Below are 67,969 nucleotides of genomic sequence, written 5' to 3'. Positions count from 1 at the left end.
TTCCTGGGTAACTCTGTACTTGGACACTTGGAAAATGTGCACCCTGACAACTCCAAGGCACCTGGCTTCAGACCACCTTCCCAGCGAGTTTCCACTAGTCCCGTTGGTAAGTTATGATGACTATTACTGCAGCTTAGTGTGGGGCTCTATCGGCATAACCAAATCCTCCAAGATAATAAGAAAGCCGTTCTTTTATACATAATAGTCTGTAATCTTAAAGAAATGAGAGTGTGTCATAAATACCCATTAATGATTGCTGATGGAGTGGGCAGAAATCTACCTACAGGTAAATCACTTACATACATTGAGCTGCTTTCTGTTGTCTTGATGATGTTTCTGTCCCTCACGGCAAGGAGGTTTTACCTTGTGTCAGTCCATTTTCTAAGAACTGGTGTGTTGGTATTACTAAAAAGGGACTCGGGATGTTTCAAGGATTCCACATTTATAGACTTTTTTTTTTAAGTGAGTTTTCTTTTTATTTTTTATTTATTTATTTGACAGAGAGAGATCACAAGTAGGCAGAGAGGGAGGGGGAAGCAGGCTCCCCACTGAGCAGAGAGCCCAATGCAGGGTTGGTCCAAGGACCCTGAGATCATGACCTGAGCCAAAGGCAGAGGCTTAACCCACTGAGCCACCCAGGTGCCCCATGTAGACATTTTTAAAATCATAGTTAGTATTTGCATTTCTCATATTTAAAAAGTTTGTGTTACAAAGGTGTTAAGGACCAGTCCCTAATCTGCATTATTCTATGTTCTCAGTCTTGGGTCCTCAGACTGAATGTTAAGGGTTGTTTGATAGTGTTCTTTATTACTGACATTAGATGGGGTTGACTAAAGAGATCCAATCATTCGTGGGCTCTTACTCTAAAAAAACCAATTTAGATTCAGCACTTCGGTTTCTCGAAATTACAAATTAGCTGCTGAGGCATTATAAAGAAGATATAGATAGATAGGAGTCTAATGTTGGCTTGAAGGTATTTAGAAGACCAGAGTCTGTTTTCTAGAATCTAGGAGCCAAATTTCAGTCTATTCTCCACTATTGTGAAAAACAAATGAGAAATCGCAGCAGACGTGGAGTGGGGGTAAGAAGCTCTTTTCTTCCCCTTGGAAAACTGTCTTTTGTAGCCCATCCTTCCATTTTGCTAATTATAAACTGATCTGTGTGTTGAAAATTTGGGAGTTTATGGATATGGTGTAGCCTTAGCTTTCATTTCAGATGTTTTTATTCATTTGTCTTTTCAGGAAAACATAGCTGTTTCATCATATTCAAGGAAATATATAAGCTTGCATAAGAGCATCTATGGTCCAAAATATTCTCTGGGATTTTTTTTCTTCCATTTTCTATTTTTTTTTCTATAAATCAGTATGTATTTTAACTTTTCATTTTGGGGAAACTGTAATAGAGGTTTTCAGAGGCCACAGGATGAAAGAAGAATGTATTGCCAGTGCTCAGGCTCTGTGTAGAAGGCATTAATCTTTGACTTGACTGGCACTAATGTGTGACTTCCCAGTACCTTAGCCAGTTTGACCTCAGATCTCTCATATTCCAGTATTAAACTCTTTGCACTCCACATACTGCATCCCAGAAGATGTATGGATTATGAATTTCTAGAAAAAAGGAAAGGAAATCATCCATCTGGTTTGGTAGAAAATGAGGTTTGGGGACCTTAAGTACTCGGATCTATAGCATCAAAATTATCTACTGCTAGTCAAAAATAATCATTTTTTAGAAAGCAAGCATTAATCCTGGACCTTCCCTCTGTGGTCCAGGATTGGTAGGCTTGGCCTTTTACCTTAACTTCCTGTCTGGTTTTTTTTGTTGATCCTCTTCTTCATGGATATAGTTTAATTCTCCTGATTCACAGGTAAGAAATAGTAATATGGAAGACAATAGAGAAGAATGTGGAGAAACTGGAAACCTCAAATGCTGTCGGTGGAAATTCAAAGTGGAAATTCAAAGCAACTTGAGAAGAACTGTTTTTAACAGTTCTTCAGAAAGTTACACGTAGTTACCATATGATCCAGTAATTCCACTTGTAGGTGGAAGAGAAACATGTCTACACAAAAAATGAGTACACAGATGTTCATGGCAGCATAATAACCCAAAAGTGGAAACTACCCACTGTCCCTCAACTGATAAATGCATAAATAAAATGTGGTGTATTGCTATAATGGGATTACTACTCAAGAGTAAAAAGGAGAGAAGTACTGATGCACACGACAGGATGGCGGAACCTTGAAAACACCATGCCAAGTGAAAGAACCAGTGGCAAAAAGATCACATACTATATAATTGCATTTATATGAAATTTCCAGAATAGACCAATCTATAGAGACAGAAAGTTTATAATTGGTTGTTTGGAGGATGGGGAGTTATAGGTAATGGGTACAGAGTTTCTTTTAGGAAAGATAAAAATGTTCTAAGATTGTTTGTGGTGATGGTTGCACAGCTCTGTGAATATGCTAAAAGCCTTTGAATTACATACTTTAAATGGATGAAGACCTGCTTGAGAGAAGTTTGACAGTTTTTTTATGTTGATATTAATTATCTTTTCCTGAGACAAGTACCTATAATCCTTTTCCAGACACTTGTTCCCTTTCTCTAATGCATTCTCCAAAGAAAACAGTGGCATTTGAAAAGACTGCTAAATTCAGATTTACACAAACTAGATAAAAACTTTCATATGCAATTGTTGATTTTTTTTTATCAGATGGAATACTGAAATTATCTTTAATAGGGTACTCTTCCTCATTAGGAAGGAAACATTGGTAGATCATGTTATTCATCTCACATAGGAAATAACTATTTTATATTGATGAACAGCTGTACTTTGAGATTTTCCCCACAAGAGGAAGCAGAAGTGATTAATTGGTACCACTTAGTCACAACATGCTCACATTTCATGTCCCCTCCAATGAAAGCTTTGAGATTTATCCAGAACATCATTCCAGGTGACTGCCATTCTTAAACATTGGGCTCACTCCTCTATATCTAGTGCTGTTTGGTGATGATTCGTCAGGACTGCAAGAGTAAAATTGGTTTGGGCCATAATACAGGGCCACATACATGGTTTATTTTTGCTGTGATCTACAGAAATAAACTGCCTGCTTTCTTCTCTTTTAAAAAGGAATTAAGTAAACTTTGGACTTTCAGTTTTAAAACCTTGGCTAATTGGATGTCTTGGACCTGATTTCTTTCAGGCTTACCATCCATTGATCCATCAGGCAGCTCCCCATCTTCCTCTTCTGCTCCTCTGACAAGTTTTTCCGGCATCCCAGGAACACGGGTTTTCCTGCAAGGGCCAGCTCCTGTTGGGACTCCGAGTTTCAACAGGCAACACTTTTCCCCCCATCCTTGGACAAGCGCCTCAAACTCATGTAGGAATTCTGAAGGAACTCTTCCCAAAGAGTCTTGAATAAGCTATTAAACCATTTGTTTCAGGAAACACTGCATAGTAACTCTAGTAAAAGTTTAGTAAACTAACGTTGATGGTATGATGGTATTCAGATACCTAAGGTTTGAATTGCAGGCCTGTCAAAAATTGTCATTTGTAGGATAGAAAACTTGAGAGGGGTCAAGCTGTCCTTCCAAGCCAGAAATGTTTACACAAGGAGTTGGATCAAGAAAATAGGTACTACACCTAGTTTTATAAAAAGGACCCTTTGAGGATAGTATTGCAAAATAATTTCTTAAGTCCGAAAAGTAGATTTATGTATCTAATCAATTTGGTATGATTCTTAGCTTATTTTTACATTTTAGGAAACCAAATTATTACCACTTATAAGTGAACATATGCCTTTGTTCTTATTTTTCTCAATATTTAGAACAGGTGAAGTACTCACAGTACTTGAACAGGATTTGATTTTTTAAAATGAGCTTCTTGAGGCAGTCAATGAGTATTGGTCCTTTTGACAGGGAATACTACCAACATTATCTGAGAATCCCATTAGGAAACAAAGCCATGAATTGAATCCAAGATATTTGCTAACATATAACCTTTCTTCGTTATGGAAAAAAAGGGCCATAGAAAGAGAAAAAAAGAGAACAGCTAAATAGAGAAGGCCACCAACTCTTTTCCACACAATATGCTAGTTATTTTACAAACATTGCCACATTTAAGTAATTTAAAATCTGACAGGTTATGTTTTGAGAAGACTATTTAGAACTAGAATAAAAATTAATATGGCTTTCATCCTTTTTAGCTTTGTTCAGCAATCTGGAAAACAATTTTTAGAGTATTTGCTTGTATTTTGTATGTACGGAAGTAGTGTAGGATAATATTCATAGAACTTATGTGCTTTCACTTGAAAGATTTTATAAAATGAAATTTTTCTTACAGAACCTGTGTTGTGAAATAGGTCTTTCCAACAAGGTTTCTCATATTCTTATAATTAGTTTTTAATGTAATAAAACAATAGAGAAATATTTTGCCACCAGGTGACTCTCCTATTCCATCTGTTTCTTCGGGATCATCTTCACCTCTTTCAGCCACCTCTGCCCCACCAACTTTGGGCCAACCAAAAGGAGGCAGTGCCAGTCAGGATCGAAAGATACCTCCCCCCATTGGAACAGAGAGGCTAGCCCGGATTCGGCAAGGAGGGTCTGTCGCACAAGCCCCTGTGGGGACCAGTTTTGTTGCTCCTGTTGGACACAGTGGAATTTGGTCATTTGGTGTCAACGCTATGTCAGGTATAGTTGCCTTGTCTTCTTTCTGGAAGGATATCTCCAGTAAGTTGTGGGATTTTGCCATTAAAACTTAGTTCCTTGGGAGCCTGGGTGGCTCAGTGGGTTAAAGCCTCTTCCTTCGGCTCAGGTCATGATCCCAGGGTCCTGGTATCGAGCCCCAGGATCTCTGCTTCTCTGCTTGGCAGGGAGCCTGCTTCCCTTCCCTTCTCTGTCTGCCTCTCTGCCTACTTGTGATCTCTGTCAAATAAATAAAATGTTTTAAAAATAATAATGATAAATAAATAAATAAATAAATAAAACTTAGTTCCTTAAAACAAAATGGCTTAGTTCCTACACTTAACAGTCAGTATGGGTGTTTATACCTTCGAAGAATTCAGTCCAGTCTCAGAGTTTGGAATGTTGGTTTGGTTTATACATAATAATATCTGTAATATATATAATAAAAATAAGTATAGATTAGAACTAAAAGATTCAAAGTGTACTTCCTTTCCCTTTTAAGCTTTCCAGTAATGGGATAATCATTTATGTTCTTTCAGAGAGCATAAGTGCTCTCTTTCAAAGGACTAGGTAGAATATTTGGGGTATTCAAAGGACTTCACTCAGTTTTCCAGGAACTGGTTTGTTTCGGTTTGCAAAGATTGTCATCAACATGCACTGAGCTTCTCAGAGGAATGAGTGTGATAAAATTCAGTATGAAAAAAGTTCAAGTAGTAATATTTTGTTATTTTACTCCAATAAATATCAAACCCTGTCCTCAATTCTTCTTTCCAGAAGGCTTATCAGGTTGGTCACAGTCTGTGATAGGGAACCATCCAATGCATCAACAATTATCAGACCCAAGCACATTCTCCCAGCATCAACCAATGGAGAGAGATGATTCTGGAATGGTAGCCCCCTCTAACATTTTTCATCAACCTATGGCAAGCAGTTTTCTGGATTTTTCTAAAGTGAGTCAACAAACATCACTGTAACTTGTTTAACACTTTGCCAGCCAATGTTAAGGAATAGTTTATATTGAAATAATTCTCCCTTTTGATGTAACAAGCTTGTTTCCATGACTTGGCCAGGTCTTTTCGTAGAGTTTCCCTTTTCTTCTTAGCACAAACTTACTGATGAAACTAAAATACAGAAAAGTTGAGGGTATTCTGTGTGTGTTCATCAAAGTTGAGAAATTTCCTGATGATTTGATACTGGATTTAGTTGGGGGGATTTTCTTCTTGTTGAAAAGTGTTGCTAATGCAGGTAACCACTTTTGGTTTTTCAACACTGCATGATTCTGTATTTTTAAAGGATCCGCAGGAGTTTTGTGGATGAAAGGAAATTGGAGAGAGCTAAGCTGGTATTATAGAAACATCATTTACCTTCAGGATTAAGCTTTTTGCTTTCTTTCATAGGGTCTGCCAATTTCCATGTATGGAGGCACCATAATACCCTCTCATCCTCAGCTTGCTGATGTTCCAGGTGGACCTCTGTTTAATGGACTTCACAACCCAGATCCTGCTTGGAACCCTATGATAAAAGTTATTCAAAATTCTACTGAATGCACTGATGCCCAGCAGGTAAAATAGACTTAGTGCTCTCTTATTTTGTCATGTCACTCTTTTAATTCTTCGGGTAATGCAAATTCTGAATATCAAGTCATGACATCTGACCACCTTCATCTGAACTAAGTTTTTCAGTAACAGTGTGATGCTTCTAAACATTTTATCTCATGTATGTGCATTCTTCCTAGGCAGAAACAGTGAATTGCCATTGCATTTATATTTTCATTTTGTAACTGTCTAAAGATTCCTAATTAGAAATTCCAATTTTTCCTCCCCCTTTTCAGATTTGGCCTGGCACGTGGGCTCCTCATATTGGAAACATGCATCTCAAATATGTCAACTAAGTTAGAAGGTCTTATTCTTTAGCCTTGTTTGAGAAACCTATGACCTTGGAAGAACCCTGGGGATTTTTTTTTTTTTTTTTTTTTAATGTGCCTAACTAAGAAAATTTCTCTGAGGCGTTAGCAATGGAGATTTGATTGCCCATTGTATAAGAACGAAGTGATTTCCTATCCACCTGATTATGTTCTCTGGTTAGTTTAGCCATTTTGAACTTAGTGCTTTTGGCTAAACATACCGAATGCTACTTGTATGCAGAAGAGAATTAGATGATTACATGTTTCAACCTTTTAGGGTGGTAAATACATGTACAATTGTTTACATACTTAAAAGGAAAAAGTTGAGTAAATTTCTTGTCATATAGTGGCTCTACTTAATGTAGCCTGTATTAATGTGAAATATTTACCAGAATATTCAATAAAAAGATGAACAGTGTTTAGAAGTGGGGTGTGATCCTTTCAGTGGTCATGCAGGTATTACCCAATCCACAGTCCTATTGAATCAAGTTGTTACTACTGTATTTCTAACAGGCGTCTCACATGTTACACCTTAGAGATCTTTTTTAGACTGCATTGAAAAAGCATTTTGAAGACTAGTTATCTACCTATTTTGTGTTAAACAGTCCTTATTTCCTTGTTCTCTTCCATATCATTTTATAAGTAGGACTAAGTTTCAAGCCCCTGCAATGTGTCTTATGTGACTTTAGTAGATAGGCCTTTGCTGGGGTTAGCTCCTTATAGATCATAAGTATCAATAAGGACCATAGGATTGCAATCAGATGACACTGAACAAACCTAGGGACACCCAAATTCTCAACTTCACATTCTTTTGTGCTTCCTGGCTTTTATCTAAAGACTTATTTGGTTACAGTGTTTTATGTTTTTATTTGGGTTGGGACACAGGAGTGGGTGGGAGTGCCTCCTGTAATACTGTGGTATCGTTGAATCAGCAGAGTAATCATTATAAATGTGTGACTAATTCTGGGCTTAGTTCCACAGTCCTAAGTATGAAGAGCCAATGTGTTTAACAAGCTAAACAGAGGAACACTAGAGCGGATTGCCTTGGCCAAACTATAGGCTATGCCAAGAATCTGATGCAATAGAGAAGGAAAAACAACCCTCTGAAAAGAACATTCATTAAACTTTCATGTTTAATACAGTGGAACTTCCTGGTTTTATGTATAGGCACTCTAGAAGAGAAAACAAGAAAATGCTTCAGGCTGATAGAGAAGTCAAAACACATATCAAGGCAAAGAAGAACATACAAAATACAGTAACTGGCGGCAGAGCCATACCAGCAAGCACTTTTCAATTCTCATGCCACCAAAAGTTCTTAAGCTTCTCTGCCTGGCTCCTAAAGCCACCCCTAAATGAGACACCCCAAGTTCTGTGTTAGACATGCCTGGGTCTTTTGTCTTCCATATCACCTTACCTATGAGAGCTTCTTCTTCTTTTTTTTTTTTTAAATTCTTTTTTTTTATTTTTTTTATTTTTTTTTTTTTACATTTTATTTATTTGACAGACAGAATACAAGTAGGCAGAGAGGCAGGCAGAGAGAGGGGAAGGGAAGCAGGCTCCCTACTGAGCAGAGAGCCCGATTCGGGGCTCGATCCCAGGACTCTGGGATCATGACCCAAGCTGAAGGCAGAGGCTTTAACCCACTGAGCCACCAGGCGCCCCACTATGAGAGCTTCTTTAACATCATTTCTTGTTTCCTATTTTGAATGGATTTGAATGGATTCATAGGTGTTGAAGTTACTGCTTTTTTTAGTACTTGATAACCACATCAAGTATTCTCAAGAGACCCCTGGGATCCCCTATATATCTTGCTGTTTCTGTTTACCACTAACAACAACAACAACAACAAAAATCACCTAATGTTAGTGAAATGAATGAAACTACTCTTGATGAAACATACACTAGTGAGAGATAATATTAAAAGTAAATTATTCAGTGGGACAAAAATGATTTTCCTGTCTTAAGAGTCTACAATACATTTGAATTATCTGGGAGAGCTCTTAACCCTATCTTCTGCACCTTGAGGATAACAGAAGGAGAAATTTTATCTCCAGTCAAGAACTAGAATCCATGAGAAGAGGGGACAATTAGAAGAACCCCTAGGAGGATTAGGAAGAAACAGGAGCTGTGTAGTCAGTAGTAGTTACTCAGGATACCCTCCTCCTTGCCCTCTTACTGGCACTGCCTTCTTTTCTTTCTGTTTGGATCCCTCCTCCCCAACCCATTTTGTTTGCTATAATCTCTTCTTCCTCTGTCTTGCCTCTTCCTGGCATTACTTTACTGCTCTTTTACCAACCTGAACCTTGGATTAAACCTAGCTCAGGTAAGAACTTAATTACTTTAAAAATATATGAGGGATCTGGGGGGAGGCAGCATGGGTATAGTGAAATAAGCCTAAATTCTGTTTTCATTTCTGTCACTTGAAGCTCTATGACCTTAGGCAAGTCATTTTTCATTTCTGGGCTTCACTTTCCTCATCTGAAAATAAAATTGAATGTAAATGAACTCAAAAGAGTCACCTAGTGCTAACACAGATTTTCTCCTTTTTCTTGTGAATGAGAATATATGGGATGGGAATACTGGAAGCCAGTAGAATGTTTACATTTCTGAGATTTGAGAGTCCCTACCATTGGTTCTCACCTGGAATCAGAAGCCTGCTCTTGTGTGGGACAGTACTGATTTTGAAATTTTAATAGAGGCAGAAGAAGACCTTGCACATTCATAGTAAGACCTCAGATCATTAAGAAACATCCTGTTGAGGCATAGATCAAACCGCATGAGAATAACAGCTCTTTCAAGGAATAAAAATATATCATCGAGGTTTCTGGACCCACTTATTTCTAGTAGTAGTGTAATAAAATTCCACCACCAATAAAATTATTGATGTTTTAAGACCCTTTAAACCTATTGTGGCTACAGTGTGCTGACTTGCCCTTTTATAGGCCAGTCTGCTTCCTTCAGTCCCTGCTCTCAAAGGGGAAATCCCATCACCTCAGCTAACCAGACCGAAGAAGAGAGTTGGACAGCCAATGGTGGCCTCTCCTAACCAGAGGTAAGAAATCTCAGGACTTGGAGCTACAATTTCCATCTCTTCTTGTAGGTTCCGGCCAAATCCTCCTCCCGTCCTCAGAGTTAGCCCAGGAGGGAACCATCCTCAGTTTGAGGTGTCTTGTAGAAGGGGAAAGGCTAGTCATATTATAGTTTCAAGCCAAACAAAAAGGAGTGGTTAGTATACTTGGTTCTGGCCCACTGTTTGAGAACTTTGGACCCCATTGTAAACCCAGAAAGTGGCAAATAAGCCTGTAGCAAAACAGCTTCTGAACATCTTGTTCTCCAGCCCTAGATCTCTTCTACCAAGAAGTGTTGCTAGTTATGACGTCTTCCCAGTGGACCCTGTCCTGGGGTGAGGGGGCTCTGATAACACTCTATTTTCTATTTGTCCTTAAAGATTTGTCACCATTTGCCATCAGGCAGATTCTTTATCTCTTCTTTATTCTGTAGCAAATGAGGGAGAGAAAGATGGTTTTAAGTATCCAGAACTTAATGTTTATTAAGACCACTTCCAATCTAAGACCTAATATGAACAACAGGATCATGAATCTCGCCTCTAGACTGCCAGCCTGTTTTATCTTTTACTCCTGTTTTATCTTCATGGTATTGGTATAAGTCCAAAGTAGTTTATCTGGTAGCAAAGATCTGATATTCCTTTATAGGCTTAATCAGATCTCTACGGTTGGAGCCTGGGCATAGGTCTTTTTCTTTTCTTCCTTTTTTTTTTTCTTTCTTGTGCACTTGTCTGTTTTAAGCTCCCTAATGGGTAATCAGTGTTGAGCCTCTGATTTAAACTCTCAGTCCTTCATACAGATTGCATGCATGATGTATCTGGCTTTCTCCCTAAGGCCAATGACCTTTCTCTAGTTCCCCAGCCCTTACAGCGCATAGCACCTCAAAAGTAAGCATCTAGCAACAGTATTATAGTTGTAGTAACTGCTGCTGTCAGTTTCAACAGAAGGGTGAAATTAACAGAAGGGTGACCTCACTTCAACAGTGATCCTTCTTGAAAACTTTTGACACTTTTCTGTCTCTTGTGGTGAATCCTCTTCCACTACCTCTTAAATAAATGTTGATGTGCTCAGGGCTCTTCTTAAGCTATATCTTCTGTCCAGGTGATCTCATCCCATACTCTTGGATTGTACTCCACCTAGATCCGAATCACTAGCCCAGATTTCTCCCCCTCAGCTTCAGACCCATATATATAGCTGCTGTGCTGTCCCATCTCAGCATTCCACACATACTGTACATTCCCCAATGTAAGATAATGCTTCTTTTGTTTTCCCTGTTATATTAGGGGGTACTACTACTACCAAGACTTTCTTTTTTTTTTTTTTTTTTCCTACCAAGACTCTCAAGTCAGAAGACTGGAAATTATCCTAGCTTAGCTCCCTCTCTCTCACCCCACCCTTAATCAATCACCTTCTCTTTCCCCTTCTGTGTATGGGAATCCTGACCACTTCTCTCCATCCTCATAGGCACTGCCCTTTGGTCCACCCTGTTTCACTAGGCTAGAATCTTCACCTTCATTCTCACCGTCCCTCCATCCTATTCCTCACTGCTCCAACCAGACTTACCTCAAAAACTGAGCTGTAATAGATGGCCCCCCACAATCTGTTCCCAAGCCTTACCTTCCAGCACTATCAAGACCCTTCTTCTAGGTATACGCCACTTTGTAAGAGGCTCAGAAACATTTTGGAATAATAAAATATAAATAACCTTGCTCCCTGAAGTGCTACTCTAAGGACCTGCAGACCTAAGGGACTGCATCATCTGGGATCTTACTAAAAACTTACACTCTCAGGTCCCACCCTCAACTTACCATATCAAAATCCTTATTTACAAGCTCTCCAGGTGATTTATGTGCACATTAAAGTTTGAGAAGCACTGAGTTATAAAATAGTTTTTTTTTTTTTAATGAGTGGAGAAATCAGAGCTACAGGAAAATCTGATGAAGTCAGAACTGAAGTAACATTAATACTCTTAAATGCAAGATATCTGGTGGTCTGCACTTAATGGGGGGAGGGGTGGTAATACTGATCTTGAGGAAATTGGAAGACTACTTGATCAAATCAAGATTTTTAGTATATGTATGTACTAGGCTTAATACTTTCTCTTCCACCACCCCTCTCCTGCCTCCTTTCATATCACAGTGTCTACAGCAAAAAATCCCCAAAGGCCAGACTCTCTGATCTTCCTTCCCAGGGGACTAAAGACCAAGTCCTCCTCACCAGTCCTCTGCCCTTCCTTAGTTTCCCGAGGTTAGCTGTGGCAGCAAGATCAAAGAACAAGCCTCTGTCCCACAACATCTATTCATTATTCTGTCCAGGTATCACTTCTTCCAAAGAGGCCACCCCCTCTCCCTGACCTTCCCCTTCCTGCTGTGCAAGAGACCATCTGCCACTTTTTTACCCTCTCCTGTAATTAATTAATGGGAGGCAGTCCCCAGCTGTGCTGAAGAGCACAGGCTTTGGGATCAGATACATTCAGGTCTGAATCCCAGTTCCCCCTCCTGCAAGATATGACTTTCCTCACCTGTACAATGTGGCTAATAATAGTACTTTATTTACTAATCTTTCCTTTCCTCACCTGTACAATGTGGCTAATAATAGTACTTTACTGTCCAAAACTGTTAAGAGAAATGGGTGAATTAACACATGACAGTAACCTGTTAATACCTCCCTGGTCCCCGGCGCCCTGTTCAAACAGTAGATAGTAAATAGCTGAGTGGCTGCAGCTCTCAGAGTCTGACTGGCCTATATTGAGCCTGGAGGAACGGGAGGGCCGGTGCGGGACGGACTGCTTTCAACTCTCGCCTAGTCGGGCTTGCCCCCTCGCGAGTAAGGCGGGACCGTCGGATTGAGTGACGGCTCGTGGCCCGCCCCGGGCGTGACGTCGTCCTGGTGTTGTTGCTGCGGTCGCACGTGGTCTACTGAGTCTGCTTCAGAGTTAGCTGCGCTCCGCGTCCTCGGCGCCAGCCGATTGCCTTCCTGCTCGTCCCGCTCGCTATGTCCACCTCCACGAGCTGCCCAATTCCCGGGGGCAGGGATCGGCTGCCCGACTGCTACAGCACCACGCCGGGGGGCACGCTATACGCCACTACCCCGGGAGGTCAGCGGGCCGGGCTGGGGGTCCAAGGGCATTGGGCAGGCCGGCGCGAGCGTCCTGTCGCGGGGCGGGAGTGGGGAGGTGCCGGCCTTGGGTTCTGTCCGCAGGCCCTTTTGCAGGTTGTAGCTTTTGCCGGGGGTGGGTGGGGAATGTTTGGAACCGAAGCCCAGTTCCCTGAAACCTCATAGTAATGCACCATGGCTTAAAGCCTAGCTTCCGGGTGACTGTGGACTGAAATCCTCACTATGGCCTGGGTTCTGGGGGCCTTGCTTACTCGACCCTCTCGACTTTGCCTCCTGGAATTAGGAGCCGAAACCCCAGCCGAGCGTGGCCTCGGCAGAAAGCACCAGGTTTTACAAAGCGGCTCGAGCAGGACTCAGGCAGTTGGGGCCAGGAGCTTTGGGTATCTGCGGCTGGCTAGCTGGCCTGCGGGCTGGCTGGCAACTGTTTGGTTGGGCTGATTACCTGGGATCTCTAGCTGCTGGGCTCCCGACCCAGGGTTTCCTGCCACGTGGAGGCAGAGGGGAGAGGCAAGAACAGGGTAGGGCCCTTTGAGGACAGAACTGGGGCCAAGTTTCTGTAGGCTGGCGCTGAGCCTGATAGGACTTGGGAGGGGTCAGGTTAAGAACAGGCTGTCCCTGTGTTTCACGAGCAAAGCAGCTGTCCGGAGGAACACAGCTTCTCCCTGCAGGATCTCAGAATCCAGGTGGCAGAAGGGGTGAAACTCCTTCTTAAATCTGCTGTTTGGCTTCCTGAGGTAACTGCCTGAAGGACTAACGTCCCCAGCCCCCAGCCAAAGTAGGGAAGGCCCAGAGCCAGCAGAGCCAGACAGGAACAGTCGAAGTACCTGAGTTCTCCAAGTTTTGTGCTCCTCCTAGAACTGAGACTGCAAGCTTCCCTAAACCAAAAGCCCCTGCCTGGACCAGCTGGGATGCCCCACTTGCTTCATGGCACGGAGCCACATCTTGGTTAGACATGGAAGTTTTTTAAGAGCTCGGAAGGCTAGTCAGCTGAGATCCCAGCTTGCAGCCCTTTAATACATGGGGAAATGAGTCCCAAGTCCCTAAAAGGCCTGTTTGTGACAACCCCATACAGCTCTGTGCCCAAGCTCCAGCCTCTTAACTAGTCCCTACCCCTTGACAGGCACGAGGATCATCTACGACCGAAAGTTCCTGCTGGAGTGCAAGAACTCACCCATTGCTCGGACGCCCCCCTGCTGCCTCCCCCAGATTCCCGGGGTCACAACACCTCCAACAGCCCCACCCTCCAAGCTGGAGTTGCTGAAGGAGCAGAAGGAGACAGAGGAAGAGATACCCGGTAAGGAAAGCAGGGCCTAAAATTAAATGCTTTAGGTCCAAATGCCCCTGTTAAGTACAGTGGGGGTTTAATGCTGAGAGGGGTTTCTGCACTGATGCTAAGCTGGCTGAGCTTGTAGCCCAGCCCAGCAACCAGTCCTCCTCCCTTCTCTTTCTCCAGATGACGCACAATTTGAAATGGACATCTAATCCAGTGCAGATGATCCTGTGTGGAATTAGAGGAATCCCTCATACCGCTGCTGCCATCACCTCTTCCTGGTGTATTCCAAACACCAGGTGGCCTCATATAATCTGGAAGGGAGGGACTTGTTGGTTTCGGGCCTCCCTTAGTTCTGAGGCAGCTAGACCAGGGATAGGAGTGGGCAACTTGACAAGCCCTTAGCTCTACTTTCCCTTCGGTCTGTAGGTACTCCTCCCAACCCCGAGCCCTCCATCAGGGGGACTGAGGGATGGAGTATGTCACTGATTGCTTAGTAAAAGTTCAAAGAAATGCTTTGACTCCGGTGTTCTCAACACTGCCTTTCCTATCTCAGCCACACAGCCAAAGGCCCCAGGAGACCTAGTTAGGATCACAGGTCCCAGGTCCCTTCCAAGCTGTCAATGGGCCCACCTCCAATGGCAATTAGAGCCTAAGGCAGGCTATGGGGGCAGGCTACAGCAGCTGCCAAACCATAAACAGCAATACCCTGACCCCCGCCAAGGGCTGTTCCAGCCTTTCCAGGAAGCAGCCTTCCTGGAATTGGGCCTCTCCAGCAGTCCCTCCCTGTCTATTCCAAAGCAGGAAAAAAGAGGCACTGCCCTAGAGTTTAACCTTCTCCAGTCTCTCCCCATGCCTTTTCTGCATCCCACCTGTAAGTATTGTCCCCTATTCCAACACTGAAAGCCTGTATTCTCCCTTCTCAGCATGATTTGAACCTCTGGTCCCTTCCATCTGGCTCTCATGTCCTCAGAGGGTTAGAAGAGACGTTAGGGCCCAAAATGAGGGAGCTCATTTGGTGAGTCAGAGTCATGCCCCTACCCCTGACCATCCCCCAGCCCCCCAAAAAGTCACAATCCCATGTCAGCAATCTAGTCTTTTTCTCCTTCAATTTATACCACTGTGTTCTAATCTCTGTAGCACTGTATATCTCAAAGGTGACAGTGCAAACAGGACAGTCTCCTTTCCTTGAGGGAAAAATCTCCCCTGCTATTTGAGCCTCTGTTCTTATGCTGAAATGAAATTATCCAAAAATAGAGATACTCAGCCCAGCAAGTAATGTGTGTTTCTGTCTATTTGAGGGGGGAGGTGGCAGACAGTAACTGGTCATACTTCTTAGCAAAGCCATTCATGCTGAATGGAAGGAGAGAGGTTTTTAGGGTAAACAGGGAGCAAGGCAGTCAAGGACATCACAAGCAACTTGTTTGGCACAAGAAGGGCTTCTCTCTCCTACCCAGGGCCCACTATTAAGATGTTTTTATTGAAATGCATATGTTATGGGTAACAGGTGACTTCCCTCTGGCCTAGGTGGCTGACACCTCTTCCCCCAGAGATGGGTGGATGAGGCCAAGGATCCAAAGGAGGCAGACAGTCTCCCAAATGGTAAGAGGGAGCCAGGTGAGAGAAGGCCTCTGTGCCAAGGCATAGGAAATGGTGTGAGGTGGGTCAGGATCCAGGATTATGGAGCCTCTTGGACACCTGGTATTGTCTGGTTCTCCTCAGCTGTGGCTGTAGATTTCTCTTCATTGGCCTCTTCCTCTGAAGACAGATTCCTCTTTTCTGCAATTAATCTTTTAACTCCCACCATCCACTGGCTGACCTCAGTCACATGGTCAACCATGAGTGAGCGGTGAATGTCATCTGCTGCATCCCACTGGTGACTTGAAAGCTCTGAGGAAAGAGAGGAGGTAAACAAGCAGCTTGGGGCAAGAGACCTAGCTCTCAGTCCTCTCATCCCAACCAGTCAGAATCTGAGCATCTCTTCCAGGTCAGCCATCCACGACAAGGTGAGGGAGCTAGGCTATATGGAAAGACCTACCCATACCTTGCACCAGCAGAGCCATCCTCTTCTTCACAGGCACTGACAGCTTCCCTCCAACCCACTGTTCCCGCAGCAGAGCCAGGCGTCGGCTGATGTCATCACATACTTGCTTCTAAGAGACAGAAGCCCCTCCAAGTCAGCCCTGCTAGCCCAACAGGGGAGGGGAAAGGCAGCACCAAACAGGAAGTGGACCCACCTTCTCTGGCCCAGAGAAACACATTAAGAATTCTGGTTAGAGGCCCCACTGAGAAAACTTACAGATCTCCTCCCAAGAAAAGCGCATATATGGCTAGAATTTTAAAATCTCCACAGTTTCTCAGATCCTCAGAAATTCATTCTGTAGTGCTTTTACAAGAAAACAAAGGACCACAGTCCTTTTATCCCCCACTGGCATGCCAAGGTGGATTACCTTTGTGTGGCCACGGCAGTCCTCCAGTGCCTCTTCCAAAGGTTTGAGCACATCTTCCAGCAAAGTTTCAGCTTCGATGACTGGGAAATTTGTTGGCTCCACGCTGGAAGGAGGACAGTTCCCGGTGGGTGGAGGCCCGAAAGCCTTAATGGAAGGAGGTGGAGGCCCCATTGGGGGAGGCCCAGGAGAAGTCTGTGAGGTGGGGACTGAAAAGGTAAAGCAGAATCAAGCAAATATGGCTGAAACAGGTAAAAAGCTCAACTCTAACTTCATCCCTTCTAGAGGACTATTCTCTGGGACAACTCATTCACTCAAAAATACATATTTTTGAAGTCTCTACCGTGTGCCAGACAATGTGCGAGGCAGCAGAGACAGAGTAGTAAACCAGATGGATTAGGTTCCTGACCTTGGAACAGAAATTCTAGGGAAAGAAAACCACACACACACATGAAAATTACCAAATTATGTTGCATGCTACAAAGAAAACATGATGTAATAAAGAGAAATAGTAAGGCACCTGGGTGGCTCAGTTAAGCCGTGGAATCTTGATTTTGGCTTAGGTCATGATCTCACGGTTGTGAGAGGGAGCCCCGAGCAAGGCTCCGCACTCAGCATGGAGTCAGCTTGCTTGGGATTCTCTCTTCCTCTCCCTCTGTCCCTCCACAACTCATGCAACTCTAGCACACACTCTCTCTCAAAATAAATAAAATTTTTGAGAAAGGGGTATAGTACAGGGAACCACCTAGACTGTGTGTTCAAGGAAGGCCTTCTGAGGTTGACTTCTGCATTTATCCTTGCTCACCCACTATGTGGCATTTGGCAGGTTAACCTCTGGGCTTGGGTTCCTTTTCTATAAAATGGGGATCTCATGGTAGGAGCACTTACGTCACAAGACTTCAATGATGACTAAGAATATAGGTGCAACTGCCAGATTACTATATAGCAAAATGTTCAGTTCACAAAGTTTATAGCTAGTGGATGAGGCAGATGCAGCCACAAAGAATCATGTACTGGGCAGAGGTAAGAGCAGTGCCTAAGAGCCAGGGTAAGTCCTGACTTGTTCAAGTTACACAGACCAGCCCTGTCTGGCTGGAAATTATTAACACTGCAGAAAGCAGTATTAGTTATCTCTGGAGAAGCAAGCAGGAGTCCAGGCCATGTAGGGCTTTGGAGGCGTTTGGTCTTGAGTTTAATGGTAATGGGAAGCCACTGTAGGTTTATAAAAGCAGGGGGTGATGTGACTAGACGTGTTTTTTAAGACATTCACTCTGTAGGGTCTGTGAAAAATAGATGAGAACAGATCAAGAATAGTAGGCATGGACAATAGTTGGTAAGTTAATGGAGTAGTCTGGGAAAGAGAACCCTGGAATGGACTAGAGAGAGATCAGATGAGGTGAAACAGAGTGCTCTGAGATTTATTTAGGAGGAAGAAGCAACAGGACTTTATGGATTGGGAGTGAGGGAGAGCGGAGTCAAGGATGACTCTTGGTTTTTGCCTATAGTAATGGGATGGTGGAAAGCATTATGAAAAAAGAGAAAAGTCATTTGATTCTAGGCATCAACATTCACACAGATGATTATTTCATCTTCTTGTATGGCCTCTCAGTTTAAGCTCCTCACCTCCAATGATGATTTTTCCCACCTTTCCTCAACCTCTCACTCCTCTCTGCCTTGTTCTTAACACTGTGCCATCTCCAAAACCTCTGTCTTTCCAGCCCAATCAGTTTTTCATGCATTAAAATCACTCCCTTATAGACACTCTTACCTCACTTTATCCCCTCCCATGGTCCCACTTTCCTGATAAACCCAACTTGCCCACACTTGTTAGAAGGAAAAACAGAACCACGCTGTTGAGTTACACTTTAAATTCTTGGGTACAGATATTAAAAGGTATCCACCACTGCCTGGAATTCTCATCCTTTGCCTCATTTTTCCATTCTTCAGAACTCTTCTCACATTTTCTCTCTGAATTTTTGTCTTCTCCCCCTACTTTTCCTTTCCCTGGATTCTACATCCAACACTGCCTCATATTTCACTGAGAAAAGGGAGGTAATTAAACAGGAACTCTCATCTCCTCACCACCAGTTCTACTAATCTGCTTGTATCTGGGGCCACGTTCCTTCCTCTAATGGATGAAAGTTTCTTGCTCCTATCAGAGGCCATCTTTCCAGCTATACTAATACCAGTCTCTTGTCTTCTCTAGGCTTCTCTCCTGCAGCTACCCTGTTTTCCTGTCCCACCAATTCTCCCACTAGAGAATCATCCCATCAGCATACAGACATGCTCTAGTGTTTACCATCTTAAAAACAAAAATCCTCCCTTACCTCCCATTCCATCCTTAGGCATAGCCTCATTTCTGTCTCACAGCAGGATTTCTTCAATGAGCTATATAGTGTATAGTCTCTCTACTTCTTTTTACATTCTCTTCTCCGCCCATCCAGCTGCGTTTCTACTCTCATTACTCCGTGGACTGCTTCTGTGGTAACCACATTATCACAATTTAGTTCGGCAAAGCCAAGGTCCCTTTTCTCTATCTGTCCTGACCTCTCAGCATCATCCATCATGGTTGGTTGAGTCAAAATTTTACTGAGTAAATTTCACTTTTCTTCTTGCTACTTTAGCTATTTCTCAAGCCCTTTTAGTAATTCCTTTTCTACTCAACCTTGAAATGCTAGGGAGCTTTAGGGCTCCATCTTGAACCCCCTTTAGGCCTCTTTCCACACATTCTTAAGTAACCTTATTCAAGCCCACAACATCAAACACGATCCATACAATCAAGACTCATTTCTGTAATTCTGGCCTAGACCTCTCCTCCCCGCAGTAGCAGCCCAAATTTTAACATGTCCAAGACAAAGCTTGCTTTTCCCCTCCCCTCAAACTTATATTGCCCCCCCCATTCCCTGGTTTCCCATACCTATGAACAATACCAGCCAGTTCCTCAAGTGGAAAGTCTATTATATTGATTCTTTCTCTCACCTATCTGTTCCTACTGACTGCCTCAGTAACATGTGCTACATCCATCCAATTTCTATTACCTCTATACTCCCTCCTCTTGTTCAAATCATTGTTAAATCTTCCTCATGTTACTGAAATAGCCTCTTAACTTGCCTTTTCACATCTTCACTAAAATCTATTTTTTCATATAGCAGGCACAGTGATCTTTTTTAAGATGTACATCAGTCACTGTTTCTCAGGCTGGGGAGATTTTGCCCCCAGGGGCAAATGTCTAGAGGTGCTTTTGGCTGCCACAACTGTGTGAATGCTACTGGCATCTAGTGGGTAGAAACCAGGAGTGCTACAAATATCCTACAAGGTACAGGACAGTTCCTCACCACAAAGAATTATCTGGCCCAAAATGTCAGCCGTGCCAAGATTATGAGACCCTGGTTTGTGGGGCATCTGTGTGGCTCAGTTAAGCATCCAAATCTTGATTTCGGTTCAGGTCATGATCTCTCAGGGTCATAAGATTGAGCCCCCACATCAGGCTCTGTGCTAGGCATGCAGCCTGCTTGGGAATCTCACTCCCTCTACCCCTCCCCCACTTGTTTGTTCTTTAAAAAAAAAAAAAAAAATTTTTTTTTTAAAACCCTGGTTTGTGTCATTCCTCTGCAGTGTGAGTACTGATAACATAGGGGTGCTGAAAGAGCTAAATCTGAGCCCCTTTTGGGGCCATAGCCTCAGTTGTTCACGCAGGACATGCTTGGAAGTACAGGTATCCCTCTACTTTAAACTTTTCAATGGCTTCCAACTTTACCCAGATTAAAATACAAACTTCCTTATCATGCTTTATAAAATCTGCTATGATCTGGCCCCTGCCTACTCCTCAGATTGTAATTTCTCTACCTAACCCACTGTCCTCTGGCCATTAGGTATTCCTTCAGTCTCTGAATTTGCCAAACTTGTTCTCAGGGCCTTTGCACTAACTGTTTACTGCGTATGGGATGCTCTTGCACCTGATCTTTGCTGGGCTAGGTTTTAACCATTTAGCTTCAATGTCAGCTCCTCAGCCACCTTAGTTACAGAGTCACTCTTGCATTACCTTGTTTTCTCTGCAGAGCCCTTACCACTACTTAATCTATTTCCAAAGCTAGAGTATAGCCTAGCTTTGGAGACAGACATGAAAATAGAAACCTTTTTGTCTTGTTCACTGCTGTCTAGTTTGCCCTCAAGCAGTGCCTGGCTCAGAGATGCTCAGTGGATAACACTGACTGGATGAATGAATGAACACATTAAGTCTGGATCTTACCAGACAACCAAATGAAGAGGTAGCACAAGACAAATGAATATATAGCTATGGTATTCAGGTTGGAAATAAAATGTGGAAACAATTTGGGAATAAAAACTATTAAAAAACCATAGGTCTGGATGAGCTCACCTATATATAAAGCAAAGAGAGATTCTACTGAAACTTACCATTTATTGACATAGGCAGCAAAGAAGGAGCCGGGAAAAGGGCCTGCCCTGTGCCCCTTTATGGAGCTCCTTTCAGAGAGACCTCAGAGGAGCAAAAAGGGCCCTCAGGGCAAGTTTATCCCTGGCACCGCCCTCTCGGCGGGTCTCCGCACACAGGGGCCCCACGCACCTCTGGGGGAGCCATCCTGGGGAGCGGCGACCCTCTTGGTGAGCGGCGTGCGCTTGGGTCCACCAGCCAGGGTCTGCAGCCCGTAGGAGAACTGCGGAGGATCATTCCAGCCACGCTCCTTGTTGCCTGCGTGAGTGAGGCGACATGTGAAACGAGCCCCGGAGAGACGAAGGCTCCACCCCCCCGTGCAATAATTGCCCTCAGCATGGGTAGGGGGACGACCCAGCGACCCCAAGCCGCGCTCACCCGGCTTCACATACAGCTCCGCCATCTCCACTTCCGCAAGGCCAGCGGCACAGCGCGTCACTTCCGGGACGGCCGTTCAGCAGAGCGGTTGCCACCCCCGGGCCGGCTGGTTGCCAGGAGCCCGTTACGTCGTATGGCTGTTCAGAAATCCCGGGAGGAGCCGCTGTGGGAACGCTGCCGCAGCTCCCTAAAGTACTCGAAATCTCCAGCTAATGAGTCATCGGGGCCCTGATCACAAGGCACCGAAGGGGGCTGTTTTCCAAAAGGCGGCGGTCTAGGTGTCCTAATCCCCTGTAGGTTCAAACTGTCACAGTTGTTCTCAGGAGTAAATTTTAACCACCAGAAACTCCTGCCCCACAAATTTCCCTGTGTGATCTAGCCAGGTGGAACTCTAGAACCTCACCTCTGTCTACGGCCCTGCACATTTATACTCTCAAGGCTCAGTAACTACTGTTGATTTCCTTTCAGTACTTAGGTCAGGTTAAGAATCTCACTGGAGCCTCCACAACCCTGAGATTTCCTAGTTGTACTACCTATTATCTTCTACCTCACTTAATGCTTGTTCATCTCCCCTTCTGAAGGTGGAACCCGTATTTTATATCCACACTGTCTAGCACACAGACCTCAGAAAATACATTTGTTGAAAGAATAAAATCAGATTTCCACCACACCAAGTCCTCATGTGACTACAGGCAGCCACCAACACCAAGCAGAGACACAGACACTCACCTCACACAGGTGTTAACCCCCAACCCTGTCCCAGGCCCAATTACTCACACCCAGTGAGGTCACTGAGGGATTTTTATTTGTACTGATTTTGCTATAAAGTGTTGCTGAGGTAGAGCCAACTGTCCAGGGCCAGACAGGGGCATGGAACACGGGGACCCAGGGAAAGGACAGCCAGGGGCCTGGGTTGTGGTGCAGGGACTCTCAGTCATCCCTATAAACATTTAATAAACTGGGCAATAAACAGAGGGTAGGCAAGAGCCATAGGAGCAGGCAGAGAAGGCTTCAAGGAGTGAGAGGCTACAGGCCCCTGGAGAATGAAGGGGTACAGAGTTGGGTATGGACCCAGAGCCTCCTTACCCAGTCCTGGATTAATTTAGGGCATATGGAGCAGAGAGGGCTTCAGGCGAAAGGCATCAAGAAAAGAGAAGACACCCCGCTTTCGAGGGGCTGCCCCTGCACCCCCAACCCCTCCTTTGAGCAGGGGGAGTGGCAGGGGACCTCCTGGGGAATCCACGGAGCTGGTCCGCTTGAGCCGCAGGCGGGCACGGGCCTGGGCACCCCAGGCCTTGCCTCGAGCTGCAGAGGCCACAAGACACTTCTGGTACTGAACCTAGGGAAAAGGGGAATGTGAGGATCCAGCTCCTTTCTGCCCCTGGACTCCCTAAAAGCTTCTGCAGAAGAGGCAACTGGCCATGGCTTCAGTCTGGTAGTCGAATAAAGCTGGTAGTCGGCCCCAACTGGAGCCCCTACAGCATTCCCAGGGAGCTCAATAACAGAAACAGAAAATTTGACATTTACTGAGCATTTAAGGAGAGCTAGACACTGTGCTACATGCTTTACATAACCTAACTTAATCCAAAGTTATTTATGAGGTGTTATCACCATTTTGCAAATGGGGAAATTTTGGTTCAGAGAGATTATACATGACTTGCCCAAGGTCACCTAGGCAAAAAAATGATAGAACTGGAATTCAAACTTACCTATAATATACCTTAAGTTGTCTTCCTGATCCACAAACTTAAACTCACTGCTCAAAACCTTTCAATGGCTCAAAGTAACTTGGGACAAATAAACTCATGACCACAATCTCTAAGTTCTTCCATGACTCAATGTTTTTTTCTGCCCCCTTCTCTCACTTCATCTGTCGCTCCAGATACACTAGATTCTTTTAGATACCGTAATCCACTCATATTGCTCTCATCTTCACAACTGGGCGTCCTTGTATTTGGCACACCTTCTGTCCCAATCCCCTTTACCTAACTTCTTCCTCGGACCTTCAACTCTCAGCTATCAACTCTTCCAGGTGGCCTTCAGGAATGGGCGGTCTCCTCCATCTTCCTGTGGTGTACAACTGCCTTCTGGTCTGTCTCTGATCTAACCTGAGTGTTCTGTGAGGGATCAAGTATGGTGCCTAGTACCCTGCAGGCACTCACGTTTGTTAAGGAAAGAGTAAGATGAATTCAGACTGCAAGCATCCCACATTCCAGTGCCCACAGATGTCAGGAAATAACCTGAGACAAACAGGAGAAATAGTGCCCACCCTACTGCGAACAGCCCCTACACAATTCAGCTGAATGTTAAAATTTGTATGTGTGGACCCAGTGCCAGAGGTTCTGCTATTTTAAGAGAAACAGGAATAGCAATTAATATGTGAGATGTCCTAGCTCTAAATATTAGCAACTAACTCAAACTTATTAAAAACAGCATGAGGACCAAATAAAAGAGCAGTTTACTACAATCAGCCCTGGGATTACTCGTTTGTGATTTCTGGAGGTTGCCAATCCCGAGCCCCAGTCACCAGTACAGAGCAGCTGCAGGGCAACCCCACCTACCCATTCCCACCCAAAACTCACCATGCAAGCCGCCTGCACAGCTTCAGAGAGTCCCCCTGCGTGGGGCTGGCACCAGAAGGCTGCACACTGGAAGCTCTGACGGCCCAGGTCAGCAATGAGGCCAAAAGTGTGAGGGTCACGACCAATGCCAATGAAGGTCATGAGGCGCACAGGGCACTGCCATAGTGGTTCCTCCTCTGCACCAGCTTCTGCCTGCCCACACCAGGCCTGGTCACTAGAGGACCGGGCACTGGCTGGATCCAGTGAACTCTTCCAATAGCATGCAATGAGCCCCTCAGCATCCCTCCCACCCCCTCCACAGCCCCCAACTTCACCTTCTTCTGGTACCTGAATGGGATGTGCAGTCATTAGAGAGTCAGACACACTGAGCATGGCAGGGACCCAGGAATCCTGGTCCCCCCGGGTGGTGAGGGTACCAATGGCCTCATTCAGCACGTCCATGCCTGGGGGGGGACATGCCCACCATAATGTCTCCCAGACATAAAGAAAGAAGGGATCTACAGGGAGTGTCTAGGCCCCTCTCACTGACTTGGGATTCAGAGAGATGGCAATGGAAGGGCTGGGGCTGGGTTTAGAATCCTGAGTTGGGAAGGATCTCCCATTCTAGACCAGACAGGGCCATGGGAGCACTCTGAGAAATGATGGTAGATCCTACCATACCCACCTTCCCCGACCTCATGTAGCCCACCTCCTCAGCCAGCTCAGTCCTCACCCATGGCTTTGTTGACTGGCAAGGTCCCCATGTACAGTGCCTCATACTTCTGAGCAGCCTGACTCACTGCATCCAGCAGCTCCACTGAAACGCACACACAGCAAGTTGGCCTGGGCACTCTCTCAATGACCCCCTCACCCACCCTTCTGAGAACTGGAGACAGAAGAAGGAAGGCCATGGATGCTCCTTCAATTCAGAGTTTGGGATCCCTGGAACCAGTACACATCAGAAGTCCCGCATCTCCAGGGAAGGACTAAACTACAACAACTAAGCAACCCAGACTTTCACGGAAGTAGCCTCTTACTGTAATGCAGGACCTTCCTCTCCATACCTTGCCGTGGTAGGTCTTCAGGGGAGATGGGGTCTAGGGAGGAGCAAGGGGAATCACCATTGACACCCACTCGCTCTGACAAGATCTGAAACACAATGCAACCAGCAGGAGATTAAGGGAGAGGGGAACTGAGGTTAAGGCAGCCAATACTTCCCTGACCTAACCACCTTGGAAGCTTCACACCAGCTACATACCCACATTCCCTGCCCCACTCTTGGCTCTTACCTGGGCACAGAGCCCATGCAGGGCACTGGCGATGGCCTTGGCAGGGACATCACAGCGAAACACATGGCACTTGAGCATACAGCTGTCTTTGTCACCCGCCACAAAAGCGAAGTCCCTGGCAGGGTCAGAGATGGGGCTGGGGCAGAGGCAGAAATTGGGGTAGGGTAGAGGCTGGGTAGGAAAAGGGACCTGTAGTGTCTGCAGGAGACTGGAAAGTCAGGCAAGGAACATGGTGCGGATAGAATCGGGAGGTCAGGGCTGGGGTTCAAGGCACTAGGCTGTCGCTCACCTGTCACTGTTCCGGAAGCATGTGGGAGCACAGGAGAGAATCAGCCCAGCCTCTCAGGCTCTCCCCCATCCGTCCCTGCTGAGCTGGGCCCACCCTCCCCAACCAGAGCTGGACCAGGCAGGGGAGGCAGAGCTTGGGTCCATGTCAGAGGATCTGTGTCCAGGGGTTCAAGTACAGAGGATCAGCATCAGTGGGGATCACAGCCTGCAGGAGGGAGGGAGGAGCAACTCTCACTTGGGGGGACGTAGGGGTCCTCACCGGCCCTTGGAGCTGCCCACACCCCACACACGGATGTGCACCAGAGGTTGGCAGTGGATCAGACTATGGTCCAGAGGATTCACCAGGCTCATGGCATCCTTCTTTAGGATCATCAGCATGTTCTGGCCCTGCAAAGGAAAGGTCAGTTCAGAGCTCAGATGAAGGCGGCTGCCACCAAGAACAGGCAATTCAGCAATGACTCTCTCCGCTAGGCCCTGGGCTGAATCCCTTGAAGGGCCAGCCAGCTCACCTCGCCCCAGGCACCATCTGGGGGCTGGCTGCGGCTACGGCTGCGAGTCTGGGCCAGTTGCTGGATGCAGTTATTGACTGCAATACTGCTCTTTCCTGGTACCAGATCCTCTTCGGGTACCTCTACCCAACCCAGGGAGTGGACTGCAAAGCACTGATGGGTTAGGGGAAAGGACAGGAGGGCCATGAGTGAGTGGAGGCAGATGTGGAAGTGGAACAGGAGGTAAAGTAGGATGGCAGATGTTGTGGGTTCCACACACATAAACCTTCTGGTACCCACTCCTTTCACCCTTCATCACCTCTTCTCAGCCCAGTCCCACCCCTAACCTTTCCCTTGGAACAATCCAGAACAATCCACCACCTCCAAAACCATTTCTTGGGCCCTCAGGCCCAAGACACTACCTTAGCCCCTGGCTCCATGCTCTGGATGTAGGATTCCTCACCATACCAGGACAGAGAGTTCCTGGAAGAGAGCAGAGCTTGTAAAGTGACCACACTTCCTACACAAGGGACAGTGGGGAAGCCCTGGCTAAGCAATGGGCATGAAATGTGGGATAAGACCCAGAACACAGTACCCCAAATACAAAACCAGAGTGGGAGAGGGCCCAGGATATATTAAATAAATGTAACACGGAGTGTGGTTTAAATTCAAACAAAAATTCAAAACTTAGAACATAGAATAAAAGTTGCAAACGGGGAACAGGATCCAAAACATGGACCAGAACCCCAAACTGAGACAAGACTCTCTAAAACACAGGACAGGCACTCCCATGGAAAGAGCTTAGTACAGTGGCCAAGATCTAGAACATGATTTACCAGTACCCAGAATAGGGAAGAACACGTAGCAAAACATACAGCAACACAGAGTCTTAACTCAAGAAATGGGACAGAGCTAAGAACCTGGGCTTAAAGGCAGAATGAGAGTCCAGTTGCATCCCTGAATGCCATGGAACCCCAAGTCTTTCATTTGGCCTGACCTATCCCTGTTACCTGCGGTCCAGTGAGCTCTCCAGGCTGGAGAAGGATCTCCCCTTGGGGGGCCGAAGTCCCCAAATCCTCTCCGTCCTCTGTAAAAAGGGAACTAAGTCAGTGTGGCGGCAGTAGGCCTAGATCCACGTGAGGGCTCAGCCTCCCTCCTCACACTCCACCTACCGTGCCTGGGTCCTCTCCATCTCCTGTTTCCCAGGTTGGGCGCTGCCACTGGGTGCTGCCACTGGGTACATGCCAATAGTAAGTACCTGCAGCATCGCATATCTTCCTCCAGCCAGGGGGCAGTCCTGGCTCCCCCTCAAGACTCTGGTCCCCCCACAAGTCATCTACAGGAACATGGGATGGGGAGAAGAATCATGAGATTGGAGAGGAAAGGCATATTGGTGGGTTCAAAATAACCCTGACAGAAGCCTCCCTCCGGGGCTCCCAGGTGGCTCAATCCGTTAAACTGCAGCCTTCGGCTCAGGTCATGATCTCAGGGTCCTGGAATCAGCCCCACGTGGGACTTCCTGCTTAGCAGGGAGCCTGCTTTTCCCTTTCCTCTCTGCTTGTGCTTTCTCTCTCAAATTAATAAATTAAAATTAAAAAATAAAAGAACCCTCCCTCCATCCCAAACGGGACAATCCTTAGGATGGAGGGCCAGGAGGTCCTTTAGAGTGCAAAGATCCAGGGTTCATTTGTCCCCTGATCCTCACCCTGAGATATACCCCGTCAACTCCCTCATTCCCTCAGCACCCATCCTCCCATCGGGCCCCTCCGTGCACACCATCGCAGTTGACCAGAATGATGGCCAGCATGTAATCCTTGCCCAGCATAGCCCCGACCGCGTCCCCGCCGGCTTTTGCCGGCCCGCAATCTCAGCCCAGCTCGACCTCCGGAGCTGCTGCGCCCACAAGCCCAGCCTCTCTGCGCTGGCCTGGCCAACGCGCGCCGCACAAATACGAGCTTGGGTAAGAGCCGGATCTCAGGGGAGGGAGAGGACAAGCCTGAGGAGCACCGCCCGCCAAGGGGTGGCGCGTGTAAACAGGCCTCTGGATCGCCAACCGGATCGGTGTTTCCGAGAGTGGCTCTGGGAAAGACGCACCAACGCCAACGCCCCCACTGACATCACGGCGGAACTGTGAGCTCATCAAGGGGCGGACGACCAGAAAGACGAACGTGCGCAGGGCGCCCATGAGGACCAATGAGCTCATCGCGCCCGGGACGTGTGAGCGCGGACACACAAATTGTGTCGCGCCGGACGGGTCACGTGAGAGTACGTGAAAGAATGAGACCACAGGGACTCCGGCGAGGGGAGAGCACCCTCACCCTTTCCAAAAATGCCCCGGAAGTGCCTCCGCCCTCAGTAAAGATGGCCGTAGCACTTGGCAAGTGGGAGGCGGGGCTGCGCCTGCGCCACAAGTTCGGCGGGGGAAGATGGCGGATGACAAGGTGAGTGAATGTGGGGGTTATCTGCAATGTGGGGTGGTTTTCACACCGTTCTGGTCTTTGGGAGAGGCGACACTGGAGCCTCTCGCGTAGAGGTGCCCTTTATGGGGTTTTTACTCTTGTCGGGTTTATACTCTTGCGACTGGCTCAACACCGGGGAGTGGAGTAGCGGAGCACTACACGAGGCAAGTAGAGCCGGACATCTCCCGGGTGTCCTCTCCTGGGACCCTCATAATCCTTAATTACTGGCACACACTAAGACACACTCACCCTGACACATCCTCACCCTTTTGCGTTCCCCAGCCCCCCGAAATTTCATGTCTAGAAACACAATGTTTCCAAGCCACAAGGATACGCACATTCTCATTCAAACTCTCTTGCGCTTACAATGAATTTCATACTTCGAGATGATCAGAGCTACTCAGTTCATTTACCCGCACATCTGCAGACAGCCACCCAACCCGCACCCCAGCTAGCGCATCCAGTCACACATTCAGTTTGGGAAGTCCGGGCAGAAATCAGATTTACCCCAAGGGCGTCCAGGAAACTGCCTCACGCCATTATTCACTCTCAGTCTAAAGTTCAGCACCATCCGCATATTTACAAAGTACTTACCAGTCTTTGTGTTAGGCTTGGGGATCCAGTAGGCAAGACGAGCTGGTTGCCACTTTCAGGCAGCCTATAATCGAGGCAGTCAGCCTGATAAATCTAATTGAAAGTGTCCTAGCTGTTCATCTTGCCTCCCTACACACTTCTTGCTCTATAAAATTCTGTAATGGTTTTCACAGATGCAGATCCCAGCTATCACGCCCTCTGTGGCCCCCATGGGAATTCACTTTTGAATGTCTTTTCTTCGTTACCACTATCATCTCAGGAAATTTTTACTTTTTATTTTTTAAGATTTTATTTATTTGACAGAGATCACAAGTAGGCAGGGGCGGGGGGGGGGGGGTGGGAAGCAGGCTTCCCGCTGAGCAGAGAGCCCGATGCAGGGCTCAATCCCAGGACACGAGATCATGACCTGAGCAGAGGCCCAACCCACTGAGCCACCCAGGCGCCCTTCAGGAAGTTTTTATAAGATGAGATTTCTCATGCTCACAGCCCCATCCACCCAACCTCTGATAGACCTGAGCAGGGAATGGGGCTGCGTTAACCTGCTGGAGCCCACTTCTTTTTTGTTCTAGGATTCTCTGCCCAAGCTTAAGGACCTGGCATTTCTAAAGAACCAGCTGGAACGCCTGCAGCAGCGTGTAGAAGACGAAGTCAGCAGTGGTGTGAGCCAGGTAAAGTTGCATGCACCTGCCTACCACTCCCCCACCCCACCCACCTGACTCCCCATCCCACCACCCTTGGGATGCATTGCCCTATACGCTTTTGAATGGGTACTAAAGATTTATTCAGCAAATGGTTATTGAGGTGGGTTCTCTGTGACCCCAAGGAAAATTTCCCTAAGAAAATGACGAAAAAAAAAAAACCAGAAAATGACACTTGAACTGGCATCCTAAGTAGAAATTAACTAGGTAAAGAGGAGAGGAGAGAACATTTCAGGCAGATAAACAATATATGCAAAGCTCTTATGGTTGGAGGTAGCATGATGAACATGGGGAGTAAAAATAGTTTAACTTTGGCTGCAGTAATGCAGAGCATGATAGGAAGTGAGGCTGGAGAAGCAGACAGGTCCGATTCCTCTGTAGGTTTGTTGGGGTAGGATTCTGTCCTTGGAGTCTTCTAACCACGGTGTTCTGAGATTGTGTGATGAGGACTTCTAGGTTCTTTTTCTGCCTCCAGAACCTTGAGAAAATCTTTGGAGACAATACTGCAGCTTTTTAGAGTAAGGAGGAGCTAGTGGTGGGATGCTCTAGGGCCAGCTTGAGTAGATCTAGGGCCAGCTTGAGAAGGGAGACCCTGGCTGAGTTTCTTCCTTCATTTTACTCCACAGGATGGCTCGCTCATGTCCTCCCCATTCCTCAAGGGCTTCTTAGCCGGCTATGTGGTGGCCAAACTGAGGGCATCCGCAGTATTGGGCTTTGCTGTGGGTACCTGCACTGGCATCTACGCAGCTCAGGCATATGCCGTGCCCAATGTGGAGAAGACATTGAGGGACTATCTTCGGTCATTGCGAAAGGGGCCTGACTAACTCTGGATCCCATGGGGGAGGAAGGATGAGCACCTCGGGCCTGCAGGTAGAGGTCTTTCAACCACAGACACCATATTTGGCTTCCCCACTTGTCACCCTTTTGCCATCTCCAACTTGCCCACAGCCTTCATCCTTGCTTTCCTACCTGCAGAGGGTAAAGAGTGGCTTATCAGCCAGCAGTTTGGATGCCCCTTCTTAACCCCATGGGACTGGCCCCAAGACTGTGGCTTTTAGGGCCACCAGCCCCTTCCTCTTCCAGCCCTGACTGTGGAGTTTGCAGCTGACTCTGATTCTCAGTATTCTGTCTAGCGATGTCCCACAACTCCTCCCTCCTAGGCGCTGGCTCCATACTGATTTTACCCAAACGTGTTCCAATTCCTGCTGCCCCCTTGCTAGCTACCCAGGCCAGCCAGGGTCTGGTTTGGGCATGAGCGTAGAGGACGGGGGTACACCAGGCCTGGGCCGTCCCAGGCAGGCCCGCTGGACCCTGATGCTACTCCTGTCCACTGCCATGTACGGTGCTCATGCCCCATTACTGGCACTGTGCCATGTGAATGGCAGAGTGCCCTTTCGGCCCTCCTCAGCTGTGCTGCTGACCGAGCTGACGAAGCTACTGTTGTGCGCCTTCTCCCTCTTGGTGGGCTGGCAAGCATGGCCCCAGGGGGCCCCACCATGGCGCCAGGCTGCCCCCTTTGCACTATCAGCCCTACTCTACGGCGCTAACAACAACCTGGTGATTTATCTTCAACGTTACATGGACCCCAGCACCTACCAGGTGCTGAGCAATCTCAAGATCGGAAGCACGGCCCTGTTCTACTGCCTCTGTCTCCGGCACCGCCTCTCTGCCCGCCAGGGCTTAGCACTACTGCTGCTGATGGCAGCGGGGGCCTGCTATGCAGCTGGTGGCCTCCAGGACCCTGGGAACACACTTCCTGGACCGCCTTCAGCAGCTGCTGCTGGCCCCATGCCCCTGCATGTCACTCCACTGGGACTGCTGCTTCTCATCTTGTACTGCCTCATCTCAGGCCTGTCGTCCGTGTACACAGAACTGCTTATGAAGCGACAGCGGCTGCCCCTCGCCCTTCAGAACCTCTTCCTCTACACTTTCGGTGTGCTCCTGAACCTAGGTCTGCATGCAGGTGGTGGCCCCGGCCCGGGCCTCCTGGAGGGCTTCTCTGGATGGGCAGCGCTGGTGGTGCTGAGCCAGGCACTGAATGGACTGCTCATGTCGGCTGTCATGAAGCACGGCAGCAGCATCACACGCCTGTTCGTTGTGTCCTGCTCACTGGTGGTCAATGCCGTGCTCTCAGCAGCCCTATTGCGGCTGCAGCTCACGGCTGCCTTCTTCCTGGCCACGCTGCTCATTGGTCTGGCTGTGCGCCTCTATTATGGCAGTCACTAGTCCCTGACCCCCTCCACCCAGACTCCTGACTCCGTAGATAGGGCACCGCCGTCAGAGCCACCTCCCAGGCCTCCCAACCCTTCCTCAGAAGCCAGCCCTGTAACAAGTGCCTTGTGACAAAAGCTGGGGAGGTGAGAGCAGCCAGGTTAGTCCCTGGAGGTGGGTGAACGAAGGGTTACTTCAGGAGACTTAAACACTGGGTGTGAGTAAAGAAATGTCTCAGAAGTTCATCCACACTAAGGATTGGGGGAGCATCAATACCTAGGCCTTAGAAATGACTCCACCCCCAATGGAGGAGGCTCCCTGCCTCATCTTGCATGAATGCAGTTTTTTGAAGTGGGGCATGGGCAACAGTTGGCTTTCCTTGCCACTAGCGGTCACCACAGCAGACCCATTGCTCCCAGGCCTGGTACGGGGTACTCCAGCCCAGCTTTGGTACATGACTCCCTCATTAGAGACATTCATCCCTCACTAATGCAGGAAAGCCCGATTGCCACCCCTTTTATTCCAATCACCGAGGCCACCCTTCCAAGCTCCCCTAGCTCCAGCAACACCTGGAGACAATGCCCCATGCTCCCTCCAAAGTGCTGCTCTCCACACCCACCCAGCCTTTGTTCTGGAAACCCCAGAGAGGGCTGGAGCTTGACTCATCTCAGGGAATGTTGCCCCTGGGCCCTGGCTTAAGGCTACACTCCTGACCTCTCTGCTCACCCCAAGGGCCCTTTCAAAGCCCACTGCCCCTTCTACAACTCCTAGGAGGTACCATTCTTCTCACTCTGGGTCCTGCCTCTGCCTGGCAGTGTCCCAGCTCTCAACAGTTTAGGGAAGCTCTGCGCAGAGTGACCTGGAACCAGGCACAGGGAAATTTGGTGTCGCTCAATCAGTGTCTCTTAACTATGTAAGCAATAAAGTCTTAATAAAGGGTTCTGGGGTGCAGGTGGTTCCTGCAGTTGGCTCTGATAGTCCTGCGCCTTCTGTGCCGTGTAGCTTCACTCAAACATAATTTTGTTCATCTTGGACCTGGAATGTCTTAATGCTGGAGTAACTTACAGACTAGGAGAAAATACTATTTTCTTCTGATTGTTGCCAGGAGCATTATTTCCTTCAGGGCTCCATGGAGTAGAGACTGTTCTCTGTCATAGAACTTTACAAATTTCTCTGAAGCGTAAAACTAGGGTGCTGGGGAATTTGGAGGGATTCTTGGGAATAGAAGGTACTAGTCCTGGCAAGACAAACTAGATTTTAGGATAGAGAACTCATGGGTTCAGTGTGGTTTTGATTCTCATTTCCTCTGGTTCTGTCATTGATACTCTTTTGTGTCATCTCTCCTCATGGCCAGAGGAACATTATCCCTGCTCCTGTGAGAGAATACCTACTAAACTTAAATTTAAAAAAAAGTAAGAGGGAAAAAGTGAGAACTATTGGAGAATCTTAGGAAGTAGGGTAGGGTCTAGGAATCTTTTTTTTTTTTTCTTGTTCTTTAATAAACTCTCTAAATGTACACACTGCATCTTGTGAACCACTGTCTGCAGTGTAGAACTATGGTCAGCCTGGCTTGAATTCGAATTCTGGCTCTGTCGCTTATTAGCTGACTGTCCTTGGGCAATTACTCAACCTCTCCAAGCCTTAGTTGCCTTAGCCTTACCTCTGAAATGGGGGTCAAATGGTACCTACCACTATATAGCGTAGCAGGAAAGGCTAAAATGAAGTCATGGGTATTAGGCGCCTAACAGGGACTGGCACAGTGAGACCTGGTTAGTGGTATTGTTAATTATCCATAATGAAGGTTAGCTTGGTGGTTGTGTCCCCCCTCCCTCTCCCTTCTTTTTTTTTTTTTTTAAAGATTTTATTTATTTATTTGACAGACAGAAATCACAAGTAGGCAGAGAGGCAGGCAGAGAGAGAGAGGAGGAAGCAGGCTCCCTGCCGAGCAGAGAGCCCGATGCGGGGCTCTATCCCAGGACTCTGGGATCATGACCTGAGCCAAAGGCAGAGGCTTTAACCCACTGAGCCACCCAGGCGCCCCCTCCCTCTCCCTTCTAAGCCCCTTAAGAATGAAGAGAAAGGAAGCTGCTGTTGCAGGATTACTGATCATCAGATCCCTCCCCAGGGCAGCAATCTGCCAATGATTGGCCTCAGCCTAATCTACTCCCTGCTGAAGCTGCTGGTTCTGGGCTTGGAGCTCCTGGTTCTGCGTGGCCAGGTTGATGTTGTCTTGTAGGACACCAGCCAGTAGGCTGCGGTGGTGATGCTCTGTGGTCATGGCCTGCTCCTCCCACAGCCTTCGCCAGGCTCGGAATACCTGTGCCCAGATTGAGAGATGCTTGTCAGCCAGTCAGCCTTGGAACCATTTCAAGGCCTGCCTTCTGACCTCACTGACCAGCAGCATGTGGCGTGTCTGAGCTCGGGCAGCCTGCACGTGCAGGTCATAGAGGGCTGCGAGGTCCTGCTCCGCAGTGTCCTGCTCTGCTTGAAGGGCCTCCAGCCGCAGTCTCAGCATCGTCTGCTCCCGGGGCCATCTCTGCCTCTCCTTGGAGGCCTTCAGTGATAATACATATTCTTTGTTCAGTGCTACCTGTGTGCCAGGCTCTCTTCTAAACACTTCATGTGTATTATTTCACTTTCTCCAGTGAAAAAACCATATGGGGTAGTTGCCATTTTAGTTTTCCAAATCGGGTACATAGATTTGGAAACCGTGGATCAGAGAAGTGACCTAACCTGCACAAATTCACATGGCTAGCGAGGGACAGAACTGAGATGACAAATGCCTTTCAGTGGTTTGCTGTCACTCTTAGGGTAAAGTCCAAATTCAGAGGCATGGCACACACTGGTCTCTTTAGTCTCACCTCTGACCCTGCACCTGCCAGGACCCGCCAGATGGACAATTCGTTTGACCCAGACTGTACTTTGCCACTGCTTCCCTCTGGACTTTTGCTCATACAGTATTGTCCTCAGAACATATCTGCACCACCTCCATGGACACAAGTTTTCTTTCTGAATTTGCTCAAACAAGTTATATTTACTCAGTGCCTCTATGTGATGGTACAGACTGCCCAAGCGGAGCTCAGTCTAGTAAATTCCTCTGGCTGATCTGTTTTTTTGTCTCTGGTAAATGCCATCTTTTATGATCCACTCCAGCCTGGGTCAGGCACACCTCTTTGTTCCCATAAGCCCTTAGCTCCCTGCATCACAGTACTTAGCACTGAAAATCACTTCATCTGTCCCCCACAAAGCTGTGAAGACCATGAGAGAGGGTATGGCCCAGTCTATTGTGATTGAGGCTGGATTCCACCCCCAGCATAGTGCCTGGACCAATTAGATGCCTCAAGTCCCCTACCTGACCCTCCTTACCTCCTTTCCAACCACCAGGGCTTTGACCTGGTCACCTGCCACCACCTCCTCCTGTCCCAAACGCTTCAGTTCCTCTTGGATCCATATTTGGTGCTGTTCGTGCAGTCTCTTCCTCTGGGCCTGGGCCAAGAAGAACTGCAAGGCCACATCTGGGACCTGCCAGGCCTAGGAGGCATCAGTCTAGGCTTAGAAGCCATGTGTGTTCACAGCTTTGGGACTCAGGGTCCAGCTTTTCAACAGAACCCCACTACCGGGGCTGCTCCCAGAACTACATCCAGGACCTACTGGCCTATAAGGGCCTGGAACCTGGACAGAGACTTGGAGGTCAGAGGGAGAAAGGAGAGTTACTGGCTCTGCCAATAGGTACCATGGAGGCCTGAAGGATTCTATACCCTTAATGTGACCCAGTAGGAAAATAGCCTTCCTATGCCCCCTCCCCCTTAGGAATCACATAGGCTTTTGGGTCTTCTTTTTGCCAGAAGCTCTGTATTCCTTCCTGATGCTGGGACAGAGAAGCAGTAGCTACATTAACTGGGCTCTGCAACTCCACTCTCCCAACAACTTCCAGCTGTTCTGGGGCACATGAGGTATATTACCTGTTCCTCAGAGTCCCTAAGAGGATGATTTTGGTGGAGTCCAAGTCCTAGAGATGCTGTTATTCCTACCACTGGAAGAAAATGCAGTTAAGCCCAGTAAAGGTGGAGGAGATACCCAGCTTCACCCCAAACTCCAAACCCACCTTTGGGCTCTCCCTGGAATCCTGGGCTTTGGCTTGCTGTTAAATCTATGACCTGCTGAGAATAAAGTAGGAGTGAGAATTCCATATTCTTCCTCCCAGGATAGTGTGAATTAAGCTCAGGGCTTTAAAATCAGACAGATCGCTGTGCCAGCCCCTCCACCTCTCAGCTGTGTGACCTCAGGCGGATGACTAGTGTTTTGAATCCATGTAAAATAGAGCTGACAAAATTTGTAGAGAGCATGAAATAAGATAATGCACCCAAAGCACAAGTGGCAGGCACTGCTCAATAGCTTCCCTGCCTAATTCCCAGAGCTCAGGGCTAGAAAAACAAGTTGTAAGGAAATAGGAAAAGGGAAGGACCAGGAGGTGGACAGGAGCAGCCGTCCAGGCACACAGTGTCAAATCCTGGAGGACAGTGCCCCCTGCTGCACAGGAGAGGCCATGCACTCTAAACTGATGCAAAAGTACCATATTGAGTCTAAAGACTTGGGCATATTTGCCCTTCTGCTACCTTTGATTGTATCAGTGACCCCGAGATGCTCAGATCCCTTCTCTGAGTCGCCATTTGCTCACCTGAAAAATGTAAGCAGTGTTGTCTTCTCTGCTTAAAAAAATTCTATGGTTTCCCCGTTGACCTTCAAGATGAAGTCCAAATATCTCAATAAATTCACAAAGCCCTTTATAAACTGACCCCCACTTCACCCCTTTTTTCCCAACTTCACTACTTAATCCTTCTCTCTTGACTCTTCCTCAAACTATTCTCTAGCAAAATGAGCCACTTGCAGTCTCCCAAAGAGATCAAGCTCTCCCTTATTTTTTCAAGACTTTGCCTATTTATTCTGTGCCTAGAATGTTCTTCACCTCCTTCAGGAATCAACTTCCTCCATGAAATGTTCCTTCCTTCTCTTGCCAAGACTAACTTAGATGCCCCATAGAACCCTGTGTTGATAGGGCCTTCAAAGCACTGATGATGGTGTTAAAAATTGTTTCTTTCCAGAAATTATAAACTCCATGAGAACAGGGATTTCCCAGGGTCTGCATAGCACTATGCCTGACACGTAATGAGAAGTCAATAAATGTCTGGGAATCAGTAAATAGTGAACGAAGGAAGGGCCACCTCATAGTGCTCTGTGAAGGCAGACATCAATGGGGCTCCTAAGAGGTGGAACAAGAAGACCTACCTGTAGTTCTGGGAGCCTCACAGCCTCAGCTTTTACCCTTTTGAGCATCAGGCTCCCTGGGCGCCGGCTCCAGGCTTTTACTACCTATGGAGAGGGGGTTTAGGGTAGGCTCTAGCCATTGCTCTCTGGGGCATCTTCAGGCCTCACTTTGCTTACCTGCAATTCTCGCAATGCCCTGCCCAACTGGCTGAGCCCACTATCCGTCAGGTTGTCTCCAAGGAGGCCTGAACGCAGGTTCTTCAGGCCAGCCCGGCGGGCCCGGGCCTCTTCTACTGCATCCCACAGGGTGGGCCTCACCTGTTTCGCCTGCATCCTCCTTCCCTCAGGCCCCCAACAGAGCAGCCCAGAGCAAGCTCGGGGAGCCACCTAGTGAGGGGACATTCAAAGTGAATCACTCCTTCTGGATTCCAAAGCACACTGCCTGTAATACTTTTAATTTTTACTAATAGCATTATTTATAAAAAGAGCTAATACCTATCAGGCGTTTATGTGTACTTGGTGGCACTGTGCTAAGGCTTTTCATGGATTCCCTTTTTTTATCCACATAACGCTTCAATGCAACTCTCATTTGTCTTACTCCCACATTTTCCAGATGAAGCAAATGAAGCTCAGAGAAGTCAAGGAATTTCCTGATAGTAGCAGAGCTGAAATTTAAGTCCAGTTCTGTCTGGCCTTAAGGCCTGGGCCCTTAATCACGATACCAAACTGGCCAGTGGATAAACACACTTTTGTCCTTCACTGCTTTATCTTTGAAGGCATGAACTGCCCTAATTTATCCTCCTCACTCCACAGGGCCTGGCACAGTGCAAGGTCTGGGAGTATATTAATCAAATAAATTTGTGTTTGTTAGTTTGGGAGACAGAGAGCCAGGCTTCTTTTTCTTCTTCTTCTTCTTCTTCTTCTTTTTTTTTTTTTACTTTTGTTATAGAAAATTTCAAACATATACAAAGTACAGGAAACCCATCTATTTACCACCCAGCTTCAATAATTATCAAATCTTAATCATTCTTGTTTGATCTGTACCCTCCAGTGGGCCTCCCCCACGTCTCTGACATCATATCATTTCACAGAGGCCTGATTTTTAATAAGTCTGTGAAAACAGGCAAGTTCTTTCCCTTCTCTGATCTTTCATTTCCTTGTTTATAAATTACGCTTTCCTTTCTTTTTTTTTTTTAAAGATTTATTTATTTATTTGACAGAGAGAGATCACAAGTAGGCAGAGAGGCAAGCAGAGAGAGAGAGGAGGAAGCAGGCTCCCTGCTAAGCAAAGAGCCCGATGCGGGACTCGATCCCTGGACTCTGGGATCATGACCTGAGCTGAAGGCAGAGGCTTTAACCCACTGAGCCACCCAGGTGTCCCATACGCTTCCCTTTCTTTCCTCATCTAAGTTATATGTGTCTCATGGAGTTGTGGTAAGAATAAAAGGCATTAGTGTAAAAATGCTTGGTAAACTGTTGAAAGTCTCTGAAGGATGGGGGGTTGCTTTTCTATTGGCCCTGCCTCTCCAGCCTTTGAAGCAACCTAGCCATCCTGGAACCTTTCTGAATCCTGGCCCTCCCAGAGGGTCAGGCTCTCTCCGCATTGCGGTTGGGACTGCAGCTGATTGGGTAAGAGGGTGGATCTGGCATAAGTTAGATCCCAGAACTTCCCCAAGAACCCCACACCCTCCCCTCAGGCCACCTTGAGGGTCCAGGCGAAGAAGAAGGCCACTGTAGTTGTTTCCTTCCAGGAGCCGCGAGACAATCCAGGGCAAGGAGCCCTCCACCTCCTCACCAATAACCTTACCAGCCAATACCTGCAGCAGGGGGCAATCTCTGCCCAAGGGAGGGAGGAAGAAAAGCGATGTCCTCTGATGGATAGGGAAAGAAACTGGCCCAAATCACATTCTGATGGAAAGATTGACTATTTCCAGTAACTTCTGTGCACCACCAGGCAGATTTGCAACCTTGCATAGATCTTTATTTTATTATTTTTAAAATTACACAATATATTCTCATAGTTCAAAATTTATTTTGTCTATTGGATAAGGGAATTGCATCCAGAATATTTAAAGAACTCTTACAACTCAGTAATAAAAGACTAATCACCCAATTAAAAATGGCAAAGCAAGGTGACATCCACAAAAATGGCAGAGTGGGGAACTCTGGGAGTCTGTCCTTCGTCAGAAAGGTCTGGCAAAAATGGTCAGAGTCAACCTTCCTAGAATTCGGGGGGACAATCCAAGTCCAAGGCTTAGAGCAACCAAGTGATTGCTTCACTGGGAGAAAGCCAACCTAAGTATGTTGAGCTCTCCGTGGTGTTATCACTTACCCCACCCCCAACCTCCTCCCCAGCACAGAGGTGGTCTTGAAGACAACAGTCCGCATTTCTGGTGGGGGTACTTGGCTCTGGAGAGAGCTGAGTAGATCTTGTTCCCAAGGAATTGTGTTTGTTGTTTTGGCTATTTAGGTTTTCCCCAAAAGGGCTTTGTATCACTTACCTTCTAATGCTCTCAGGGCAGAACAGCTATGCTAGAGGACAGTCCCTCAAAACATTGAAAGATGAAAGAATGAGCAAAAATAACAGTTGGAGCAAAGAACAGATGCATGGAAAGACTGGGAGGAAAGAAAAGTTGAGGAGTGAGATTTTGGGGGAATAAGGAAAATTCCCACACACATTAGGGAACCTAGAAAGCCACACACATTCTGGGGCTTCCCTGGGTCTCTGCATCCATATTTCAGCCTCTCCACAAACCGCCACTCCCCAAAGTAGTCAGAAGACTCCATGAGACTTACAGGGCTCTGGGGAGCTGCAGGATCCTCAAGGCCCCTCGCCACATGCCCTGGATCCCAGGCCCCTCAGGAGGATCAGGCCCCGGGCAGGAAATGGTGACAGTGAGCAGAGAACAGGCCCTGTGGAGGAGAGGGTAGGATCAAGCCAAACACCTAAGGGACGGGGGTGGGAGGTGACAGGTGCCCTCTGTCCTCACCTGCCTTCATCGCCCGCAGCCTGCAAGTACAGCCCCGAGGCCACTCTTGAGTCAGACACCTCCACATCACTGGCATTTTCCACTACCCTGGAGGAAGGGAGGCTGAGCTCAATTCCCAAGCACCAGAGTCCTGTCCAGCCCCCAGAACCTCTGTGTGGGAAGCTAGATGGGATCCTAAGAGCCTGTGAGAATCATCCCTAAGGTTCCAAGCTCAGTATATCCCCTAAAAGTCTCTCATCTGTACAATCTCCTTTTTCCTCCTGTTATCTGACCAGTGAGGGAAACAGGCTAGTTGGAATTTCTCCCATTTTGCAGATGGAAAAACTGAAGTTCTGCTCAGTGAGATGCTCAACTGTCCAAGGATGATAAGGACTGAGGTGAAGAGGCATAGAAGGATAGGGTAAGAAGAATGAGAGGATTAGGGATATGGGATGCAGGGAAGAGGAGGAGGGGGTGTGATAAGCATGACCCCAAGTTTATGGCAGTGGGGAGAAACCTCCAAGGGCTGGGTTTGGGGGTGTCAGCCCTGCTTTAAGACAAGCACCCTCAGATCCCCTTGGGCCCTAGATACTCACAAGCCCAGGGGGGACACATCTAGCACTGACAAGTTCTCTGTCCCTTGAGAGAGCAGGTCCCGAGTCTTCCCGCAGGGGCTGAGCTGGAATCACGCAAGCATAACACTGGTTACACATACAGCCTTTCCCAGGCTTCAGTGCACACGATCCTCCCGCTGGGGCCCTATGGGCCAATCAGGGCCTCCAAATTCAGTCATTTCAGGCAGGAAAAAGGAGACCTCAGGAGAGCCAAGCCCACACTGATGAGCAGCAGAATGAGTCTGGGCTCGAGCTCTTCTGGCTGCTCCCAAGCCTTGGGCACTTTCTGCCACACAGCAGGGGCCTTGGTTCCCAGGCCCCCCTCCCTGCAGGGTCTCACCTGCACCAGGCTAAGGGTAGTAAGCACAGGATCAGGGCCCCCGGGGGGCAGAGCTTCCTCAAACAGCATCTGCAACAGCTAAAGTGGAGAAAGGGGTTCAGTAAGGACCCCTTCAGCAGAAAGGTTGAATCCATAATTCAGCACTTCCTGAGGGTGAAGTCTGCACCTGGTTCTCCACTAGGTGCTACAGACACAGTCTCCAGGACAGAAAGAGCCCCAGCCCTCACGGTTTTCAGCCCGTCACATGAGTAGACATTTTCAGTGAGACCTGCTGTTTCCTATGGCAGGGGCCTATGACAAGTTTCTGAAGTAGCTATTTTGATTTCAGGGGCATTTTCATGAAGCCCTAAAAACAAAACTGTCAAGTTTATTATCAGTATTAAGAAAAACTGTGAAGATTAGGCCTCCCTGGATCTTTGATCTTTGCAAACCACCCATCCCTGACCCTCACTCCATGGGACCCAGCTTCCCACCTTCCCTGATCTACCTCTCAGTCGCTGCCTAGATTGGACCCTGGCAATCTAGGACCTGTACGGACCGCAGTGTACTATAGGAACCCCAAGGAGGGGAATCTAATCCAGCTAGGAAGGGGAAGGGAAGTTTCTCAAAGGTATCGGGGAGGAAGGAACACCTGAGCCTCATGAGTCTTATGCCCGGTGGCTCCTCTGGGACTCACCTGAGGTACAAGACGGGGTGTCTCTGCTTCCCGACCCCGAAGCAGTAGGGCCACACTGTACCCTCGGGCCACCAAGCCTAGTGTGGGCTGGACTCGTGCTAGCAGCTCCTGCTCAGCCTCCTACAGGGGACACAGACACATCCCCTGATCTCAGGTGCCCTGACCCAGTCTGTCCGAGCAAAGGGCTTGGGAAGCACTCAGCACTCCAGGATCTAGGAGCCTAAGGGCTCCCATGCTCCTCCCAGCTCCCTAAAACCCCCCTACCTGAGCGGCATCAGAGCCCAGGACTCTGTCAAAGGTGAGGCATTGTTCCTGTGGGGAGGGCTAGGCTCAGCATTGTCAGTCCTGTCTTCCCCAGCCCTCACCCGCACCCTATCCCATCTTTACCTGAGCATCTGGAGTACCCGGCTGAAGCAAGCGGATGCTCTTGGGCCCCTCCAGAAGGACTGTAAGGCCTGAGAAAGACGGACTAGATATCAACTCTCAGAGGGAAAACTGCCAGCACTCCTAGGTCCTGCTCTCAACCTTGGCTTCAGTTTCCTAACCGTGCACGGGATCAGAGGCCCTGTGAGGCAGAGCTCCCTCAAACAGCATCTCAGGGCGGCAGCAGCAGCTGAAGCAGTAAAATGACCTCATCCTTCCTCTCTCCCAAGAGGCTCCCCTAGGCTGCACTCCCTCTAAGAATGAATGTGTAAGAATTTCTTACCTGATCCTCTTCGCCCTCCCTCTACTTCCACCACAACCATCAGCCTGGCCTGGGGGTTGACCATGAGGGCTGGGGGCACTGAGCTGTCCTGGCCCAAAGCAGCCCCTGCGCTAGCTGCCTCTCCACACTCCATAGCTTCTGTGCCTCTCCGATTCCCCTCAATAATTCATCTCCTTGACCTGAGGGCTCTGGGGAGGGCCTCTAAACAACAACTTATCAAAGGAGGTGGCAGTTCCCTCCTTCCTTCCTTCTTTCATTCCTTCCTTCCTTTCTTTCCTTTCTAAAATTTTATTTCTTTATTCATTCATTTATTCATTCATTCATTCATCTTAGTGAATATAAGTGATAGAAGTTTATTCAGCAAGGAGGCAGAAAAAGCTCTCAGGAGTGAGAAGGGTCCTGACAGTGTTGCCCTCTTTCTTTTTCTTAAAAGATCTTATTTATTTATTTGAGAGAGAAAGAGAGTGTAGGAACACAAACACCAGTCAGGGAGGGGCAGAGGGAGAGGGACAAACAGACCCCCTGCTGAGCATGGAGCCCAGCAGGACCATGAGGATCATGACCTGAGGCAAAGTCAGACACCCAGGTATCTCAACAGTCCCCTCTTTTCTGAGTCAGAACATTGCATCAGATTCTTCTTTTTTTTCCTCACATATACAGCTGTAGAGAGAATAATATGATGATCCTCCAAGCACTCAGCTTCAGCAATTATCAACCAATGGTCAGTATTATCTCTTCTGGTCCCCTCCCCATCCCCTATGGATTTTTTTTGAAGCAAATCCCAGACATTTTATGTGTCATCTATAGCTATTTCAGCTCATATTTACAGAAGATAACCACCCTTTAAAAAAAAAAAAAACAGACAATGGCTTAATTTGGTGAGGATGAAGAGAAAGGGAACACCCTTACACTGTTGGTCAGAATGCAAACTGGTGCAGTCACTCTGGAAAACAGTATGAAGTTTCCCCAAAAAGTTAAAAATAGAACTACCCTATAATCCAGCATTTGCACTACTAGGTATTTATCCAAACGTTAGAAACATAGGGATTCAAGGGGACATGTGCACCCCAATGTTTATGGCAGCAATGTCCACAATAGCCAAACTATGGAAAGAGCCCAGATGTCTACGGACAGATGAATGGATGGGTATATATGACATCTTTATCCATTCATCTGTCCGTAGACATCTGGGCGCGCGTTCTCTCTCTCTCTCTCTCTCTCTCTCTCTCTCTCCCCGCACACACACACATACACACACACACACACACAGGAACATTACTCAGCTCTCAAAAAGAATGAAATTTTGTCATTTGCAATGACATGAATAGAACTAGAGGATATTATGCTAAGCAGAATAAGTCAGTCAGAGAAAGACAAATATGATTTCTCTCGCATGGAATTTGAGAAACTGTTTAAAACAGATGAACACAGGGGAAGGAAAGGAAAAATAAGATAAAAACAGAGAGGCAGGCAAACCATAGAGACTTAACTATAGGAAACAAACTGAGGGTTGCTCAAGGGGAGGTGGCTGGGGGCCTAAGGTAACTGGGTGATGGGCATTAAGGAGGACACTTGGTGTAATGAGCACTGGGTGTTATATGCAACTGATGAATCCTAAATTCTACCCCTGAAACTAATAATATACTATATGTTAATTAAATTGAATTGGAATTTAAACAGATATTTTCTGTTTTTTTAAAGATTTTATTTATTTATTTGACAGAAGGTGAGATCACAAGTAGGCAGAGAGGCAGACAGAGAGAGAGGAGGAAGCCGGCTCCCTGCTGAGCAGAGAGCCCGATGCGGGGCTCAATCCCAGGACCCTGAGATCATGACCTGAGTCGAAGGCAGAGGCTTTAACCCACTGAGCCATCCAGGCACCCCAAAACACTAAACAGATTTAGTGATGCCTTATGGAGATATAATACATACATCATACATTTTACCCACTCAAAGTGAGTATTTCAATGGGTTTTACTATCACCATTTTAGAACATTCCCATCACTTTATAAAGAAACTTGGTTTCCTCTATTATCACCTCTCTAACCCCATCCTACTACAATCACTAAACAACCATTAATCTATTTTCTGTCTCTATAGATTTGGCTATTCTGGACATTCATATAAAACAAGTGACATGGTCTGTGTTCTTTTTGTGATGGGCTTCTTTCACTCAGAATAATGTTTTCAAGGTTCATCCATACAGTAGCATGCATCAGTATTTCTTTCCTTTCTATGACTGAATGATTTTCCAGATAGAGGTGAAAAGACTTCTGTCTCCAACTATGCAGAGTTTGGCCAAACTTCACAGCAAAGAGTATGTCTCCACAAGATTGCCTTTACTTCAGATACTAGTCTCAAGCTTGGGGTCCCCAGTCCTTCCTCATTCTGACCAGCTAGCAGCATCAGGTGACCTGTAAGGACCTATTTAGCCAGAGCGATTTCATCTCAGTTGAACAGCCATTTTGTTGTTTATGCAGTAAAACTTAAATTGACCCTGTCCCTCCCACCCAAGGGACTGACTTAACAGCAAGTCCAGGAAATAAGTCCCAGGTAACAGAGCCCAAATACAAGGGCAGGTCAGGCCAGGTGGAGACATCCAACCAGTGGGGCGCACATACTGTCTCCCTAGCTACCAAGGAGTGTGGGCCCCGCCTTTTGGGTGCCTTTTGGGCACCAATCCTGACCAAGGTGATAGGCTAGTTCAAATAGCTACTATGGGGTGAATTGTAATTAAATGGGCCACCCGTGTGTGACCTAACATGACTGTGCAGCTTTCTCTGTGTGTTACAATCTCATTGGCCACCTGTGTGTGGCCAGGCTCAACCACATGGCCTTTGCTCTATAAAAGTTAGTCTGTGAGGCTGGGAGGGTCGCCCTCTCTGTAAGAGGCTGCCCCGAACGGTTGGTTTGATTCTCGATGCTTGGTGCGAAATAAAGCTTTGCTTGACCTTCACTTTGTATTAGTCTCATTCCTGGGTGCCTGGGTGGCTCAGTGGGTTAATCTGCTGCCTTCAGCTCAGGTCATGATCCCAGGGTCCTGGGATGGAGTCCCGCATCGGGCTCTCTGCTTCAGCGGGGAGCCTGCTTCCCCCTCTCTCTCTGTATTAGTCTCGTTCCTTTGATTACGGATCCATCAACCCCACTATTCTGCAGGCTCCATAATTTGCTAGAATGACTTACATAACTCAGGAAGGCACATTATACTTACTGTATCTTACACCAATTCTCTGATACCGACTGGGTGTCCTATAGTTGATTCCAATTCTGACACTAACACCCTGAGTTAGCACCAGTTCCCACAAGGTCCTCAACAAAACTGCCTGTATTTGTGATGACAGCCACAACTAGGAACCCCAAGCTGTTTGCACTACTGTCTGACTTGGCTACAGATTTGGGGGTTCCGATTGCTACCTTTCAGCTTCAATAATTCAGTAGAATGACTCCAGAACTCAAGAAGGTGCTCTACTTATGAGAACCTTTTTATTATAAATGAACAATCAGATGAAGAGGTACATAGGGAAAGGTCTGGAAGGGGCCTGAGCACAGGAATTTCTGTCCCTGTGGAGTCAGGGTGTGCCGCAAAAGTTATTTTTAATTGAGATTTCATTATGTAGGCATATGTTTCATAAAATCATAGGCTATGTGACTAAACTCAACTCCAGGCAATGTCATGGTTGTTTCTTCTGATGAGCAGCCTTCTCAGGGGAAGCTATCTGGGGGTCCCGCCAGAAGTCACCTCATTAACATAGCAGAGAGACTCCTATCATCCAAGAAATCCCAAAGGTTTTTGAAGCTCTGCTCCTTCAACTCAAGACAAAGACCAGATATATTCTTTATTATATCACAAGCCACTTGATGGTTTTTCACCAAGGATCCCTTAATAGCAAAAGGGTCATACCTGTTTGATTATCTACATTTCATAAAGTATTTATATAAGAGAACAATAATGAAAACATGAATATGGTAGTCCCCACCTTATTTATGGAGGGTATATTTCAAGACACCCAATAAGATGCCTGAAACCACAGATTGTTCCAAACCCCATATATACTATGCTTTTTCTTTTCTTGTTTTTTTTTTAAGAGAAAGGAGTTCTTTTTTTTTTTTTTTTTTAGATTTTATTTATTTATTTGACAGACAGAGATCACAAGCAGTCAGAGAGGCAGGCAGAGAGGCAGGTAGAGAGACAGGAGGAAGCAGGCTCCCTGCTGAGCAGAGAGCCCGATGCGGGACTCAATCCCAGGACTCCGAGATCATGACCTGAGCAAAAGGCAGCGGCTTAACCCACTGAGCCACCCAGGCGCCCAATACTATGCTTTTTCTTATGCATATCTATGGTAAAGTTTAATTTATAAATCAGCCATGGTAAGAGATTAACAACAATAATAATGAAATAGAACAGTTATAACAATATACTGTAATAAAAATTATGTGGATATGTTCTCTCTTTCAAGATATCTTATTGCTGGGGCATCTCGGTGGCTCAGTCAGTTGAGCATCCAACTCTTAGTTTTGGCTCAGGTCATGATCTCAGGGTCATGAGATCCAATCCCACATCAGACTCCATGATGGACACGGTGTCTGCTTAACATCCTCTTTCACCCTCTCCCTCTGCCCCTCCCCCTGCTTGCTCATGCTTGCGTGATCTCTCTCTCAAAAGAAAAGAGAAAGGAGGTGTGCCTGGGTGGCTCAGTGGGTTCAAGCCTCTGCCTTCTGTTCAGGTCATGATCTCAGGGTCCTGGGATTGATCCCCGCATTGGGCTCTCTGCTCAGCAGGGAGCCTGCTTCCCCCTCTCTCTCTGCCTGCCTCTCTACCTACTTGTAATCGCCATCTGTAAAATAAATAAATAAAATCTTTAAAAGAATAGAAAGGAAAAAAGGAAAAGAAAAGAATCTTATCTAATCTTACTGGGCTCATCCTTCCTCTTCTTGTGAGGATGTGAGATGATCAAATGCCTACGTGAGGAAATGAAGAGTAGTGAATGATGTAGGCATTGTGACACAGGCTTGAGGAACTGAAACTGCAGAGTTAAACTGTAGATAAGGGGGTAACAAATTTATGTATGCCTAACATTTGAAGGAATCAGTGTGGGGTAGGCACAGGAGGCCTTAACTAAATTTCCCATGCCTATCAATAATATAATCTTATCAACAATGCCAGTGGCATATTATATCTCATTGTGTAGATATGGTACAAAAAAATAAGAGTTATTAGTCCAGTCTATCACTCTATTTTGATTAAAATGTCCCCCAGGGCAAGGCTACCCAGGTTTGCAGTCTTCCATTTTAATCTAGTCATATAGTTGAGTTGAATAGCACTGCTATGAATGTTTTGGTACAAATTTTGTTTTACATATCCCTTTTCAATCCTTTTGCATATATATCTAGAAGTAGTATTTCTGGATGATATGGTAATTATACATTTAACTTTTTGAGGAACAGCCAAACTATTTTTCACAGTGGCTGCCCCATATTACATTCCCACCAGCAACATGTGAGGGTTCCTATCTGTCCACATTCTCACCAACAGTTCTTTCTCTTCTTCTTTTTTAAAATTTCACTTATTTGACAGAAAGAGAAAGAGGGAGCACATGCAGGGGGAGCAGCAGAGGGAGAGGGAGAAACAGGCTTCCTGCAGAGCAAGAAGCCTGTTGTGGGACCCTGGGACCATGACCCCACCCAAAGGCAGATGCTTAACCAGCTGAGCCACCCAGACACCGTTCTTCTTTCTTTATGTTTTTTTTTTTCAAGTTTATTTATTTGTCAGATAGAGAGTGAGAGGGAGTTAGCACACAAACAAGGCGAATGGCAAGCAGAGGGAGAAGCAGGCTCCCCACTGAGCAAGGAGCCTTTTGTGGGACCCAATCCCAGAACCCTGGGATCATGACCAAAGGCAAAGGCAGACACTTAACTGAATGAGCCATCCAGGCGTCCCCTCTTCTTTCTTTTTATTAGAGCCAGACTAGTGGGTGTGTAGTGGTGCCTCATTATGGCTTTGATTTACCTTTCCTCAATGACCAATGATTTTAAGAATCTTTTCACATGCCTGTTTGACCATCCGTTTAGCTTCTTTGAAGAAATATCGATTTAAGTCTTTGCCCAGGTTTTAATTATTGTTTGTCCTGTGCAGTTTATTAATGAAGAATGATGTTAAGCATCTTTTCATGTGCTTTTCACGCATGTGTATAGTTTCTTTGGAGAAATGGCTATTTAAGTCTTTGACCCAGTTTTTACTTGAATTGTCTTTTTTGTTGATGAGTTATAGGAGCTGTGTAGATATCCTGGATACTAGACCATTATCAGATATATAATTTGCAAATATTTTCTCCCATTTTGTAGGTTGTTTTTTTCATCTTTTTTGATAATGCTTTTTGATGCATGAAAGTTTTAAATTTTGATGAAATTCAGTTTATTGTTTTTGTCTTTTGTTGTTCTTGCTTTTGGTGTCATATCTCTGAATTCATTGCCAGATCAGAGGTCATGAGGATCAATTTCTGTGTTTTCTTCCAAGAGCTTTATAGTTTTAATTCTTATATTTGTGTAATTGATCCATTTTGAGTTAATTTTTGTATACAGTCTAAGTTAAGGATACAAATTAATTCATCTGTATCTGGATATCCAGGTGTCCCAGTGCCATTTGTTTGAAAGATTTCTTCATTCAATATTCTCAACATCCTTGTCAAAATCAACTGTCCGTAGAAACATGGGTTTATTTCTGGACTCTCACTTCTCTTTCACTGATCTCATGTTTGTCCCTGTGCCGGTTTCACAGTGTCTTCATTACTATTGCTTCACAAAAAGTTTTGAAATCAGGAATTGTAAGTCCTCCAACTTTGTTCTTGTTTTTTAAGATTGTTTGTCTATAGCATCTTTGGAAATTCTATATGAACTCTAGAATCACCTTGTTAATTTATACAAAAAGCTTAGATTCTTGTAAGACATTAGTTGAATCTGCTGATCAATTGGGGGAATTGACATCTTAACAATATTAAGATCCATGTATATGGGATGTTATTCCATTTATTTAGATCTTATTTAATTTCTTTCAATAGCATTTTGTAGTTTTAGGAGTTTAAGTTTGCTCTTCTTTGGTTATATTTACTCCTAATCATTGTATTTCTTTTGATGCTATTGTAAATGACTTTTTTTTTTTAATTTCATTTTCACTATGTTTGTTGCAAGTGTATAGATATAAAATTGATTTTTGTACGTTGAGCTTGTATCTTACAACTTTATTGAACTTGATTAGTTTTAATATATTTTAGTGAATCCACAGGATTTTTTAAAATTTTTATTTATTTATTTGAGAGCGAGAGAAGGAGAGAGAGAGAGCTTGAGAAGGGGAGGGTCAGAGGGAGAAGTAGACTCCCTGCTGAACAGGGAGCCCAATGCGGGACTTGATCTTGGGACTCCAGGATCATGACCTGAGCAGAAGGCAGTTGTTAAACCAACTGAGCCACCCAGGCGCCCCTCCACAGGATTTTTAAAATATACATGATCATAAAATGTATGAATTTAGATAGTTGTACTTCTTGCTTTCCCACCTGGATGTCATTTTTTTTTTCTTGAGTAATTGCCATGGCCAGAATCTCTAGAACAATGTCAAATGAAGATGGTAAGGACATATATCCTTATTTTGTTGCTCATCTCAGGGCAAAAGCACCTAGTCTTTGATTATTAGCTATGATATCAACTGACTTTTTTTGTAGATGCCCTTGATCATGTTGAGGATACTCTTCCTAATTTGTTGGGTTTTTTTTTTTCATGAAAGGTGTTGGATTTTATCAAATGCTTCTGTGTTTATTTAGATGATCATGTTCTTATGTTTTATTCTGATATGATATGGTGTATTACACTGACTGATTTTCAGCTGTTAAACCAACTTTGCTTTCCTGGGATAAATCTAAATTGGTCATGGTATATAATTCTTTTTATACATTCTTCTTATAAATTGCTGGAGTCAATTTCTAGTATTTTATTGGGGGTTCTTTCATTCATACTCATAAGGAATATTAGACTGTAGTTTTCCTTTCTTATGATTTGTCAAGCACTCTTTCTTAAACATTACCATGATATTGGGTGCCTGGGTGGCTCAGCTGGTTAAGCAATTGCTTTCGGCTCAGGTCATGATCCCAGAATCCCCGAATCGAGTCCTGCATCGGGCTCCCAGCTCCACGTGGAGTCTGCTTCTTCTCCCTTCTCATGCTTTCTCTCATTCTCTCTCTCTCAGATGGATAAATAAAATCTAAAAAAAGAAAAAAAAATCACAATATCATACCTATCATATATAATACCACAGTTTAAAAAAAACACATATAATTTTTTTATATCCTCAAAGATACAGGTCAGTATTCAAATTTCTTCCATTGTAGGTAATTTGAGGTGGCTCATAAAGAGCCTCTCCTGATCTAGAGAATAAGGGAGTTCTGATTATGGTAAGAGGCGGGGGAGGGAGGTGTTGGGGAAAAGAAGACTGTGTGGGAAAGAGCAGAAACTCTTGACTCAGGATACAAGGACTTCTGAGGAAAAGAATTGACGTCCATTTGGCTCCAGATGACAGCACAGGAACAAAAGAGGAAGCTACAGGGAGACTTTTTGGCTCAGAAATGGAAGTTCTATGACCCCAGTCCTACGAATATACAATTCGTCACACCACAACAGATATCCAAATTCATTGTACATGTGGAAGTAGAACTGTTGCTTCTCCTAATCCATTTCTCAGTCCTTGTTACTTCCTTCCCTGTCTAGGGCACATTTTTCAGCCCCGCCTTATCAACAAAACTTGCTCAATCCTTGGGTCTCAGTTGGGCTGCCCTGTATACCCACCCTCAATTTTGCTCTGCCAGTTTCTAGGTTGGTTTTTTTTTTTTTTTCCCGCAGAAGAAACTGTATGATGCATAGCTATAGATTCAGTGTATCAGTGGGAGAAGTTGAGTTCAAAATCTTCCTGCATCACCCTTTTGAATAGAAACTTTACCCACCCCCAATTTTGAATGTTTGAATCCGACTCCTATGCTGCTATATGCTGTCAGATCAGAAAATGCTACATGCTTTGTGACTGGAACTGTGACACATGCTTTATGGCCTCCAACCTCAGAAAAATATTTTTATTTGACCTTAATGAAGCAAAACACTGATCCTTTTTTTTCTCACTTAACTCACGGCTGCAATAAAGCCTCAGCCCACTCTTTCCATTCATTCAATCAGTTTTTCAGTAAAGATTTATGGAGCACCTACCTTGTGCCAGGCACTGTCTTTGGGACTAGAGATTCAGAAGTAAACAACACTGACACCACTGCTGCTCTCAGCAGTTGTCATGGTACTTCAAACACAATACTCAACAAACAAAATAAGTATGAATACAGAAGATGATTTCCAATTGAGATTAATGCTGTGAAGAAAATAACGTATGATGTTGTAATCAGGATGATGAGGCAGGAGGGGCTCCTTCAGATGAGGAAATATTTGAATTGAATCCTGAACAATGAGGTGCCTGCCATAAGAAGATCAGTATTTAGAGCTTAATTTGGTAGAAGTTCCACGGTCTTCTGTTATCGCAGGAGCATCTTTACCCAAATACTCTGCCTTCCAGCCAGGTGACTATAAGTTGACTGTATGTGTGCTTATCTGAAGGCCAACCCCCCCCCTTTTTTAAGATTTTATTTCTTTATTTGACAAAGCAAGAAAGGGAACACAAGCAGGTTGGGTGGGAGAGGAAGAAGCAGGCTTCCTGCCTAGCAGGGAGACTGATGCCTGGCTCTATCCCAGGACCCTGGGATCAAGACCTGAGCCAATGGCAGACGCTTAACACCTGAGCCACCCAGGTGCCCCAGACCAACCCCTTTACTGGTGAATTAGGTACCAGTCCTTTTTTTACCTGTTCAAGGACATTTCTCCAGACTCCCTTCTTTCTCCTATATCATCAAGTTTTCCCTCTCTACTGCATACAACCATATTATTCCCATCTGCATACGACCATATTATTTCTCTTATCTTAAAAACCAATTAACCTGGGTGGCTCAGTCATCATCTGCCCTTGGCTCAAGTCATGATCCCAGTGTCCTGGGATTGAGCCTCACATGGGGCCACCCTGCTCAACCAAAGACTGCTTCTCCCCTCCCACTCCCCCACTTGTATTCTCTCTCTCTCTGTCAAATAAGTAAATAAAATCTTTTTTAAAAAAATAAAAAATAATTTAAAAAAAACAATTAACGTGGGGCACTTGGGTGGCTCAGTCAGCTAAGGACCGACTCTTCATCTCTGCTTAGACCATGGTCTCATGGTTGTGGGATGGAGCCCCGAGTCAGGCTCTGCATTCAGTGGGGAGTCTGCTTGAGATTTTTTCTCCCTCTCCCTCTGCCCCTTCCCTCAATTGTATGCGGGTGATCTCTCTCTCTGTCTAAAATAAATAAATCTTAAAAAAAAAATTAACGGGCATCTGGGTGGCTCCATCGGTTAAGCGTCTGCCTTCGGTTCAGGTCTTGATTCCAGGGTCCTGGGATTGGGCCCCATATGGTTCTCGCTCCCCAGTGGGGAGTCTGCTTCTCCCTCTGTCTCTCCCTCTGCCTCTCCCCCTGCTCATGCCCTTGCTCTCTCTCTCTCTCTCAAATGAGTAAATAAAAAATCTTTAAAAATGTATAAAAAACAATTAACACCACCATACTCAATAGTGAAAGACTGAAAACTTAGCCTCTAAAATCAGGATCAAGACAAGGATGCCCACTTTTGCCACTTCTATTTAACATAGTGGAATTCAGGGCACCTGGGTGGCTCAGTGTGTTAAAGCCTCTGCTTTCAGCTCAGGTCATGATCCCAGGGTCCTGGGATCAAGCCCCACATCGGGCTTTCTACTCAGCAGAGAGCCTGCTTCCCTCCTTCTCTCTCTGCCTGTCTCTCTGCCTGCTTGTGATCTCTGTCTGTCAAATAAATAAATAAAAAATCTTTAACATAGTGGAATTCTAGCTAAAGAAATTAGGCAAGAAAAAGAAATAAAAGGCATCCAAAGTGAAAAAGAAGTAAAATTATCTCTATTCACAAATGACATAATCTTATATGTAGAAAATTGTAAAGAGGGGCATCTGGGTGGCTCAGTCAGTGAGGCACCCAACTCTTGGTTTCAGCTCAGGTCATTATCTCGTGCATTCCAGATTTGAGCCCCTCAGTGAGCTCCATGCTCAGCAGGGAATCTGCTTGAAGATTCTCTCCCTCTGTCTCTCCCCCTACTCGCTCATGTGTGTTCACACTCTCTCTCTCTAATAAATAAATGAATCTTTTTTTTAAGAAAATCATAAAAATTACACACATACACACACAAAAAACTGTTAGAAAAAATAAATTCAGGGATGCCCAGGTGGCTCAATTGTTAGGCATTTACCTTTGGCTTGGGTCATGATCTCAGGGTCCTGGGATAGAGTCCCACATCGGGCTCCTTCCTCAGTGGGGAGCTTGCTTCTCCTTCTCCCTCTCCCACTCCCCCTGCTTGTGATCCTTCTCTGACTGTGTCTCCTCTCTCTGTCAAATAAATAAAATCTTAAAAAAAAAAAAAAAGAAAAAATTAATTCAGGAAAGTTTCAAGATACAAAATTAACATATAAAATCCAGTGAGTTTTGGTACCCTGGGTGGCTTGTGAGTTAAGCCTCTGCCTTCAGCTCAGGTCCTGATTCCAGGGTCCTGGGATTGATCGAGTCCCATATCTGGCTCCCTGCTCAGCAGAGAGCCTGCTTCTCCCTCTCTCTCTGCTGCTCCCCCTGTTTGTGCTCTCTCTGTCCCTCTCTCTCAAATAAATAAATAAAATCTTAAAAAAATAAAAAAATTTAAAAAAGAAAATTGCAATTTTAACACATACTTCTAACTCAGTACTCCTGATTGTTTTGCCTTTGCTGTTTTTTTTTTTTCCATAGTACTTATCTTCTAACGCACTATAGACTTTACTCTTCCCACTGCAATGTAAGCAAAAAAACAGGGACTTTTGCTGCTCTGTTCACTAATGTATCCTCAGCACTTCCAAGTGCTTTTTGTGTAGTAGGAACTCACCAAATGTTGCACAAACAGCAAAGGGGAAGGGAGGGAAAAATAAAACAAGAGGAAGTCAGAGGGGGAGACAAACCATAGAGACCCTTAATCATAGGAAACTGAGGGTTGCTGGAGGGGGGTGGGAGGTGGGGGGTTGGGGTGAATGGGTGATGGGCATTAAGGAGGGCACGTGATATAATGAGCACTGGGTATTACACAAGACTATGAATCCCTGAGCTCTACCTCTGAAACTAATAATATACTACATGTTAATTAATTGAATTTAAATAAAAATACATGCAAGTTTAAAAATTGTTGAACAAACAAACAAATGACCAGAGCATTCCCAGGAGAGTGAAGAGCCAGTGTGAAAGGAGGTAATGCCAGAGTGGAGCAGCTAGAATATGCTGAGGAGGAGACAGAGACAAAGATAGGGAAGGAAGCATAGGAAACTGCTGACCACTCTGTCCCTGTGTCCCCTCCCTGAAAAGTTCTCAGTTCTCCTTGTCTCTGTGTCCTTTAAGGACCCTGTTTCCCACATCCTTAAATGCTGACTGATACTTTCCAGGATCCCCTTTTTAGCAATCTCCTTGCTCTATCCCTGGAGCTTCCCCATCTACATGACTTCACAACCACTTCTACACTGAGGGCTCCTCAGTTCTGGAATGCAGCCCAAACTTGTCTTGTCAGATCTAAACTCCAAAGACCAGCTAGCTACTGGATTTGAAGCACTTCAAGCTCATAAGCGCCCTTCTCCTAATCTTTTTTTTTTTTTTCTTTTCCATTTCCATCCCTCTGAGTGAGACTGGCATCCTCTAAACCAGAAACCTGAGGCATCTTGTCTTTCCCCACATTCAGGCATCCTGGGACCCATTGTGTTCTACCTCTTTCAGAGCTCTTGGAGCCATCCTTCCTCCACATTTCCATGGCAACTGCTGTTCTGGTCAGGTCCTCACCCTTTCTCGCCTAGACTCATTCAATAACCTCTTCAGTGCTCCTTTAGGATCTGCTAATCCATCCTCCACGTGGCCACCTGTGGGCTTTTTCGAACACACACTTGCTTCCAGTAACTGTCCACTTCAAACTCATTAATCACTCCTCACACCCTGCGAGATTATCTCTTAAGGCCCTTCACGACATGCTCTTAGTTAAATCTCTCTTCTGCCCAGAGGAGAAAGATGGCTCTTAAGTTTGTGCTCTCTCTCTCTGTCAAATAAATAAATAAAATCTTAAAAAATAATAAAATATGATATTTTATTTATTTGACAGAGAGCTCATGCACAAGCAGGGGGAGCAGAAGAGGGAGAAGAGGCTCCCCGCTGAGCAGGAAGCCCTACTCAGGGCTCCAACCCAGGACCCTGGAATCATGACCTGGTCTGAAGGTAGCCACTTAACCAACTGAGCCATTGAGCCACCCAGCCGCTGCTAAATAAAATATATATATATATATATATTTTTTAAAGATTTTATTTATTTATTTGACAGAGAGAGAGATCACAAGTAGGTAGAGAGTCAGGCAGAGAGAGAGAGAGAGGAAGCAGGCTCCCCGCTGAGCAGAGCCCGATGTGGGGCTCGATCCCAGGACACTGAGATCATGACCTGAACCGAAGGCAGCAGCTTAATCCACTGAGCCACCCAGGTGCCCCAATAAAATATATTTTTAAAAATTTTCTAGCTGGGGCGCCTGGGTGGCTCAGTGGGTTAAAGCCTCTGCCTTTGGCTCAGGTCACGATCCCAGGGGCTTGGGGAGCCTGCTTCCTCCCTCTCTCTCTGCCCGCCTCTCTGCCTACTTGTGATCACAGGTAGGCAGAGAGGCAGGCAGAGAGAGAGGAAGGGAAACAGGCTCCCTGCTGAGCAGAGAGCCTGACGCTGGGTGGATCACAGGACCCCGGGATCGCCACCTGAGCCGAAAGCAGAGGCTCTAACCCACTGAGCCACCCGGGCACCCCAAATAAATAAAATCTTAAAAAAAAAAAAAGTTTCTAACCACTCATTCTTGACTTTTTAAATTTACCTCCTCACAGTGCAGTAATAAACAGTGTGTGGGCTGGCACTTGCCTTCGATGATATTTTGAATAGCATTGCTTTACAAGGCCCTACATAATCTGGCCCTGCTATTCTCTCATGTTTTCTCTTACTGTTCTTCCCTACCACCCCTGCTCACCCTGCTTCAGCCACACTGGCCTCCTTATTGCTTCCTTTAACACTCAGGATTTTTATGCTTGCCATTGTCTCTGCCTGAAATGCTATTCCTGCAGATATCCTCAAGCTCACTTTCCCAATTTGCTCAGGAGATTGTTCAAATATCCCCATCAGAGAGACCTTCCTAACACTCCCATATAACATATCAATCCTCAACACTCTGTCCTCTTTCTCTTCACAGGCCTTATCATAGTTTGATATCTGTTTATTGTTTGCCCCTGACCCCCACTATCCAACTAGAATCTGAATTCCATATGAACAAGAACTTCTGTATTATTCCCAGTATATCCACAGGGTTTAGCGTAGTCCCTGGCATATAATCAGCACTTGAATGAATGAATGTCACCAGCTTCCATCACTGGGATCTCCAGCCCTACCTAATCAGCTATGATTCTCAGATCTGGCCATATACTTTCAGGTTTGAGCCTTTTAAAGTACCCATTTTTGCCTGGGAATGTCCTTCCTGAGGAAGTGATATTCACCTCTCAGACCCAGAATAAATGTCTCCTTTCCTGTACAGCCTTCCAGAGGAGCTCATAGAGTAGATCCCTCCCATTCATTGAATCACAACTATCTTTTCTGTGTACATCTCCCTTATTGGATTGAGAATTCCCTGAGGACATGGATGTTTTGGACTCATCTTTATATATCAGTGTCCTAATACAGGGCCCGAGGTTGAGCAGAGGCTCCAGAACTTTGATGAAGAGCGCTCAAAGCTATTCAAATGTAAGTTGCTGCTTGAGGTTGTTAGTTCTCTGATACTGGAAATGTTCCCCTGGACGGGATGAAGTCCTCTTGGGGATACTCCCAGGGGTTTCCTGCCTGGGGATGGCAATTTATCAGTCCCCGTGATTCTTTGAGTCTGTGGTCTGGTAATCCGTGTAACTCTCCCAACAATGTTATTTTGCATCCTCCATTCCTACCTGTGTGGTGCTGGACACTGGAGGCAGGCAGGCCAGAGGGCTGTGCTTATATCCGCCCCCTTCTCCATCCCTCTTCTAGGTCCTCTGTGAGGCAGGTGTCTAGCTCTCTGATGCATATGGCTGCCTCCTCAATGTAAAGAAGGGACTCCTAGGGGTGCCTGGGTGGCTCAGGGTGTTGGGCCTCTGCCTTCAGCTCAGGTCATGATCCCAGGGTCCTGGGATCGAGCCCCGCATCAGGCTCTCTGCTCAGTGGGAGCCTGCTTCCTCCCCTCTCTCTGCCTGCCTCTCTGCCTACTTGCAATCTCTCTCTGTCAAATAAATAAATAAAATCTTAAAAAAAAAAAAAAAAAAAAAGAAGGGACTCCTAGAAGGAGCAGTACCTCTTGGCTGATGTCCTCGGTCTCTGAGAAAATGTGGTTTGGAAGGCACATGTCATTACTTGCCCTGTGAGAGGTCTAAGATGTTGTGAAGTGTCTAAGCTATTATCCTATTTGCAAATTAAGGATCCAGCCAGAAACAATTATGCACACAAGATGTCTGGTTCAGAGACAGACTGTTTAATGACAGCATCTTGCAAACGTCCTCCATGCATAAATTCCCCTTTAGATGACACAGTGAAAGCCAGCGTACCTGTGTGTGCGGAGGGGCTTTACACAGCAGAAGAGAAGCCCTGAAATTACGAAACTCAGAACTTATGTGAGACAGGTGGTAGAGCTGTCCCTTCTCCATGGAGAGTTGGGGGAGAGAAAGAGAGAGAGAATAAGCATGTAACTCTGAGTTTTATTACTTTTGAAAGGGGGAGCAGCTGGCTCTTGGGAAATGCACCAGAGAGGAAACATTCTGTATCTTCCTCGGCATGTTTACCATTCAAACAACCTTAACACGGGTGTAAGTAATCTCAGAAAGCCGGATTGCACAGAAACCCCCATTTCTCACACACAGCTCTAGACAGGAAACACTCCCTGCCTCTTCCACCCTTTAAGTTCTATTCTTAGGTTTCTAGGGGATTTGGATGAAGAAAGCTAAATATAATGGATTCCACAGCCAGCACTGTGCCCCAGCAGATCACAGACACCCATTGAGTGAATGACACCTATCTCCTTGTTTCAGATTTTAATGAAGTTGGGGCAGAGGGTTGGTTGGTTAAGACGTCCGGATAAGGCTTCCCTGGAGCCAGGGCAGTCTGAGCCAATTCATTCGTCTCTCTCGTGGGCCCTAGGCGACGCCCCCCACCCTCTGAAGCACCGCTAAGGTTCCTGACATCCCCACCGCCAGGGCCGAATGCGCACAGGCTGGGACCACGCCAGACTTCATAGGGTCTTCTTGGTAGTTGGGGTCTTCAGGGTCCAGAAAGGGATTTCCATCCAGCGTCAGGTTACTCACCGTGGGCAGCTCTTCTGGCCGAGGCTTTTTGGTCAGCCTGTTGCAGCTAAGATCAAGCTCGCTAAGCCTGGCCGGTAGTCCCTTAGGCACTTGCTCCAACCTGGCGAAGGACAAGTTGAGAGAGTTCAGTGTCCTCGGCCAGACACACACAGGAGCGCCTGGGGCGGTGGCGCGCAGCGAGTTGTGGCTGAGGTCTAGGCGCTGAGGTTGCACACCCGCCCGCACCATCGCCAAGCACACGCCGTTGGGCGTCTGTATCCCGGCGTTCCGTAAAACTAGAGTCTGGAGGGCCGGGAACTTGTGCTGACAGAGAGCTGCAGTCAGTCCGTGCTCGCCCAGTCGGGGATTGTCGGACAGGTCTAAGGTGGTGAGGGCTAGGAAGGTGGGGAGTTGTGCGCAGGAAAAAGCAAGCGAGTGTGCTTGCGCAATGTTCAGTACCTTGAGGCCCGGCTTCAGCCACCGCTGCAGTTCGGTGAGCCAGGCACCTCCCGCTGTCCACGACACGTTCCGGAGAGTGAGGGTGGAGAGCGCAGGCCCAGTCGCTTCCAGAAGCGGCGGTGGCGTCCCGCCGGTTACCTCCAGGTCCTGGAGCGTTAGTTCCTTGATGCGGGAGTACACCAGCGCACGCAGGAAGGCGGCCAAGAGCACAGCTGGAACCTGCGCAGAGGCCACTGTGAGCCGCCGCAAGCGCAGAGCTTTCAGCACGTCAGCGTACTGCTTGGGGTCTGTGTCTGCGCCTTTTAGAAACTGTTCCAGGTTGTGGCCGCCCCCGTGGATCTCCACCTCGACGGCAGTTACACACTGGTAGGCGCTGGACCACTGGGGCTGCGGATCCGTGAAGTTGCAGAAGCAGCGGAAATCCTCGTCGTCCACTTCGCAGGGCTCTAGTACGACCTCAGAGACGCACAGCGTTGGCAGCAACAGCAGCAGCAAGCAGGGCGCGCGCACCTAAGGAAGAAAGCAGAGGTCAGGGCTGCCCCAGTCAGTGCCTGGGGTTCCTTGAGTAGTTCCCTTTGGGCCCCAAGACCGTACACTCACCATGGTCTATTGTTGCTCCGGGTCTCTGTGTCCTGGCGGGCTCAGGGAGGAGCTACTTTCCTGTACAGCCTCACCCACCTGTTTCTAGGCTTCACACACCTAGCTGTGCTCTTGGGCGGCCTGCGAGTTTATGTAACCGTGGGATATCACTCTGTTCTTTTCTCTGTGAACCCTAGTCACTCCCCACCTCTCTGCCACCCAACTACTCCATGCGGTACCCTTCTGGGAAGTTTTGCAATGAAGGATGTTGCCAGGACTGTAACAGGAAGGATCTTGTAGGGCATTTAGAGTGCAATGCCCCAGGCAATATCCTGATGAGTCAGATATCCCAGGCTTGTTTACTAGCTTTGGGGAAAGAAAAATCCCCAGTGCTTCAGGCAGGACTCTCACCTCCCCCTGCCTTTATCCCACGGAATCAACTGGGGTAGTTTCTTTAACTTTTCCCTCGTCTGGGTTAACTATTAATTTACCGACACCCAAATCCAATCCCCTGAATACCCTCGCATGTTCAGCTGTTGCCCATGACAGCTTCCGGAGACTGAGGGTGGAGAGCGCGGCTAGATATTCTGTGGAGGAGATCGCAAACTTCCTCTGTTGACTCCAAGGAATAGCATTGAGGTTCAAGGGAAGGAAGTTGATCTGAAGAACAACCCCTTCCTTTATGATTTGTTGTTGTTGTTGACTTGTTCTTTTTTAAACTTTGATTATTAAGAAAGTAAGAGCTTTGATTTTGGGGGCGGGGGGGAGCGTTTGGGTGGCTCAGTCGGTTCAGCGGCTGCCTTTGGCTCAGATCATGATCTCAGAATAGGGATTGAACCCCATGTGGGGCTCCCTGCTCAGTGGGGAGACTGCTTCTCCCTCTCCTCCCGTTCCTGCTCTCTCCTCTCGCTATCTCTGTCTCTCTTTGTCAAATAAATTTTTTAAAAAATCTAAAAAAATAAAAGAAAGTAAGAGCTTTGTTTTTTTAAAGATTATTTCTTTATTTGAGAAAGAGAGGGTGGGGTGAGGAGCAGAGGGAGAGAGACAAGCAGACTCTTCGCTCAGCACCCAGCCTTTTGAGGGTCCCGATACCAGGATCCTGAGATAATGACCTTAGCTGAAACGAAGAGTGGGGCACTCAGCCGGCTGAGCCACTCAGATGCCCCAGCTTGCTTTCTATCTTACTTTTTTTAAGATTTATGTATTCATTTCAGAAAGAGAGACACACACACAGAGAGAGTGAGTGCTCCAGCAGGGGCTGGGGTGGGGGGCAGAGGGAGAGGGAGAAGCAGACTCTCTGCTGAGTGGGGAGCCCCACACAGGGCTCAATCCCATGACTCTGAGATCATGAAGACAAGGTGCTTAACTGACTGAACCACCCAGGTGCCCAGAAAATAATAGCTTTCTTAAAGAGGTCTTTAATAGAGACACATTGGCTAAATAGTTCCACTTCTTGCAGTTTCCATTTTCTTGCCCTGAAACTGAGAAACAGGTATTTCTTTTTTTTTTAATATTAAAATGATAATTATTTTTTTAATTTTATTTTTTATAAACATATAATATATTTTTATCCCCAGGGGTACAGGTCTGTGAATCGCCAGGTTTACACACTTCACAGCACTCACCATAGCACATCCTCTCCCCAATGTCCATAACCCCACCCCCCTCCCCCCATCAACCCTCTGTTTTGTGAAATTAAGAGTCACTTATGGTTTGTCTCCCTCCCAATCCCATCTGAAACAGGTATTTCAAACCCAGATTTCCTCTTTGCGCCTAGATCTCCACTGCCCTTCCCCTGCAACACAGTTCCTACATCCTGGGAGGAAAGGCTGGACCTATGTTGAATGAGGATTAATTAGTAACTCACCTGTTTTGCCAAAACAAACAAACAAACAAAACCAAAAAAAAAAAACAAAACAAAACAAAAAAACCACCCACGTGTCCCAGAGGGTGAATAGGGGCTGTGCTTTCACAACCACCCTCACAGTTCTTCACCTGTAGATTCTGGGGCAAGAGCTATACTAAAAATGTTTGAATTCTCACTTCTCCCATTTTTTTAATAAATGGCTTTACCTTTGTCCATATTCCAAACAAGGAGGTTTCATTAGACCTCACTGCTCCCTGTGTATCTTGTTGGGCATGTCTTGATACCCTGAGCCGTGCCCTAAGACCAGCCAGGCTGGGTCACTGGAACATCCCTGAGGACCAAGAATGTGAGTTTATAGTTCAGTGTTAAATACACTGACTCTGTGGTCAGACAGCCAGGCTTGGAATCCCAGCTCTACCACTGAGGTTTTAATACTTGGGCAAATTTCTGCACCTCAGATTTCTGGGTTCCTGATTTGTAACATGGAGATAATGGTAGTACTTGTCTGTGACTCAGAGCCACATCTGTTAAGAATAGTCCTGATTTTTATGTTCTTCATCAGTGCCTCTGCATTCAGAAGACTCAGACCACTGAAGCCTGGCTCCTTAGCAAATCCCATCATTCTAAGGGAGGTACTTTGGATGAAGGTTCCAAGCAAAGAGGGGCAATAATGGTTCTGCAAGGATCCCCAACTCACACCTTGATTCAACAAATACCTATCATTTGTCTACCAAATGTCAGGGCTGGTACAAAGCCCAGGGACACACACATGACCATTGCACCATCCCTCAAGTACTCTGGTAGGAGGGGGGAGGCAAACACAGATGCAGACTACAGTCCATAGGGAAGAGGACTCGCAGAGGAGAAACTAAAGACTTGGGGGAGCTGTGGAGAAAGGAACAGCTAGCTCTGTATTAGAGAGGACGTGGGGCTGTTTTTTACAGGGTTGACCGTGACGTTGGGAAGACAAGTACAAAAAAACTGGGTGGGCAGCTGTAACTGTCTGGGCAGATATTTTGCCTGGAGACTTGTCTTACCTTCTCCACCAGGGGAAATATGTAGGTGTTAGAAGCAGCCTGTCCCATGACAAAGGAGATAAAAGACTCAGACTCTATACCCAGCCAGTGCATGGTGCTCTGAGCAGTTGCTCAGTAAATGGCTGTCCCAGTGCTGGATGGATGCTGGGCCTGGAGAGAGGTGGGGGCAGGACAATGGTCTGCAGATATTTAACTAGGTGATCTGTGGAAGAGATTAAATGCAATTTTTTAATTTTATTTTTAAAGATTTTATTAATTATTTATTTGACAGAGATCACAAGTAGGCAGAGAGGCAGGCAGAGAGAGAGAGAGAAAGGGAAGCAGGCTCCCTGCTGAGCAGAGAGCCCGATGTGGGGCTCGATTCCAGAACCCTGAGATCACGACCTGAGCCGAAGGCAGAGGCTTTAACCCACTGAGCCACCCAGGTGGAAGGCACAGTCTTTAACCCACTGAGCCACCCAGGCGCTCCTAAAGACAATTAAAAAAATTATTTATTTGACAGAGAGAGAGAGCACAAGCAGGAGAAGTGGCAGGCAGAGGGGGAAGCAGGCTCCACACTGAGCAGGGAACCTGCTGTGGGGACTCGTTTCCAGGACCTTGGGATCACGACCTGAGCCGAAGGCAGATGTTTAACTGACTGAGCCACCCAGGAGTCCCAGATTAAAGGTGATTAACTCCAAGAGGTGGACTTAAATTCTAGGAAAGAAAGTTGGTTTGAAAGTGCCAAATCCTAACCACAGACTACCAGAGGAAGTTGATTTGAGAACAGTTCCCTTTCTTGGATTTGTTCTTACTTATATATTTCCCTAAATAATAGCTTTCTAAAAATTAGAGACCTCCAATAAAAATTCCTTTTTTTTTTTTTAAAGATTTTACTTTATTTATTTGAGAGAGAGAGAGAGAGCACAAGCAGGGGGAGTGGAAGAGGGAGAAGTAGGCTCCTTGCTAGCAGGGAGCCTGATGTGGGGCTCCATCCCAGGACCTGAGCCGAAGAGAAATGCTTAATGGTCTGAGCCACCCAGGCACCCCCTCCAATAAAAATGCTTAACTGCTACCAGGACTCCACTCTCTTGGAGCTGTGAATGGGATTTGGGGAGGACAACATCAAACAATACACTGTAACTTCACGACAGTAAAAATGGTTATGAAGTGTATGGTGCTATAGGCTCTTATGACAGGGACAGAGGTCCAGTAGTTCTGAGTAGGGGACATTGGAATTGAGATCTTGAGGGACAGAGGTCCAGTAGTTTTGAGTAGGGGACAATTGGAATTGAGATCTTGAGGGACAGAGGCCCAGTAGTTCTGAGTAGGGGACATTGGAATTGAGATCTTGAGGGCGGTGTTAATTAAGGGAAGGGTGCTGGTTTGGGGGAGGGGGAGGTGTTCAGGCAGAGATAGGGCTCTGTAGGCAGGGCAACAGCCTGGCCAAAAGCCTGGAGGAGGAAAAAAGGAGGGCTTGTTTTAGGGAACAAAGAAGATCCCAGGAGAGATGAATTAGGCGAGGTGCCCCTCCAGTGAAGACTGGAGAGGTACGCAGTGATTAGACCATGTAAAGTTTACTTCGCCACAATTCAGATTTCGAAGGTAAGGAACATGGTTTTTTAATTCACCAGTGTTTCCCCAGTACGTAGTAGTTAGTGGTGCTCCAAATCTGGTTTAAGGATTACTTTATCCCCAAAATAATGTGATTCACTTTTACGCAGAACAGTGAAATAATTATATTTGTCTCATTTTCTTCATACGCGCATAATGGGGATAATTGTCGTGGAGAACATTCAGTAAGGTGATGCCAATCCAGTGTTCATCAGTGGGAGCTGAGGTTTTGGTGAAATATTCCTAAAACTCGGGATAGTTTTGAATGTCCGTCTAGAGTGTGTTAGGTTGGGCGCCTGGGTGGCTCAGTGGGTTAGGGATTCTGCCTTCAGCTTGGGTCGTGGTCCCGGGGTCCTGGGATCAAGCCCCGCGTCGGGCTCTCTGCTCCGCGGGGAGCCTGCTTCCTCCTCTCTCTCTGCCTGCCTCTCGGCCTACTTGTGATCTCTGTCAAATAGATAAATAAAATCTAAAAAAAAAATCTTTAGAGTGTGTTAGGTTTGGGGAGGTTGTATTTGTTGAGCGGAAGGTGACGCACTGCACTCCGGTTGGAGGTTGAATTTCTTTCCTGGAATTGGGAAAGAGAACTGGGAGGGAGTAAAACCAACCGCAGGCGGAGCGCATGCTGCTGAGTCTTGCCTAAGCTCTTCGCTGCCCAAGTCCTACCCCGCCTCTAGCTTTCGCCCCGCCCCTCCCTGCCCCTTGCCCCACCCCATCTACTCTCTCTTCGCCCCGCCTCTCCTTTGGTCGGCCCGCCACCATTTTGCACTGTGCTCCGCCCACTCACTCCTCCTCTTCCGCCCTGCGCTGCCGCTGTGTCTTCTAGGTTTGGGGGTGGTATCCTGTTTCTGGGCTCCCTGCGAATTTTCTCCAGCTCAGCCATGTGGAGAGGACGGCAGGGCCGCCTCAGGCCGGTGGGCTGCGTAGTGGAGGAGCTACGGTGCCGGCGCCGGGAGCGGGAGGCAGGTGCGGGAGGGCAAGGAAGACGGGAAGATACCGGCGGGGGTACCGTAGCTCCTCCACTACGGAGGAGTGCTGTGGTATGGCGGGTGGTATGGCAATCGGGGATAGATGAGGAGGCCCCCGGGTGGCAGACGGGGGTCCTAGATGTCCCTCCTACGTTCAGCCGGCTCCTTTGCCCTCAGCATTACGGAAGGCGCGGAGGGAGCAGCAGCTGGTCAGTAAGAGGCTGCTGAGAGACGACCTCCTGGAGGAAGCCGAAGGGGAATGTGTGGCCATGATCCTCGGGGAAGCTGAGGTGAGGGGACCGGGTGCTTGGTGAGTTCTGCCCCCACTGGCGCCAAATTCCTTTTGAGCTCGTCCCCAAACCTGAACGCGGCCCCTTCAGTACCTCCATCCATCCAGTGGGCCACGCCAGAAACTGGGAAATCATCCTCGAGAACTGTGTCCCTCATCCCCACATCAGTACATCAAGCCCTGGGCGTTTTTCATCTCTTAAAGAGCTCTGGCGTCTTCAAGGTGGTCAGCATCGCAGCTACTACCATCCTCTTCTCTGTATACACACAGTAGCCTTCTAACAGATCATTTGCATCTGTGCTTGCCGCCTTGAAGTTCATTCTCCATACATCAGTCAGATGTGTCTCTCACAAATCCAAAATTTGGGGCGCCTGCGTGGCTTAGTGGGTTAAGTGTCTCGGACTGGAGTTCCGCTCAGGTCATGAGCTCTTGGTGGTGAGATTGAGCGCCCCCGCCCAACTCTTGGGCTCTGTGCTCAGCATGGAGTCTGCCTGAGATTCTCTGTCCCTCCCCTTCTGTCGCTCTTCTGTGCGAGCTTTCTCTCTTTGTCTCTCAAATAAATACATCTTTGGGGCATCTGGATGGCCTAGTCCGTTAGAGGTCTGCATTTAGCTGGGGTCATGATCCTAGGACGTATTTGGTTTCCTGCTCAGCAGGGAGCCTGCTTTTCCCTATCACTCTGCTACACCCCCTTCTTCTTTTTTTTTTTTTTTTTAAGATTTTATTTATCCATTTGACACAGAGAGAGAGAGAGAGAGAGATCACAAGGAGGCAGAGAGGCAGGCAGAGAGAGAGGAGGAAGCAGGCTCCCCGCTGAGCAGAGAGCCCGATGCGGGGCTCGATCCTAGGACCCCGGGACCATGACCTGAGCCGAAGGCAGAGGCTTTAACCCACGGAGCCACCCAGGTGCCCCTGCTACACCCCCTTCTTGTGCTCTCTCTGAAATAAATAAAATCTTAAAAAGAAGATCTTTAAAAAAATAAAAATTATAAATCCTTCCTTCCTAGATGAATGGTCTAACGTTTGCCTAGCTCCAACCTTGCCAGTTTACTCATCTTAGCCAAAATTCTCCCTTTTCAGTTTTTGAAAGAATATGCTAGGGTCTTTCTTGTTGCAAGGCCTTTACATTTGCTACATCTAAAAATGGGTCCTTTTTAGTATTCTGTCTTGACAGCCTGTTTGCAGAATATTAATCATACTAATGGTTTGTTTATTGTTTCTCCAACTAGACTTTAAATCCTTGGGAACCTAGACCCTGTCTTATTTGTTGTCATTGAAAACTCAGATGCCCTATAGTATCTGGCATATAGTAGATGGTAATTATTTATTGACTAAGTGAATGAAATGGTTAGTTTTAGCTGATTTATTCATTTAAGCATTGGGCATCCCCTTTGTTTATATTGTCTATGTTTATATATGTTGTTTACAAAAGCACTCATGTCTAGGTTATACCATTGGTTTGTTGGTTCATTGTGTGCTTACTTCATGCCAAGACACTGTGCTGGGGACTGAAGTGCACAAAGATGAGGAGAGTCCTTTTCTTTGTGGTACTTGCAGCAGCCCAGAGAAGAAGACAGGCTGTTACCACCTGTCATGAAGGAAACATGAGGCACAATAGAAACCCTTAAGTCTGTGAAAGGAAGCTAGAAAGAGGGACAGAAATCTGAAGGGAGTGGAGGACCTGGGGATGATATCCCAGGCAGAAGGAATAGATCATGCAAAAGCTTGGAAACATTAAAAAACAAGTCATGTTATGCTGGGTGCTGTTGGAGTATAGGTTGCATGGGGAGAATGGCTAGAGGGATAAGTTGTGCCAGACTGAAAGATTTAAATGTTATCCTTGAAATAACTCTGTAAGAAGGCAGGAAATACGTTATTCCCATTTTTCAGGTGAAAAATTGAGGTTTAGGTTCCTTATAAAGTAAATGACAGGGCTGGTATTAAACCCAGTTCTGATTACTCCTTTTGTCTACTCTACTGCAAGATTGATGCTTATTAGCCACATTAGCCTGAATGACAAGTTCTAGGGATGCTGCGGCATTAGAGTGCTCACAGGTGAGGTGGACAGAGTAGGATTCATGCTTGCTTTCTGGCAACTTTGTTTCCATCACTCCTCTTCCTACCGTGCACTCCAGATCCAGCAGTTCCTCCAGTTAGCACAGCGGGGGACAGATGAAAAGCAGAGAGAGCGAGCTCTGGTCA

General features: G+C 46.5%; 9 protein-coding genes across 18 annotated transcripts in view; 5 read left to right on the top strand and 4 right to left on the bottom strand.

Annotated features, from left to right (window-relative positions):
- Positions 1–7,641, top strand: part of LOC111140800 (ankyrin repeat and KH domain containing 1) — a 122,042-nt gene extending 114,401 nt beyond the window's left edge. The window contains exons 29-34 of one of the 2 annotated variants that reach the window (XM_022492979.1): positions 1–106; positions 3,201–3,377; positions 4,489–4,689; positions 5,458–5,633; positions 6,081–6,245; positions 6,515–7,641. The exon at positions 1–106 is cut by the window's left edge and continues 1,504 nt beyond it. In XM_022492979.1, the coding sequence (XP_022348687.1) occupies positions 1–106; positions 3,201–3,377; positions 4,489–4,689; positions 5,458–5,633; positions 6,081–6,245; positions 6,515–6,574 (885 nt within the window). In that variant the 3' untranslated portion in view covers positions 6,575–7,641. Of the gene's footprint in view, positions 107–3,200; positions 3,378–4,437; positions 4,690–5,457; positions 5,634–6,080; positions 6,246–6,514 lie in introns of both variants that reach the window. The other variant, XM_022492978.1, reaches the window with a different exon arrangement.
- Positions 7,642–11,576: 3,935 nt separating this feature from the next.
- LOC111140806 (eukaryotic translation initiation factor 4E binding protein 3) lies at positions 11,577–15,313 on the top strand. The gene is made up of 3 exons (XM_022492994.1): positions 11,577–12,748; positions 13,889–14,062; positions 14,222–15,313. The coding sequence occupies exons 1-3, from the start codon at positions 12,646–12,648 to the stop codon at positions 14,248–14,250; spliced, it is 306 nt and encodes a 101-aa protein (XP_022348702.1). The 5' UTR covers positions 11,577–12,645; the 3' UTR covers positions 14,251–15,313.
- A 177-nt stretch (positions 15,314–15,490) lies between these two features.
- LOC111140804 (steroid receptor RNA activator 1) lies at positions 15,491–21,514 on the bottom strand. 2 transcript variants are annotated; one of them, XM_022492992.1, is made up of 5 exons: positions 21,317–21,514; positions 21,071–21,196; positions 16,489–16,694; positions 16,083–16,191; positions 15,491–15,928 (listed from the first exon to the last, which is right to left on the bottom strand). In XM_022492992.1, exons 1-5 carry the CDS (start codon positions 21,339–21,341, stop codon positions 15,717–15,719), a joined length of 678 nt encoding a protein of 225 aa, XP_022348700.1. In that variant the 5' UTR covers positions 21,342–21,514; the 3' UTR covers positions 15,491–15,716. The 2 variants fall into 2 exon arrangements, with proteins under 2 accessions (XP_022348700.1, XP_022348699.1); XM_022492991.1 differs by having other exon boundaries at positions 16,077–16,191; positions 21,317–21,377.
- A 48-nt stretch (positions 21,515–21,562) lies between these two features.
- LOC111140801 (amyloid beta precursor protein binding family B member 3) lies at positions 21,563–28,239 on the bottom strand. Of its 7 annotated transcripts, none has more exons than XM_022492985.1 (13): positions 27,719–28,239; positions 27,115–27,278; positions 26,953–27,029; positions 26,365–26,425; positions 25,964–26,116; positions 25,714–25,841; positions 25,456–25,461; positions 25,167–25,302; positions 24,942–25,026; positions 24,611–24,694; positions 24,226–24,341; positions 23,899–24,090; positions 22,172–22,655 (listed from the first exon to the last, which is right to left on the bottom strand). In XM_022492985.1, exons 1-13 carry the CDS (start codon positions 27,765–27,767, stop codon positions 22,419–22,421), a joined length of 1,488 nt encoding a protein of 495 aa, XP_022348693.1. In that variant the 5' UTR covers positions 27,768–28,239; the 3' UTR covers positions 22,172–22,418. The 7 variants fall into 7 exon arrangements, with proteins under 7 accessions (XP_022348697.1, XP_022348693.1, XP_022348695.1 ...); XM_022492987.1 differs by having other exon boundaries at positions 25,167–25,281; XM_022492984.1 differs by lacking the exon at positions 25,456–25,461.
- Positions 28,018–30,848, top strand: LOC111140805 (SLC35A4 upstream open reading frame protein). Its single transcript, XM_022492993.1, has 3 exons — positions 28,018–28,383; positions 29,565–29,663; positions 30,320–30,848. Exons 1-3 carry the CDS (start codon positions 28,369–28,371, stop codon positions 30,515–30,517), a joined length of 312 nt encoding a protein of 103 aa, XP_022348701.1. The 5' UTR covers positions 28,018–28,368; the 3' UTR covers positions 30,518–30,848.
- A 42-nt stretch (positions 30,849–30,890) lies between these two features.
- On the top strand, positions 30,891–32,879 carry LOC111140803 (solute carrier family 35 member A4). The gene has a single exon (XM_022492990.1). It carries the CDS (start codon positions 30,945–30,947, stop codon positions 31,917–31,919), a length of 975 nt encoding a protein of 324 aa, XP_022348698.1. The 5' UTR covers positions 30,891–30,944; the 3' UTR covers positions 31,920–32,879.
- A 1,180-nt stretch (positions 32,880–34,059) lies between these two features.
- LOC111141054 lies at positions 34,060–42,607 on the bottom strand. Its single transcript, XM_022493384.1, is given in 13 exon segments — positions 34,060–34,221; positions 34,300–34,458; positions 35,271–35,435; positions 37,191–37,274; positions 37,347–37,514; positions 37,516–37,556; positions 38,872–39,005; positions 40,160–40,246; positions 40,735–40,817; positions 41,093–41,170; positions 41,769–41,888; positions 42,156–42,223; positions 42,475–42,607. Coding segments are annotated over 13 exon segments (1,482 nt in total).
- A 15,545-nt stretch (positions 42,608–58,152) lies between these two features.
- On the bottom strand, positions 58,153–60,701 carry LOC111140988 (CD14 molecule). The gene is made up of 2 exons (XM_022493281.1): positions 60,038–60,701; positions 58,153–59,947 (listed from the first exon to the last, which is right to left on the bottom strand). Exons 1-2 carry the CDS (start codon positions 60,038–60,040, stop codon positions 58,832–58,834), a joined length of 1,119 nt encoding a protein of 372 aa, XP_022348989.1. The 5' UTR covers positions 60,041–60,701; the 3' UTR covers positions 58,153–58,831.
- A 4,620-nt stretch (positions 60,702–65,321) lies between these two features.
- LOC111140936 (transmembrane and coiled-coil domains 6) overlaps positions 65,322–67,969 on the top strand; it is a 5,980-nt gene continuing 3,332 nt past the window's right edge. For both annotated transcript variants that reach the window (XM_022493205.1, XM_022493204.1), the window contains exons 1-3: positions 65,322–65,476; positions 65,656–65,768; positions 67,903–67,969. The exon at positions 67,903–67,969 is cut by the window's right edge and continues 49 nt beyond it. In XM_022493205.1, coding sequence (XP_022348913.1) covers positions 65,392–65,476; positions 65,656–65,768; positions 67,903–67,969 — 265 coding nt within the window. In that variant the 5' untranslated portion in view covers positions 65,322–65,391. The remainder of the gene's footprint in view (positions 65,477–65,655; positions 65,769–67,902) is intronic.

The sequence above is a fragment of the Enhydra lutris genome, unplaced genomic scaffold (assembly GCF_002288905.1).
Source record: "Enhydra lutris kenyoni isolate GAN:26980312 unplaced genomic scaffold, ASM228890v2 scaffoldscaffold5, whole genome shotgun sequence".
NCBI lineage: Eukaryota > Metazoa > Chordata > Mammalia > Carnivora > Mustelidae > Enhydra > Enhydra lutris.
This window is presented reverse-complemented; position numbering and strand designations above follow the sequence as displayed.

Bases quoted from the DNA above. Each gene is read 5' to 3' on its own strand.
- LOC111140806 (XM_022492994.1), top strand. From the start codon at position 12,646: ATGTCCACCTCCACGAGCTGCCCAATTCCCGGGGGCAGGGATCGGCTG. The intron at 12,749-13,888 runs GTCAGCGGGCCG...ACCCCTTGACAG, and splicing joins ATACGCCACTACCCCGGGAG to GCACGAGGATCATCTACGAC. The intron at 14,063-14,221 runs GTAAGGAAAGCA...CTCTTTCTCCAG, and splicing joins GACAGAGGAAGAGATACCCG to ATGACGCACAATTTGAAATG.
- LOC111140804 (XM_022492991.1), bottom strand. From the start codon at position 21,341: ATGGCGGAGCTGTATGTGAAGCCGG. The intron at 21,197-21,316 runs GTGAGCGCGGCT...TCACTCACGCAG, and splicing joins GGAGCTGTATGTGAAGCCGG to GCAACAAGGAGCGTGGCTGG. The intron at 16,192-16,488 runs GTAATCCACCTT...TCTGTCTCTTAG, and splicing joins ACTGCCGTGGCCACACAAAG to AAGCAAGTATGTGATGACAT.
- LOC111140801 (XM_022492983.1), bottom strand. From the start codon at position 27,767: ATGCTGGGCAAGGATTACATGCTGGCCATCATTCTGGTCAACTGCGAT. The intron at 27,279-27,718 runs GTGTGCACGGAG...ATGTTCCTGTAG, and splicing joins CATTCTGGTCAACTGCGATG to ATGACTTGTGGGGGGACCAG. The intron at 25,842-25,963 runs GTGAGCTGGCTG...TTTCCTTTGCAG, and splicing joins CAGATGGTGCCTGGGGCGAG to GGCCAGAACATGCTGATGAT.
- LOC111140805 (XM_022492993.1), top strand. The intron at 29,664-30,319 runs GTAAAGTTGCAT...TTTACTCCACAG, and splicing joins TCAGCAGTGGTGTGAGCCAG to GATGGCTCGCTCATGTCCTC.
- LOC111140803 (XM_022492990.1), top strand. From the start codon at position 30,945: ATGAGCGTAGAGGACGGGGGTACACCAGGCCTGGGCCGTCCCAGGCAG.